The 72,089-nt window shown below is 36.0% G+C and overlaps 1 protein-coding gene and 1 pseudogene across 1 annotated transcript; both read left to right on the top strand.

The window, feature by feature from the left end:
* The first annotated feature begins 3,114 nt into the window (after positions 1-3,114).
* On the top strand, positions 3,115-3,233 carry LOC138376746 (small nucleolar RNA SNORA51; annotated as a pseudogene).
* A 27,982-nt stretch (positions 3,234-31,215) lies between these two features.
* RAB11FIP2 (RAB11 family interacting protein 2) lies at positions 31,216-68,950 on the top strand. The gene is given in 8 exon segments (XM_069460454.1): positions 31,216-31,680; positions 37,190-37,632; positions 38,651-39,119; positions 43,857-43,882; positions 43,885-43,912; positions 47,364-47,366; positions 62,722-62,767; positions 68,621-68,950. Coding segments are annotated over 8 exon segments (1,596 nt in total). The 5' UTR covers positions 31,216-31,327; the 3' UTR covers positions 68,849-68,950.
* The last annotated feature ends 3,139 nt before the right edge of the window (positions 68,951-72,089 follow it).

The raw sequence follows: 72,089 nt of genomic DNA, 5'->3' as shown, positions 1-72,089 counted from the left end.
AATCACTTCCTCCTCTGGACTTTATTTGTTGACACATTGTTCTGCCTTCCTGTCATCTGTTTCTATATGCCATCTCTCTTACTATTAAACTCCCTGAGCTCAAGATCAGGGTCTCTCTCATCTTTATTTCCCATACAACATATTTTGCCATATGTTGCAGAGAGTGGCACTTCACTAGGTAGTTGATGATGGATTGAATGGATAAACAAATGACTAAAAAGGACATAGTCTTGGCAACTTGTAAACTTCCACAAGCTTAATGTTATTGAATCCATTTATGCTTGTCCCAGATCTGCTATAGCTCTCCACCAAATCCACCACTTGAGGTATCAGAGAATCAAAAAACTTCATTTCTTCCCTCTGAGCAGTGAATACAAGAGGCAGCAAGTAGCGAAAACACTCATGATACCCATGGGCCTATTGGACTCTTTTTTGGCCACTAACTCACTTAATTTGGTGTAGTTTAGCACATTACAAGATTGTTCAAGAGTACTATAAATGATGTCAGACACCATCAGAAACCACTTCAGAAAATCATTGCCTGTGGCCGGATCAAAAGGTGAACACCTGGAAACTAGCAATGCTAGGAAAACAGAATAAATCATGTTTTCTTCTCTACCTTTAGAGATTTGCACCTTTTTGCCCTAAAGAATGTTCCAAATTTTTTAAACTTGTAGGCTACTATAATACATTTATAAATCATTTGTACAATAATAAAACATTTTGGTACCTGATTGAAGAGGAATTATCCTGGCTTCTCTCACCTCTCTTTGCCATTATTCCTGGCTACTTTCAGGGCATTTTATTTATTCTGGTCATTTGTTCAGGTTGTTTTAATGTGGTACTATTTTCAACAAGTAAATTCAACAAAGACAGTCATATTTATCCAAATAAATAAATGGTAACACTTGAATTTTCAGTAGATTGTTGAACTTAAATATTTTAAATTGATGTTAAAAAGCAATATTGTAGTGTTTAACTGCTTTAAGCACATTAATTTAGGCAAAATCCAGAATTCGGAACAATAATATTCTTACATCTTTTTTTTTTGTATCTCAGAGCAAGTTGCAGAAACAGGTTGATAGGACAGTTCTTATGTGAATGATAGTTAACGCACCCCAACTTGAATCCAGTCACTTATTTCCTTGAGTGTTGGGTCACTCACTGATGCCTACTCTGTGCCTCCCAAAATGGTAAATGTGGATAAAATGACTTTGCCTGGAAAAGGTAAGTTGCATTAAGCTGTGAATAGACTCAGCCAGTATGCAGTAGTGTATGTGCCCTCGGCCGCCCTTACCAATAGCAAAGATGTCTGGGATAGCAGAGCCGAGCTAGTGTGGGAAAAGGAAATGAGATGTGGGAAAAATTAGGACTTTTTTTTTTTTTTTTTTTTCGGTCCTTTTATAGCTTGAACGTGGTTTATCTGAAATTTTGTGAACTTGATATGCTATTGTGTTTAAGGCTTCAGAGTTCAAAAAGAGATGGTTTGTTTGAAATTATGGCACCAAAATGTGTTTCCACTTAGGACTTTACAAAACAAATGCTTTGGAGATTCCGAGAAGGGGACAGCACGGAAAGAAAGAACTTCCAAATTCTATTTTAACATTCAGTTCTTAGTGCCCCAGAGTAATTTTTTCCCAGTACACTATGACAATCAGATCTGTCAAGCCCCTTTTGGAGATAAGTCCATTTTTGAATGGAACATTCAAAAATGCCCAGGAGGGTTTTGTTCCTCTGAAAAATGAACCTGCTTCGCTCTGAAGACACTTCTTAAAAGACTGTTACTTCCTTGAAATGTTACTAGACTGAAAATACTATGAACCATACCCTGGGCTTCCTTGTTCAAAAAGTATAAAACTACAGAAATAATTAACTGAACAAAAATCAGTCTCCAAGTAGACAGTTCGGTCTCGAGATATTTTTTCCTACTTTATGTTGAAGGACCTGCAATGTAATGGATGAGGACACTCTGTGTGTGTGTGTGTGTGTGTGTGTGTGTGTGTGTGTGTGTTTTGGAGGGGGGGTGCTTTGTTGTGGTTGGTTTTCCCCCTCTCTGCTTTGGCCCTGAATGATGTAGGAATGCCTTACAGGGGGAGGCGAGCCAGGAGCACATGCATTTTGAAAAAGTCAGTCTGGCAAGAATTCACCCCCATACTTTTTGGGGTTACTCTCTTACTCTGGTAAGCTTTAAAAGGCTGAAAGATAAACCCGTAAACAGATGCTCTTTGTAGAGATACATATATAGCCTAAGATATAATATATTTATATATTATAATATATAAATATATTTGTGTAATTATATTTATGTTTATTATATTTATATGATATATTTTTTCTGAAACATGATATATTAAGTATACATGTATTTAGAAAGAGTTTGCCACCTAAAAGCAACTCACTTTGGGAAACACTGTTTTGTTTTGAAGTATCCCAAAGTAGAAGGATTTTTTAAAAAAAAGTCAAGAGGCTCGGGCCTCGAAGTGCACGAATCCACTTGTCGGGAGGCACATCTTGTTGATGTTGCCTTTCTTTGCTTGGTGACTCCTTTCTCTCTTCCTGTTCCCTTCTGCCCTGACTTATTCCAGCATCCCTTCCCACAGGCACATTTTCAAACCCTCCCTCAGTCCCTTACCTTGACACACCCACAGACACCACATTTAACCTTTGTTTCCAACACAGCAGAGATGGCACATTGACATCCCCAGGTGAGAGTGAGCAAGTTCAACAAAAGCCTGTTTCATGGTGAGAAAAGGATTCCTAGGTCCCCATATTCTGTCCGACTCCCCATTCCTCTGTGAAATGGCATGTTAATTGTATGGGGTCACCAAAATATTGGAGATGTGAGATCATATTGTAAAAGCATAGTTAAGACTCTTTCTAATATATTAACTGAAATAATTAATTGAGGCAAACTTTTCATTAAACAGTTACAAGAAATACAGCTGTTAACCAAAAAATTCAAGACTATGAATTATAACTGGGTCAATTTTTCAACCTTCCATCTCAATTAATTTGAGTATATAGAAAACTATGGCTGGATTTAGGAATATGGCTCTTCCCAAGTAATAATTTGTAAAATGTAAAAGTACACTAAAATTGGGCAATCTGATTTTGCCATTTCTTCATTTTTTAAAAATGTATTCAGAAGGCTTAAGAAATGTAAGTGACTTCACCCCATAGACACCTCAGCCCAGGCCCTATGCCTGGTCTGTACTGTGAATAGGGGGACATGGAGGAGAAAAGAAAGAAGAAAAAAAGAAAACAAACAAGAAATGTAAGTGATGTGATTGTGGTTTCACTTTTGGTTTCTGGATAGCTGCGTATCAATGGTCACCAAATTCTAAGCTCCTGGAGAGCTGGGATATTTGTCCATTTTACTCACTGCTGTGTCTCCAGTGCCTAGGACAGTCCCTGGCACACAGTAGATATGCAGGAAAAATTTGGTAAATAAAAAAAATGAATAAAGGAAATTAGTCTATCTGTGAATGTATGTTCTCAAAATATCCACTCTCATAAGAGAGAATGTTGAGGAAACCTGCAGGAATTAACTAATAAACATTGTAATCTTTCAGTATTTCTATGGGACATCCCTCAAATTGGATTCTGATCCATTCTACAAAACCAGCAAGAAGTGAATTAACAAATACTCCAAAACGCTAGGCAGCAGTAATAGATAACCTAAATGAGTGAGGATGCTATTTTTTTTGTCACCTTTACCAGTTAACTCTCAAACTCTCTTTCATGCCAAGATGTCTATACTGGGCAAAAGAGATGGAAAGAAGAAAGGAAGAAAGAAAGGAAGGAAGGAAGGAAGGGAGGGAAAGAGAGAGAGAGAGAGAGAAAGAAAGAAAGGAAGGAAGGAAGGGAGGGAGGGAGGGAAAGAGAGAGAGAGAGAAAGAAAGAAAGAAAGGAAGGAAGGAAGGAAGGAAGGAAGGAAAAGAGTGAGCAAGGAAGAAAGGAATGAGGGACGGAGGAGGGAAGGAAGGAAGGAAGGAGAATGCAAGAAAGCAAGAAACTTGGGAAAGGCTATTTTATCTCCCCTTTGGAAACTTAACAATTATAATAATATTATTATAATAATAGCTAATACAAGCTAATTTTGTGTCAAGTTCTGTTCTAAGGGCTTTGTATATACCAACTCGAATAATCCTCACAACTACCCTAAGAGATATGCCCTATTTTTGGCTCCATTTTGCAGCTAAGGAAACTGAGGTACAGAGATGTTAAGATGTGCCTGAGGTCACACACTCAGTGGTGGAGTTGGGTTCTCCAAGTCCACACCCCTAACCACCTTGATATACCACCCCTGAGATTTGGCAAAGAAACATCTTTAGCTCTCTTAATACCAATGTTCCCAAACTTATCAACCACAATGTACCAATCAATATCTCTAGAACATCATTTGGCAAACACAGAAGCACACTATTTCTTTGGCTTCTTACAAGTCAAATGTACGTCCTTGTAAGTAGGAAAGTGAATTATAATAAAAAATGTTCTCCTAATTTTAGGAGAGAGTTAATGTGAATTGAGTTTGAATTCTTAGCTTCCTTGAGCCATATAACTCACCTATCAAACGAGGGAAGGACATAAGACATTCTTTGCTATTTCTTAAAAATAAAAACAACTTCTTTGATTGATGTATGTGAGTTACAAACCAAATAAGACTATGCAAAAGTACACTGGTGGCAAAACAGCATGGCAAACAATAACAAGAAGTTCATAAGGAAACAATGCTAAGAAATGTTCAGTTCTCCAAAGTACTTGAAACCTAGGTTTCGCCACTCACCCATGAACCATTCTAGCTAATAGACTCCTTCTCACAGCCACCAGTAGGACATACGTGATCCCCAGTGCAGAGTCTAATGTAGAACACTTCTGCCTGCATAGGACCTCAAGTAGGGGAGGTAGGTTTGGCTAGGTGAGGATGTATTTCCTAGGGGAGTGGGGAAGACAAGTTTGCCCCTCTGAGAACCACACAGTCCAGGTCTGCCGCACAGAACAGGGAGCTTTGAGCATCTTTAGCTGCACTGTGAATTTCTGCTCCCATCCACCAAGATCAAGTTTAAGGTGGGGAAGGGTGGCAGGTGGGAATGACAGTAGAGCAAGATCCATAGGTAAAAAAAAAGAAGAAGCTTCCAAGTCACTCTGTTCTCACCTCATCACCCGGGGTGGACATCAGTGCCAGCTTTGTCTTAAACAAAAGTTTTGGTCAAGCGAAGGCCTCTTGCAACCTGCCAACAGCTTTGGTTCAGTTCCACCACTAATCAGAGCTGGATGGGACATGGATTCAATACACTCTCAAAAGGGAAGGCCTTGGTGAGCTCAGGCTGTCTGGGTTTTCCTTGAGACTTTTTTTAATTAAAATTCTAATTATTGCTGGTCTACAAATCAGATAGTAACAGAATCTAGACTATATCGCCATGCTTTGTAATCCACAGCATGTGAACTATACTGCAAACCATGCTCTTTTAAATAATGAGTAGAGGAAAACTGTTTTTTAATTATTCCACTACTAAGCTCCAAAGTTTGTTTTACTAAATATAACTTTTAAGGCTATAAATTGACATAGTGTTTGAACAAAGGAACTATCTCGCCTTGTGACTGTAAGGAATCACACGCATCTCCATTCCCAGTCTTCCAAAGTTAAAGGTACAGTACGAGATATATCCTTCGAATACATAACGGAATCCTCGAGTGGCTCAATGGATGGCTTGAATTAATGAAAACATAGGGAAATTATTCTTTAAAACCATGAATTCACAACTACAAAGCCTATTTTTTTCTTTGCTGTTATTAATACAATAAGAGGTTTGACTTTGACCCTGAAATCATAAACGTGGAAAACATTAACAGTATTATATTGACATGTCTGAGCCTCTCTTTTTCTATATTAAACTGAGGCTTCTGATAAGTTTGAAGGAGTCCCTGTGGCACCAAATAAAACTAAACAATTCATACAGACTAAGATCAAGGAGGTCTAGTGAACCAGAAGATTCCAGCTCCTGGATGAAAGGAAATGTCTTTGAAACCACTAGCAATTATTCATGTTTTAAAACTATAATTTAAGAAATCATTCTTTTTAAAAATAAATATTAACCTTTTGGAAAATCTGACCTTTGTAATAGTCTACATACAGTTGGGTTTTCAAAAGTATCTCAGATTCATGTTGATAAAAGTATCTTCAGATTATTGGCCTTTTTCCTTTAACTGTGCTATGTTTAAACTGTCTAGAACGAATTAGAAGGCTTCAGTTGTCTTTAATGTAATAGCATACCCATTATAATAAATTACAATGTCTTTTAGAATGTTATGATTTTTCCTAGAAGTATTTAATTCTTAAGGTTGGGTTTTGGTAACACAAAATAAAATGTGATTTTTTGTCTTAGGTCCCAGAGTGGCATTTTGTCACAACCTGTGAGGTTTGCAAGACTACTCTGTAACATTGCAGCAGGGAAACTGCATATGGTGTCACAGATTGTCTGGGAAGACTCAGGTTATCTTTCTCTTGCTTTTCAGTCTAAATAGGCCGGTAGCCATGAATCACACTTGAGATGGAACATGCCCCAGGGATAAGTATACAACAAAGAAGAGTAGCTAGGAAGCAATTGTCACTGGTCATCTGGTGGTGATACCTCAAGTAAGTGTTCAGGGATAGCTGTCTCCAAATAAGATTACAGGCTGGAGACTTAGTTTGAAGCTTTTCGCAGCCTAAAAAGAAACTTGCATGAACCTGAATGCCTATAAATATTGCTGACTACAGCTCAGTGGTCCTTTAGGCACCATGTTTTCTTAGACTTCCTACTGAAATGACTATTTTGGTAAAGCTAGCAGGATAAGCCATATTTCCAAAGATAATTTTTTTGTCAGAGAAATAAAGCAAAAAAAAAAAAAAAAAAAAAAAGAAAGAAAAAATCTTTGTGAGTCATGTTATGTCCTTTTAAGCCTAGTTAAGAAAATGCAATTTAGGGTATTAAATTGTATGAAATTTACAAATTATTAAAATGGGTTTCAATCCTGTTTAGTCTTTAGCCTAATTACAGAGGCAGTGATCTATTAAGAGAAGGAAAGTCCTGAGTTCATTTTTCAGCTGAAAATATTGATAAGTGTTGGTTTCTTAATGGCTAAGGTAAGCTGTCTCCTTGAAACAAAAACAACAAAAAGCAAAGATTTATCTTCAAAATCTCAAAAAAGGATGTGTTTTTATTTCAAATATGCGTACAGTTAAAGCAATTAACGTATTCTATTGATTTGCTTGACGACTGTTAATGTGCCCCATGTTACCAGGATAATCTGACTCCTTTAGAAACTCCCTAAATGGCAGAATTTTCAAACATCCTGAGCTGTAGTTGATGTCAATTTTTGATGTCCTTTAGAGTAGCTTTAGTATGCCCAAAGACTGTTTCTCAATTTATTTTTGGGTTGAACAATTGATGTTCAATTTACTTGAGGAAAATCTTAAACTTCAGGTTGGGTTGTGGCAACACAGAATGAAACGGGATTTTTGCCTTCCAGTCTTTAAGTTCAGCTCACAAATCTTTTTAGTTTGTGTACAAGTATAACAAATGTTAATAATTGTTTTTAAGGCGGCTTTGAATAATGTTTGTTCTCTTTAGTTAAATACCTTCAAATATTTAAACTTTGTTTATAAATTTAATATATTCTATTTCTATTTTTAAGCACTTCAATTATCTGAATTACAGAAACCACAGTGGATACTGAAGTAGCTTTTCCATACCTAGCACATTAAGCTTAAAGACAGAGTGACACTGAAGTTGTCTTAGATGCTTCAATATTATCTATGGGTTTACCAAGGGTTGAACTTGGACTTCCAGCCTCTAGAACTATGAGAAAATGAACTTCCATTGCTTTAGCCACCTAGTCTGTGGTGTGCTGTTATGGTACCCCAAGCAAACTAATATACTACCAATTTTTCAAACTTATTTTGATGCCACTTTCTATTTTGAAAGACCTTTTAGAATTTTTTTTTAGGATTATTTAACTAATTTCCCAACTGGCATAGCAACTTCAACTTCTTTTTGTCAGTTCAAGGTGAGAATTTGTGATGGGGTGGCTCCCGTATTTTTCTAGTTATTTTATGTTTGTTTCTTTATTCATTTTTTTTGCATTCTTCAGGGATTTGTAACCATTTTACTCTTTCTTGCACAATTCTTCATTCATGGCTAATGTATTTCAAATTTGAGGTTCTACTCAAAGTGAGTATAGTCATCTCTTCTCAGCATCTTCACTTCAGTGGTGTACACAGAGCATAACCCCTGTCAAGAAGATGTAACCCCCGCTAGAAAGCAAGATTTCAGCAAATTGTGTGGCTGAACCAGTCAGCAGTTCTTCAAAGTGTTGGCTTTAGTTCTGCTTTAATTTTGCTGTATTCCTTTCAGTCTAGCCATTTGCAATGGACTTGTCAGTTCAGTAAGATGTCAAGTTCATGGCATTTAATATTTGAAACATTGAGCACTTCTCAAATGTTTACAATGTATGCAAAATGTTCATATTGTATTGGGTTGGGTAACTCAATGGTAAATTAAGAAAAGTGCAGAAGGCTGGATTAAAAATATGGGGAAAAGAAAACCTCCTCTTATTGTTTATAGATCATGACATTAAATGTAATTATATTCAGAATTCAAAATATATAAGATATTTTTATTCCCCAAAGTCAGAATATGATAAAACCTGTGATATTCTAGTTTGGCTAACCACTGGGGTACAGAAAAATTAAAGCTAAATGAAACCTTTGAGAAAAAAGTCCCTACAAGTGTGGCAATCATCTCACGCATCATGGTTACAAAGTTAATTGAAAACAATTTGATTTTTAGCAAATTGCTCATTCGACAAATTGATTTTCCAGCAAGTTGCTTTTCTCCTCTGTTTTTGAATATATGTGTCACACATATGCAACTGGACAGAAGTTTAAGCAGTAAAGGAAATGCATTCAGTGACTGTGAGTTTTCATAGCACATCATCTTCGTAGTTGAAACAGCAGGAAACAACCTCTTGGTCGACTAAGCTGATGCGTTTGCCATCTGAAGAGACAACTTTCAAGTTTGAAAAGTTTTTAAGCTTCCTTAAGTGACAAATTTAAGCTTCACTAGTGACACATTTAATCTCATTGGAAACATTGTTTTGGCATTGTATACTAACTAGAAAGATGGCTGTATTCAGCTGGACATTTTAAAGCACTTAGGAAAACAGCTACTTGACATTGAACATTTTCTCCTCTTCAAAACAAATTTATCTTTATAAGGGTTTGAAGTGATAAATACACTGAATGGAAATGGATACTTCACAGTGACTTCACGTGGTTATCCACCCTGCTCCATTAATGTGTAATAAATAGATGTTTTAAATATTTGCTCCTAGAGGTCTCTTCTTGAACTTAAGCCTAAGTTATCTAAACAGTTGAAAAAAGATTTATAGTTATGAAGAGGCCTATATGTCAAGGAAAGTTTTATGATATGTTCTATAATAAATTAGCAATAAATGGATACAGGTGACTGTGGAATTTATGATCTTTAATGCTTTAATACTGCTCTAAAGAAAAACTAATTATTAAGGTCCTAAAGGGTAATAAAAGAATACCATCTACAAATTGTCAAATTAAGCCATTAGTCCTAGGTATTTGAGGTGGCTGCTTTTTATTGCAGCTCTGCCAGAGAGGCAGATGCAAATAAATATAAGAAAATTCAATGCCATCAAGTAGTAGAAAAAGCAGCAGGCAGGCTTTCTAGCTGAAATTAAAGAATTACTTCTAAATTTTTTTTTTTCTGCTTAAAAATAATGATTCTTTCAGTACCTTAGTGAAGTGCTATTTCTACTGCAAAAAGAGAACAATTTCATTAGATTCTTGCATCACATTTATGGAGTGTTTTTCCCTAAGTGCTCAGGAAGACATTTGAATACAAGAGGTCCCAGGAAAAGTTATCTGACTCAAACATCAAATTTAAGCTACTTGCAGGTTTTAGAACTGTCTTTCCATAGGAAAATTCAATTAAAGCACTAGTTGTAGTGAGGCATCTCCACTTTCATCTTTAGTTTTTTATAAGGCAAAAAAAGCTCACCCATTTTTTCCTAATTTGAACCTCACCAGGAGGTAGATGAGTTTGTTTCCTAGAGGGAAGAGGCTATTGTGAATGTCAGCCTCTAAAGTGATCTTCTTCCCATTTCCAGTCTTTCACCCTTTTAATCCATTCTCCACACCGACTCCAGAATGGTCTTTACTTTTAGTGAAAAAATGTGATTATATCACATCCCTCCTTAAAATTCTTTAATGGCCTTCAACTGCTTAGACCCAACACCTTAGCAAGGCACTGGATGCCTTTTGTGATCTAGCCCCCACCTCTTCCCAGCCACATTCCCTCCTGGACCCCTCTGCTCAGATGCGGAAGACCACTGGCCATGCTCCTAGGGTGTGCTCATGACTCTCTGCATTTACACCCTTTGTTTTTACTGCTTGAGTGCCCTTTCCCCTAATTCTTCCTTTTCTTTCAAGGACCAGCTCAGATGTCACTTCATGTGTAAAAATTGTCCTGTCAGAGTCAATGGCTCTCTCAATGCTTCTGAGCCATTGTATCCGTTTCCTGGCATTTGGTGAATCTGCCTTGTTACTCAATTGAAAATCGAGGAGGGCAGGGACCTCATCTCCCATGTTTTCATTCCTAGCATCTATATAGATAAGGATATAATAGTGCCCAATAAAGGTTTATTGAATAAAAAAGCTGGTGAAAGGATATTAAAAGGTGGGGGAGGTGACAGGAGATGGATTGTAAGTCTGAGAGATGGGTTGGTAAACCTTTCTTCCTCTCAGGTCAGAGTTAAGGGGAAGTCTTAGATAGAAACCAAGTTAGCCTTTTTTGTATGTTTCATTATTTCCTTAAAAGGCTACTAAATAATGTCATGGAAAAGATTATACATTACTTGAAATGGAGAGATATTTATGCACAGATAAAAAATTAAAAGGAAATTATCATTATAATGTAATGATAAGGAAAATAAGGAATTAAGACCTAGGAATTGGGAGGACTGCTATGTCACAGGGGAAAGGACTTAAAACTAGAGCCAGAAGATGGATGTAGACTCTCATCTCATTCTGTGAATCTAATGGAAAGTGTTTCTTTTGTCTCCCCTTGTTTCCCCCTCTGTAAAAATGGGAATAATAATGGCTACTTCACAATGTTTTCATGTGAACTAAACAAGGCAATAGAAATGAAATGATAATGCTACCATCTATTGAAGACCTACTACACATAGGCTTTGTGCTTTATATATGTTATCTTTGATTTAATTTCTAAAAGTACAACTATTTGTAGCCATCCTATTTTCTTGGTACTCTTCTCCAAGCGGCCACTGAGTAGCTTGACTTCTTCAGGCTTTGTAGTATCAGATTCTTAACCAAGAGACATGCTCACTGGACAAATACCTTAGACAAAAACATGCTGCAAATGTTTCCAGTGTGTGCCAGTGGCTGAGATGCAGCATTTTAACCATGTGCTGCCTTAAAATCAAGTCCAGCTATACTCAAAGCTGTGAAACAGGCAAAACTTCCTGTCACTTTGGTATTTTCGTCCCTCTCTCTCCTGTCCCCATTGAAAAGACTGTAGTGTTTGTACTCCGGGATCCCCTGTGATCTACACAAGGCCTTGATATCTGGTGCTCAAAAATGACCTCTTACCCTTCCTCCAACCTGGTACATGATTCAAAGAAGCTGATAAAACTAATTCACCACATGGCAATTATAGGTATCCACTTTATTTGGTAAGTCTCTCTCATGGGTATTTATAATTTTAAAGAGGAATACAAATTGATGAACCTACTTAGTTAAGAATTTTTAGTTTAAGACTAGTCCAGAGGCAGATTTACTGTGAACTAACAAAACTTAACCTTCAGGATCCTTCATTTGCTTGACTCCTCTTCTAAAGAAATATTAACATTCACCCAAATGCTTTAGGTCCCACAAAACTTGGAATAACTCCTAAACAAGTCCTGTGTAGGAGATTCCAGCGCAATCCTCTGCTCTTGACTTTGCCTTTGGGATTGGCATAATTCCTTTCCAATCACTTCCATGATCACAGATTGGCTGTAAGTGCTTTGGGTGAATCTGAGGGTGGGCCAAGCAGTTAATGTCATCACCGGAAGCTCCAAATGTTATACCAGCTCTCTGTGGCTCAAAGCGTGCCCCTGCTCCCAACTCTCAGAAAATTCCATCCGTTATACCTTCTGAGTTTAAGTGAATATGTTTGTCATCACTGTGTTCTAATAAAATAAATTATTAAACATGTACGATGTAAGCAGGTACCTCAGAGAGTTCCTCTGTGCAGAAGGAACAGTTCTGCGTCTGGTGGTGATGGTGGCTACATCAATCTGTCCACCTGATCCTCTTTCTCACCTATTGCTAACCACAGGCAAGAGTCAGGAAGCTTTCCAAAGGTTGGATGTGCAACAGGCAGATCTTATTCAAGGTGGTTTAAAGAGAATGCTTTCATTGAGTGGAAGGTTAGACTAGCTCAGCGATTTCTAAAACACACAGACTGTGTTAGTACAATATGAAGATTCCAGCTGTCTGCTGCGAAACAAGAAAAGCAAGGATGACAAAGTACGCTGGTCATTTTAAAGTTGATCTATCCATTTTAAGAAAAGACCGATCTTTTATCCTGACATTATGTCCTTTGAGCTTTTGTTTGTGCAAGTTAAACTTTATTTATAAACCTTATTTTGTTTGTATGCTCTGTTTTATGAAATAAGGATGATACTAAATAATTGTTTGTCTAAACATACTTGGCAAAAAAAGAATTCACAATTCTAAGTCACTCTCCTCATTTTTTTCCTTCTAATTTCACCAGTCAGGGAAATCCAAAATACAAGAACTACTGCATTAAATGTCTTTAAAGTACATTTAATGTGTTTTTTAAAATTCTAATAATTGTTCATTCACTTAGCCATTTATCCAGGGCCTATTTGCAAAGCATGGTCCCAGGCATTATGGGATTCTGCCTTCTAAAAATGGAAGATAAGACAGTGCAGAAATAATAACACAAAGTAGAAAGCGTAAAGTGCCGTGTGAAGTTTGGAAAACGAGCTGGAAATTTATTCCGACACCTACAAATACAGGCAAAGCTGGAAAAGGTAAGGACTGAGAGGTCAAGTGGCATGAAAGTCATTGGCTAGAACTTTCTATAGAAAAGGAGCCTCACATACAGGCTGACAAAAGCTAAGGCTGGGGCAAGGGAAGACTGTTGCGCTCCAAATACCCATGACCGTACCCAAGCAAGTGTAAAGGGGTACCGCCAGGAGCCAGAACCTATGTCTCGGTGGAGTCTTCACAGCACAAAGGAAATGAAATCATCTCTCTCTGTGCCTTTGAGCAGTTAGCAATGAAACTTTTTTCCATGCTAATCTGAAAAAGTATTGAACTTGATCAATGTATTACTTGATTTTAGATTTTTAAAAAACCGAATCCTTAAAGCCAATACATTTTTTTTAAAGCAGTATCTCAATACATGGATTGTATAAATGATGAGACAAAAGAAAAAGAGAAGGAAGAAAGGGAAGGAGAATGTGGAAGGAAAGACAATCACAGAAGTTACTCCTGTAAGAACTAAAGAGGGAGAAGCAGAGAAGGGCTGGTGATGGTAGACTCAGAAATTTCTCCACTGAAAGGAAGGGTTCCCCCCCTCATTTCTTATTGTCACTTAGCTCTTTGTTCATGAAACATCCAAGTAGCTGTGAGTTTGAAGGTGCTAGTGTGGTGGTTATATTTGTCTCAGTGTCTATTACATAAAATACCAACAATCAGACTCATCATTAATTATGATAGACATTTTACCCAATATATTTCCAAGATTTTTCAGGCTTGATCTATTAGTTTTTCTCCATCTAATGACTTGCTCTATTACATTAGTAAGATGATAGTATTGTCTTAAAACTACATTATAAGGACTAGAAAAACATAACCATTTTCTATAACATATAGTATTATAGTCTATAGCACATTTTTAATATGATTATTTATAGTGCCAAAGAACGAATGATTCAGTTTTCTAGTCCTTACTACTTTTTTCCTAAAGATGTCTAGGTATATTTCAAATGTGGGTGCTGTGTTAGTTATCTATGGCTGCATAACAAACTACTACAAACTTAGCAGCTACAAACAACATGCATTTACTATCTTAAAAAGTCTGTGATTCAGGCTTCTGGGCATAGCGTATCTGGGTCCTCTGTTATGAGCCTCACAAAGCTACAACCAAGGTATTGGCTGGGCTGCATTCTCATCTGGAGATTTGACTGAGGAAAAATCTGTTCCCACGTTCCTTTAGGTTGTTGCCAAAATTCATCCCCTTGTGGTTGTAGGACTGAGGCCCTCTGTAGTAGAGGCCACCCACAGTCCCCTGCCACAGGGACCTCTCCATAGGCAGCTCACAATATGGCAGCTTATTTCTTCAAGAGCAGCGTGAGAGTGAGAATTAGCAAGACGGAGTTGTATGTAATGAGATGTCATCATGGCAGTGGCACCCTGTCACCTTTGCCACATTTTAATGGTTAGAGGCAAGTCACAGGTCCTGCCCACGCTCCAAGGCAGGGCACTATCCATTGGTGTGGATGCCAGAAAGCAGGGTTCATCGGGGGTCACCTTAGGGTCTGTCTGCAGCAGGTGCTAAAACAAACTTTTCATATTTGGGGTATCTTTTTACATGTCAAAAATAGACGTAATTTTCTCTGAAAGGGTAAAGATAAAAAAATAGGCACAATTCAAAAGGTGAAAGGAATAATGTGGGATAGTGTTTTCACAGGGAGGGAAACAATTAAGGTAGAGAAAAAATATTAAAAGGCACTTTTATAAACTCTTTCGGAATACAATAAATAAAGTTCATGTTTCAACAATTATTTAAATGATGATTAGTATGAAGCTGAATATATTAGCTAGGTGATTTCTTGAAATTTTAAGTGCTAACGATATTTGTACATGCTAAAACAGGATTCAGAAATAAGGCTAAAAAAGGCAATAGCTTGCAATGTATTTAACAGAGAGAGAATTAACATCAAAATACATAAAATGCTTCAACAAATCACTACAGAAAAAACAATCTCACAGAAAAACAGACAAAATATGGACTAGGCAATTCAGAAAGAACATAAATAGTAAATAGAGAGATAAATACATAATTGCCCATATAATTATATAAATAAATATCAAAACAATCATGAAATATGTGTTCACTCACACAATTGAAAAGATAGAACAAAAACATTTGTACTATCAAGAGCTTTCACAGACGTGAGAAAATGGGCATTCTTCAACATTTAATGAAAAGATAAGCTTTTTGGAAGGCAATTTAGCAAAACCTTTTAAACATTTTAAAAAGGCTTACTATTTGACTCAGTAACTCCATTTCTGGGAAACTATCCTAGAGAAATAGTCACACTTTTTAAAAAGTAATACACAAGGATATTCATTGCAGCATTTTTATAACAGTGGAATGCTGGGAATAACTAAAATGTGCTATAATAGAGAACTGAAATGTGATATAACCATGCTATGAAATTCTATGTAGCCAATTGAAAAACAAAAAGAAGTTGACTTATGTATACTTGATTAAAAAGAGCTTCACTGCATGCGTGAAAAAAGCTGCAGAACAACAGATAAACTATGATCTTATTTATGTAAACAAGTTGTATATAGATATTTACACCCATGTGTGTGTGGAACCTGCAGAAAAGCCTGAGATGTACATTCAGTTCTGACCACCTTTGGCAGGACGTAGGAACAGGAGGAAATCAGAGAGACTGCCATGCAGTGTATTGTGTAACTTGATTTGTTTCACTCCCATGCATTGAGAATGCACAATGAAAATAGAAATAAATGAACCAACACTACCTTTTTCTTTGCCATTCTAAATAGGAAAAACACTTCTATAATAAAAAAGGAATAAATATTTTTTAGAACCAACCACCTAAATTTATGTTCTTCCCTGCAAATAAGTAACTGAATCAGCTAATTTTCTGGCTAATGATAAATCTAAACAAATGAGTCAAAATTAGGGGGAAACTTCCATCTAACTATCTATCTATCTATCTGTCTGTCTCTCATCAATCTAATAATTCTGTCTCTGCCATTTATACTCCCTGTCTATCCTTGATAGTTTATACCAGTTTTCATTCCAGTCCTCAAATTTCTACCTTTTCCCTCTCAGGTTTATTTTTCAAAATCCATGACATAACAAGAAATAGAAGACCTGTGTCAAAATATAGCTTAGGGTTTTAGCATCATCTGGGAAACCCTTCTTGCCTAGGTTTACCTTCTCCATATAAAAGTTTCCATTGGCTCTATTTTCTTAGCAAAATGATAACAAGCTGTAAAAGGGTTCACCACAGAATTTTGATTTATTTTGTCAAAGGGAAGAACTTTTGAATGCCACCTTATGTCACTTTTTGCTGATATGAGTGTTTGTCACTGTAGTTGGTGCATTTTATTATAATGCAATCTTTGTAGAAAGAAGCAAGCAACATTTAAGTTAATCATATTTCTTTTACATCAAAAAAGCAAAGTAAAGAGCTTAAAAATTAAACTAAAAATTAAAAACATATGGCTTTGGGTCCTTGCATTTGATTGGGTAAATGCGTATATAAATTATACTTAGACCTCAAGGTACTCCTTGCCCATTTTTACTTTTTGATTACTTCAAGTCGATGTGGTGCCTTGTAAAAGCCTACCTATGTTGCAGTCATTCCATAAACTCTATGAAATAAAACACATCTTTCTGGCTCAATGAAGTTCAGAAAACCTGGGTCTTCACTCCTATAAATGTATCATATTGCATTTACTGGCCAATAAAGTCTCAAAGAACAAGATTGCCCTTCTTTTCACGACTTGATCCTTTACAAATTTACAAATGTAATGCTTTAACCTACTTGAACTCAACTCTGGCTCACGGAGGGAAGATGCTAACCAAGCGCGGGTGTCTGTTCCCAGTTAGCTGGGCCTGGGCTCCAGCAGCCGCTTCAGGAGGGACAGCCCGAGGAGTGCGGCTGGCCTCTGCCAGCGGTTTGTGCAGCCCTAGTTAATGAGGTTAATAAACCAAGGTCAAAACAAGAAGACACAAGGAGAGAGTGGGGACTGAGAAGGCAAAAAACAGGGACCTGGTACCAGAAGGCTAGATCACAAGGCAAGGGCAAGATTTGTTATCGAGCTGGAAGCCAACTCCCTGAAAACCAAACAGAGATACAAGCTGAAGGACAGGTGACATTCTTCAGAATCAAGGTATTCGTTCTTTTGTAGCCATCAAATGGTTAGAGGAAACTTTCTCTGCAGAGCTTCTGTGTTTAGACAATCTCAGCCATCTCACCTGAAAAGGAGTTTATGACATTCACATGGTCTTGTGGGGAGTTTTGCAATAAAAAGCTCTTATTCATATAAAGCCCAACTAGAACAAAATCATTTTATTTTTTAACAAAAGGGTATAGCTTAGAAAGAGAAGCTCCAAACAAGGTCAATATATAAGGAAGAAACTATAATAACATTGTAGGCAGTAACTTGAATGTGACCTTGGATAAAAATGGAAGGTTTTTTTTTAATCAAATAATAAAATGTTTTGTCTACACAGTTCAGGGCATTCTGAACTGGAAACACCAAAACAATAAGTTTGTGTAGGAAGTAGAGGGTAGGTGGAAAAAAGACCAAAGAAGAGAGAAGAAATAAGAGGAAGCAGGAAGGAGGGTTAGAGTCCCCTTCCCAGAAGCAGCGGAGATGCTTCACTCTCCAGACAGAACAACCTCTGTTACAACCCTAAAGCTTTGAAAATTTTCCTCATGTAAGGCTGGATATTTTCTGAATTCCATGGATGTTTGACATTGAGTCCATTAGCTTAGTAAAATGAATAATTAAAGCTAAATAATTCAAAGAATTGCTTTAGTTTCAGTGACAACCACAAAATACATTATCTAGGTAATTTCAAACCAAGGCATGTGTACCTAAAATAATTACTCAGTCTTCCATTCCACTCTACTAGTTGATCTTCACTGAAAGCATAAAACAAATGGTTTCTTAGAGTCTGAAATGCATACACCCCATTTGTATTGATGTTTTTAGCAGGACACATATGCCCATTATTAGTGGTTAAAACCCACCCCCACCTGCCTCTCTTCCTTCTCAAAGGAAACACAGCCCATGATAACCAAAATGGTGACAGTAGAGACTGTCTCTGCTTCACTAATCTTCAAAATAAACAACTGAGAGAGCACTCACAACTCACAACCACTGGCCACCTTGTACTCAATTCCTCCATTTTTAAACAATGCAGAATCTTAGGGAAAGCAGTTGTGTTAATCAAAATGGTGGTAGACAGATGTGGGACCCTCAGGAAATAACATTGAATATGATCTCCAGTTGCTAACATTTTAATCCAGGTGAAAAATCAAGTATGTGAACCTTTGTGATAGTCCTAAGGAATAAAAGAAGGGCAGCCTGAAGGCGGTGATATAAGAGACGAAGCGAGTGTGTTTTCTTTAAACATATATAAGGAACAACCTCCTCTATCTCCTGAGCTGCTGTCTCAGTTCCACAGGGCAGGGAGCCGAAAGAACCATCTTTGATTAACACGCGGTGAACAAAATTCACCCAGTGTTTTGGAACTGAAATGCCAGTTGGTCTCTGTTTTACAAATGTGTCTGCAATCGTATCTTTATTTCTGATGCAGTTGAGATACCATGGATCATTTTTTTTTTTTTTTAAAGATTTTAACATAGAGAAAAGCTTTGCAATGAAAAATCTGTTTGCAGTGGTAATGTGCTTGCTTGAACATTTTGGGAAATATTTGCTTACTCTTCACAACAAATATTTGGCAGAGCAACTGTGCCTTAAATAGTGGCTAAAACTCTGTAGTGGAGATATTGTTACTCAAGGAGGGGTAAACATTTCAGTTCAATACAATGTAACATTGAGCTCCAACTATGTGCTTAGCACCCTCTAAGTGCTGGAAGATACAAAAGCCTAAGAAGCACTTCTGGCTTTTCTCAACGGTTTCCAAGAGAGAGACAAAGAACTGTGCAAGATAGTGTGTAATTAAGTACCAATATATGTCATGCCAAGGACATATTCTGTTTTAAACTCTTAAGGAAAAAGGAAATTGTACCAAAGCACTGCTGAGAAAAATGGCTATGCCTTCTTAGGAGGTGGTATATGGTACAGTGGGAGGAAAAATAGATTTTAAAGTCACACAACACCAATCCAGGTAATCAGCAAATATCTCAGTCAGATCATCCTTACACAAACCTGACTTTGAATTCTGACTTCACCACTCATTAGTTTTGTGATCTTGGACGGTGTTTGTTTGTTTGTTTGTTTGTTTGTTTGTTTGTTTGTTTTGAGACAGGATCTCACTCTATTGCCCTGGCTAGAGTGCAGTGGCGTCATTATGGCTTACTGCTACCTCCAACTCCTGGGCTCAAGCCATTCTCCTGCCTCAGCCTCCCCAGTAGCTGGCACTACAGGCATGTGCCACCACACCCAGCTATTTTTTCTATTTTTTGTAGAGAGGGGGGTCTAACTCTTGCTCAGGCTGGTCTTGAACTCCTGTCCTCAAGCAATCCTCCCATCTCAGCTTCCCAAAGTGCTGGGGTTATAGGTGTGAGCCACCTTGCCCAGCTCCCCTACACAACATTTTAACCTCTTTGAGTTTCCAATTCCAAATGAAAATAATAACATAATATAATTTATGCAGTGCTGCTCCATTATTCCCCCTCTTATAAATGTTGTGCTCCTTTATGTGGATTCGCAGAAACTACTAAGAGAATGAGAATAATAACAGAACATTGTGGTAAGGATTAAATACACTACTAAAATCTGTGGCACAGAGACAGTAACAAGTCATCTTCTTTCTTCCCAATTATATGCAATGCCCCATGTTGGTGATACTACCTTTGTATTAACAGTTAAGAATGGAAATATGAGAATATTGTGTAAATGTAATATTTTTAAGTATATAAGAAAAGGCTTATAGACAATTGCATTTTAAAACCAAAAACGAAACTGCTGTGATTTCATTAAACTATTAACTAACATAAATTTACCATGAAGTCTTTTTATTAATAACTTCTAGGCAAGATCAATAAGGAACAAAATGTTGATGACAGAGTGACACACCCATTCTGACTTATTTTGTTGTTGCCCCTTAATAAATAATCCTTAATTCAGTATCTTAAAAGTGGATGCCTCATTGTTGACATGGTTAGAGTGTATTCAAGGTGTGAAATTAATATGTGCCAACACAAAAGGGGGATATTTCTCTCGACATTTTCCATGACATATCCTAAAGACTATTGCCATTTGGGGAAGAGCCAAAAGAGCAGAGTGAGAAATATTTATAACATATGAGTGTAATAAAAAAATAATCATGAACTAACAATACATTAAACTGGTAGGACGGAGTTTACATTAGATCACAGGAATGAATATCAAAAATACAGGCAATATTTTTGAAAAAACAACCAGCAGTGAGAAATTTATTTATAATACAAACCAGACACTCCAAAATAATTTGTGGTTTACTTAATTCTTACCGTTCATCCTATATTCTTTTGAATAAGCTGAAGGAAGGGACCCAAGTAACTACCTCAGCTGTTTTTAATTTTGATTCTGAATTTTCAGTGAGATGAAAACACTAGCCTATATAACAAGAAGAGATGGCATGTCGTTTTTAGAAATTTAGATTTTTTCCTTCAATGTAGATAAACATTAAAAAGAAATATATTACAATAAATTACTATATTTCCAAATTCTCTCATTCTTTCTGGGCAAATAATAATTGCATATAAATTCTGAATAAAGGAATATCACATTGCATCTTACGTGTTCTACAATATGCACTCATAGAAAATCATTACAGTAACAAAAACAGCTGCATGTAATAGAAAGCAAATGATTTACAGTGTTACTATGAGAAACTACTTTATTTCATATTATCATAAAAAGAACAGAACCGACTATTTGCATGACAAACAGAAGAATCCAGAAATTCCAAATGCAACTCAGTTTTTCTTATTTAAATAGATACTAATGCTGGAAAGTGATTTGAAAAGACTTCTACTCTAGAGAATATCAGCAATTATAATTTTCTAAGTCATTATTAGTCCAACAATTGAAAGAAAAAAAACTACAAACATTAATAGAATATAGAAAGAAATACTTAGAGTGGTATGTGTTCCTATCATACAACATCTGTGTTATAAGAGCTTACATTTAGTGATTTTGAACACTATATTTCATATAAACTGAGAAGTAGAATGCATTTTTGTTCCTAAGTGAAGCTTGACCCTGAAATTTGAGCCACACCAAAAGCCTTCAATGACTGTGTTTTAATATGTTTTTTCTGTCAGTCATCGTATCTGCCCACCAATGGCCCAGTCCAAGTGAACTGGTTCTTCTGCCCACATCCCTAATAAAGGCGAGATCCTAAGCAGACCTCAGAGCCCCCCTAGCTCTGTCCCTCCACAGAGCCACAGCTACAGTCATGGAGCTACTATGACATGACCTGCCTCAAGAGTGAGAGTCCCTCTCAGCCACAGAAGTTAAAGCTGAAAGTTGGTGCCATAAGGAGTTCTGGCAAGGAGCGGGAGCATTAAGATGAGAAAGCAAAACAGGAGTAGGCAAGAGCTGTGAGGTAGACACAAGATACAGAGTCCAGGTGACCAGGAGCAAACAGAGACCCAGGGAGAAGCAGGAAGAGCCCAAGCAGCTGGGCAGGTCTGTGGTGGGTCATCTGTGCAAGTCATGGACTTCTGTGGCCAGGATTCCCCAAACTCCAGCTCTGGTGTCCACGACGCCTAGCCCAGGATTGGCTCCTAGGCTTAAATATCCATGAAATTCCATACCTCTAATTTTGTCCACATATATAAATACAAATAAAACCATTCTAAACAAATTAACTGGTATGAGTCTCAGGTTCTTGCAGCCAAAGAATCTATAAATTATATACATATGTATAAAATTAAGCATATTGGTTATATAGTCTATAATATTATAATTAGTATATATTTATGTAATTACATATTATATATTTATGAATTATATTTATAATATAGTAGCATTGTGTGCTGATGAGATTGAGCCAGTAGAGAAGAAAACATTTGAGGATACAGGAAGAAGAAGGGATAATGACAGACGCAAAATCCTTATGAAGACAAGAAGGGAATGAGGTCCATTATCTGTGTCCTCAGATGGGAGCATGGACAGGTAATCTTCAGAAACAGGAGAGGGGCGAAGTAAGGCAAGTATGGGGCACTTCCGTGAATGACATTTCTATTATTGCATCCCAAATTTGCATTAATTTTGCAAGCTGCCATACCACAATATCAATTTCCACTGCAGTTAGAATTAACCAAGACCCTCCTTTTTTTCCTGTATGCTGCCGCTAAATCACCCAATTGACGTGCACTTAATTCTTTAGGACCAAGTTCACTAAAGATATCACCCCAGGTTTATGTTAATACATTTGTAACGTTCAGTCCTAATGCATGACCACACGCTAGTAGAATGGGAGACCCAACACCATCTCATAAGATGGAAGAATGGAAGGCCCCTCAAATATCAGGGCTCTGCTCATCACCCCTCTTTGCTTATAATGTACTATTCCATGTAGCAGGTACAGTATCCCAGGCCATACCATAGGCCAGGTGATAGGCAAGAAACATAATTCTATTTCTTTATTGCTCAACATAATCTCTATTTTGATTCCTCTCTTTCTATTCTCTGATGATAGGAGGCCCAGGGGCTTGCCCCAGACCCTGTCTGCCTAGAGTCCCCCTGCCCTGCTATTCTACTGCTATCATTGCTGCTCCAAGTGAACACGGTGCATGGGATTAGGCATCTCTCAGACTTTGTCCACTTTCAAGGTCCCTCTTGGGGAAAAAAAAATACAAGTGACATCTACTTTTGGATGCCAGAATTTATCTGGATGCTCCATCATTGATTTGCCCAATTCCCATGCTCAGCAAGGGGGAAGGAGAGTGGAAAGGTCTTGGCGGCATTACACCTGCCCAATCATCTTGATCTTTTACACAAGTCTCCTTATTCTTCACTCTGTCCAGTGAAATCTTTGTCTAATCTAGCTCTTTCATCAATTGCACTTTTCCCAAACTCTTTCTTTACTGCATAAACTTTGCCTTTTGTCGTCTCTTCCCCTATTATCTACTTTGAAATGGGAAAGCTGAGAATTGACTCTTTTGTATGCCTTGGCCTCCCTGCTCTGGAGCAGTAAGTCTGGCTCTCCTAGCTGCTGTCTGAAACCAGGAGGAAGGTCACAAAGGGACCGGCAATTACTAGGAATGAGAAACACGTAAGTTATTATCAAGATATTATCAACCTTACAACCACATGAGCTTGTTAAGGCATGTTTTTCCAAGAACGCACTGGGTTTGCCATGCCACAATACATTTAAATTTACTCTGTTTTAATACAGTGTATTATGGCTTTTTTCTGTAATAATCAATTTGGCCAATCACATATATTTATCTACTTAGCTATCAAGTTCTTATTTATCCTTCATATGCTCCTTACCTTATAATGTTGAGTTGGATTTAATATAAATTTGAATGATGGTAAACTAGAATTTTATTTCTTTTAAATTCATTCTATTCTTTGCATTTTAAGCAACCATTGAGGAAAAAGTGCATACAGCTAATAAATATTAATACAAACATAAAACCATAATAAAATTTCTTATTTCTGAAATTCTTCACAGTTTACCAAATGCTTTTACATATATTATTGTGTTTTATCCTCCAGAAAATGTCTAACATAAGCTGTTAGTGTGTGAGCTTTGGTCTCAAGGAACAGACTATTAGTATTTTGACCTGTGGCTGTGAAAGCAGAAGAGTTCACTGATGTTCCATGTGATTCTTTTGTCAGGTATAGAGTTAATTAATACATTTTAATTTCTCTGTATTTTATGGATGCCAAACACCACAGGATATAGGCTGCTGCTTACCTGAATATGTCAGGAGTTGCCAAATAGATCAATTATCTTTTGCTTGTCTCTGTGCTTTCACTAAAGCAGTATTAGGCCCCGGCATCATGTCAAGGATGCTCTGATAATGCTTCAAGCCAATTGAAGTACAAGAGTTGTTCAAAGGATATGAAGGATCTGCTCTTCAAGTGTCCTGCCGCATCTCGATGTGAGCAATGCCTAAAGAGCCCACACGACCTCACACATTCTGTGTAATGGGATAGAAAAAAAATTGGTCATGTTTGTGTTGGCTGTAGCTTTATCTCTTTCACATTAAATGAGATTGCGATGTTAATGCATGTAGCATAAAGTGAGGAATCAGCAAATGTTAGCTATTATTATTATTAAAATAGAGATAACAGACTTAGAGTAGTAAATGGGAGTTGGAAAACACTGCTTAGAGGATGTTTGTTACAAGGTTTACCAAAGGATGCCACACTTTTATTTTTAAATTCATCATAATTCTCCCAAAGTGAAAATCCAGGATATTAAAAATATTATCAGGTATATGGTCTATTACTTAAATTTCTAATTCTGCTACTTACAGAGATAGAAGGTATATAATTCAGGGAGTTATTTTTCTTCAGTTCAAGCATCTGATTAATTCTTATAAAATTGTTAAAATGATACTTAGAAAGTTATTAAATTTTAAAAGAAAGTTTAAAATATTATTGAGGGCTTATTTCATTTTTATTTTTGTTTAGAGAAAGAGTGTCCAATAATGTTGGGTTTGGCTTGAAATAACTCTGGGTCTCCATTTGCTGCCTCTCGCTTACTAGGCTGGAGGGGCACCTGCTGCAGCCCAGGATCCTTAATTATTTGGTGAGGAACAGCCCAGAACAACTGCGGTGTAGCCTTTGCCTTCAGATAGGAGGAAAGGGGTTGGAAAGAGAAGGGACGTCACATCATCAAGCCAACAGCAACAAGCATCTTTTGAGCACTTCCTATGGGGTCAGGTCCTCTCTGTGATTTTTAGCTGACTCCCTTATCTAATCTTCCCAAAAACCCATTTTGCAGATGAGGAAACCTGAATTTAGAGGGTTTACTTAATTTTGCCAAGGTCGCACTAGTCGGTAGTGACCAAGGGACAAAACCGGTAATAAGATGAATACTCAACAGCAGTTCAGTAAGTGGCTCTATCTAAGGAACTTTGGAGCAAATCTTGTTTTAGAAGATGTTACAAGTACTTATTTCTGAGATGCTTAATGCACAAGACTTCATTTTTACAAAGATATCTTGTTCCATTCCTTTCCAATGTTCAAGTGTAGATGGGAAAGGGAAACAAACATCCTCAAAATTAATTAATAGAAAGGTGATTTAGGCAACACTTTACCTTAGAACTTCATGCAATGCACTTCATACTTGGAATAGGTTTTTTTTTTTTTTTTTTTTTGTCCTTAATTTTTCTTTGAACCTCAGGTTACAAGAACACAGTTACAGGCAAAAATTACAATTTGGTGAATAACCACAGTAAGACACAGTTGGTCATTGATTTGAGTCTGTGGGGAAGCTACTCTGGATAATATAAGATCAAGTTTGGAGATTGAAGAAATTTAAACTTTGCTATTTTCTGGAAGAGAATTTCAAGTTGCTCAAGGCCATATACAACATTAGTTAACTGAGGCAGATAACTTCTCTAGGCCCATTATACTACCTAACTTCCTGAAAGAAGGTGTTTCTTTTAGGTCTAGATTGCCAAACTAAGTCCTGTGCTTAATTTTGGCTATGCAGGTCATCTATGATTATTCCAATAACTAGAAAATGATTATAATACATACTCACAACAGTCCTTCCTATATTATGATCTACAGGTGCTCTGAAGGTGACCTAACCCAGAATGTGTAAAAGATAAGCACATAGTTCTAAGCCAAAAATACATTTGCTATCAGATATTCAGATAGACTAAAACAATGTTCACGTCAGTTGAAAATTATTTTAGGAGAAATGGTTTAAAATCTAATCCTGGAACAAGAAGAGTTGGATCTATCCCTCAAAAATGCTATTTCCCCCCTGGGCTTTATATCAAACACATAAAATAAAACAAGATATAACAAATGTAACACTTTAACAGTCTTTTACTTTGTTTAATGTAAACCAAATAAGTGGAAAGAGAGAGAACACAAAATCTCATGTAGGATGGAAAAATACCACCACCAAATGTTCTTGCCAGCTACCCACCAGTTTAATGCTCTTGAAATAAGCATATTTCTAGAAATATTATATATCCCAGAATATTCCAGAAATATAACTCAGATCTGTTATTGTTTTTAAAAATTCCCTGTCCTAGATTTTAAAGGAAGATTAAAAAAATTAACAGATGTTTATATAGTATAAGGATGATAAGTTTATGTAACTCTAATAATCATTTCTTTCAGGAGTAATCAAAATTCTCCAGTCCTTGTTAACTTCCACCTAAATCCATACAAGTAGCAATATTCAGGAAGATTTCAGAAAGACTCATGACAATGAGACAATTGAATTTTGAAGACACACATCTAACCGGTCACAAAATCTTCCAATATAAATAATCTCTGCTTCTTAGCAAATGTAATAAAAGACTGAGAATTCTGGAGTTGGAAGGTGTCTCTGAGACACAGATAAACTAATGTCTATCCCTCCTTAGCTTGTAGGACCAGGATTAGACATCAAGTGTTCTAATTTTCAGGCCTGTGGATTTTCCATACTATCATTCAGAAACTCCCAATAAATTCATTGTCAATTGTCAAAAGCAGGTATGATTATTTTTAAAAATATCCCTGCATAGGTGCATAGGAGACCTATACGGATGTTTATGTAGCATTGTTTATAAAAGCTGAAAAACTGGAAACAATTTAAATGTCCTTCGGAAGGAGGAAAGATTAAATGGGGTTTATTCATTTCACCCAATACCATATAACAGTTAAAGTAAATCAATTCACATTCTGCTCATTAATATGCATTGATTCTGTTATGGGAACAAAAATTGTACAACAGAATAGTATGATGGTATGAAGAGAAAATTAAAAGATGTCGCACAAAACATTCTTATGTGCAAATATGTATTCTGCTCTATAAAATATTACCATCCTCAGCATGATTTCATAGTTTAAAAAAGCTACAAATAATACTAAGAGATGTTATGTTTATTACCATTATACAAGTGACAAGTTTAAGGCTTTTCAAAACCACTTACACTTACATGTAATTTCTTACAAATCTTGAACTGTTGGTGTCAATTTTCTCATGCAGGGCCTATTAATAAAACTCATATTTACTTCCTTTCTGTGATCATTAATTACTTTCAGTTGGGAGAAAGAGAGCTCTCAGGACATACTGAAGAATTTTTTTTCTTCTGAGTTAGAGGATCCTTTATTAATAAGTTACATAAAAAGGAAATCTGCTTTAGTATAATGTCCAAATTCAATTAGATAATTATGATGCAATTTGCTTCTTTGTGCTGTGGGTATACTACTTAGAATTATTAAATGTTAGAGGATGCTTTGGTGGCTGCCATAATAGACTCTTATTTTACAGATGGCCCAAAGAAGAAAAATTACTTCCTTACAGAGATGTAGCTAGTCATAAAAAAGCAGATTTGGGATTAGGGCCCAGGCTGCCGACTAGAGCTCTTTATACTACATACCATGTTGCTTCTCTTGCATCACAAACTGTGTCTACACACTGCCCAATCTCAGAAGACAAATTAATCAGCCCAGTGATGAAAACAAAACAATCACCAAAAAACCCCAAATACTAGTTCATTGCTATTATAATTTCAAATCAATTTGCCAAATACTCTTTTACTTTTTGACTGGTTATGTGCAGATTGATCTGTCTTTCTATCTCCAACATACCCTTGGAGCTTTGTCATATGTATATTAGTTTTATATATATTTCAGTTGTATATATATTTGAAGTGCACGTGTACTTGAAGTCTGAAGATAATAATGATATTTGGGGAAAACTTCTCAGTGCCCTTATGTTTCTGAATCTCCAGCTGGAAAATAATTGATATTCATTACATAATGTATATGGGAGCATTAACACTCTTGACCCAGTGGGCTATTTAAACACTGACAGCATTATAATTGTTCTACAACTGATTTACAAGCCGTGATTTTGTAGATGCTGTTGTCTAAAGGGAAAATCTTCTACAATGCCTGCAATAAGTCCCCTTATGGGACTTTACTGAAAGGTGCAGCACTTAGCAAGTATTTTTATCCATGAAATCCTTCACTCCTGGGGAATAAATATTGACTATTTTAACTTTCTGGTCAAATAATTCTTACTTATTGCCACAGGGATTGTAACAATTTAAAATTAGAATTTTTAATATTTTCCTTCTATCAAACACGTTATTTTGCCAATCCCTTGATTTTGAAATTGTACTAAACATTTCCAGACATATCATTAGTGACAGGATAATTTTAAAAAGTGACTCTCTTCAATTCTGGTATGTTGTCCTTATGCACAACATACCTTAAATCCCTTTTTAAATTACCTTAAAATTAGTAAAAAGAAATTTTAAAACTGCAAGACAATAAACATTTTGGCAGAACCACTTTGATCCACCTAAATCTTACATAATTGCCATGATTTTTCACTGTGAGCCAACCATACATAAATTTGACTCAGCTGTCAGGTTTTTATTCTCTTAAAAATAATCAAAAAAGAGAAATACTCTATAGGAAATCACTTCCTTTTTATAATGCAATTCCAGATTCTGTTTTGCTCATTTGGTTGGTTGGTTTGTTTATTTGCTTTTCCTAGGGGCAAAAATATGTTATTTTCTAATTCTGGCTTAAAAATGTAGTCATAACTTCTGATCTTACCAGGTAGTAAAACTAAACAATTTTGGCTGTAGCCAGGTTTTGGGAAAACTCAAAAAAATTTAGGTGCTACAGGAAGAGATTAGTAATTCCAGTTGTTCAGCTCTTGCCTTTAGAGTATTCCCTGAATTGTGTTGGAGTATGTTATTGCGTTGCTGTGAACTACTGCTGCCAACTTCCACCCTAGAGATGGCTATATTTCAGAGATGAGTGAAATGATACTTGTAAACAAGTTTATAATCATTAATAAAGCTTACCAAACAATTTAAGCTCTTTAGAAACACACATCCACTAATGTAATTAATTGCCTCTTACTTATTTAATTACAACCTTTAATAGAGACATGAAGACTTCTAAAATGCAATTTATAAAAATTCTAAACTTAATTAAATTTGATTTCATGATGCTTATTTTTTGTTTTTGTAAGTTTCAGGTGTCAAATTATTTCTCCCTGGAGATCCTGGTGAAATTCCATCATTGACTGTTCCAATGTACTCTTTAAAAACCCTTAAGAATATTTTTCTTTAAAGTTGACAACTACATACTCTGGGATCCAGATGCTATATTTGCAGTATGATGATTTTGTTCTGCTTTCCACACATGGCCTTTTCATACTCTTGTCCCCCAGAGATGGAAAATTCTGCCTTGAATGGAGAAATTTTAAACCTTGCTTGAAAATAATAAACATAATACCTTACACTTTTATGGTCATTTTAAGTTTAAAAAGTGCATTTACATCTATCATATTGCTTTACTCTCAAAAATTAGTCTTGTAAAGGGAAAAAAGGCATTAAGTCATTCAGTAAATTGTCTGCTGCATGCTAGGCACGATGAAGGGATTGCATGAGACACAAGGCAGTCCAAAGACTTAGAAATTCTTTGGCGAGATAAGGCATACACAGAAGTAAAGGCAAGAGAGGTATATACGTGTCTCTTGTAATTGTAATAGAGAGGAGCAAAGGGATCTTTTGACATAGAGCCCGTAGAGTCAGGATGGAGTCTTGGACACGACGGAGATCCCAATTTTACCCATAATAAAACTAAGGCTCAGGGAGGTAAAATGACTTGACCAAGGTCCCACAGGCTGGTAGTGGCAGGGGTGGGGCAGGAATCACATCTTCTGATGCTAGTCCAGTGCCTCCTGAGCTCTTTATTAATCCCTGTATGTTAGTTTTAGAATCTTTTATCTGCTTCCCTCTCTCTCTTCGTCTGGATAAGGGGTGCCATTTTCTGTCAAATGATGTTCGCTCTTTTCAAAAAGAGAAGAGTGGAAAAGGGGTTGAAGAAAAGTGTGCTTTCCGTCAATGGACCGGATTGGTTCACTCCACCACCATTTATCAGATAAAATTATTTTACCCAAAGTCACCTCCATGCAAGGTACAGGACATCCAGGGTACAGCAAAGACAGATTCCCCGCTCTCACAGATCTAAATTGGGCCTCTCCCTAGTTCGGGCAGCCTCCGGGGCCTTTATGACCTCCTCTCAAGAGCAGTCCCCAGCTCTCACCGGAGCCCCTCCGTCGGCCTTGGCAGGCCCCCACGTCCCCAGAGCCCGGGACTGGGCCAGACCCAAGCAGCACCAGGGACCCAGCGTGGAGCCCCAGGCCGCAGCGCAGGCGCCGCGCCCCCCGGTCGCCACGGCAACCAGGGCGGCACTGACCCCTGACCCCGAGGCCCCGCCCCGTCGCGTTCCCGAGTTCAACATGGAGAAGGCCAACCCGGAAGTGCCGTCGCCACCCGCCCGGTGCTAGGAGCAGCTGGCCGGGCTAGGCCGAGCTCTGCGCCCGCCGCCTGCAGCTCGCGGCCCGCTCCGCGTCCCGCCGGCGCCGGGGCGGCCACGTCTCCCGCCCCTGTCCCACTCCGCCCCCGTCCCACTCCACCCCCGGGCGACCCGCCCTCGCCTAGGAGGAGCCGAGGCGAGGGGGAGGAGGAGGGGAAAGAGGAGGGAGAGGTTTGCTAGAGGGAGCGAGGCCGAGCGAGCCGCAGGCGGTTCGTATTACCGGGGTCCGGAGGAGGAGCCGGGCCGGGCCCGCGGACGGGTGAGGGGCGGGCGGGAGGCACGGAGACGGAGGCGGCCTGGCCGCAAGGAGGCAGGCGGGAGGCCGGGGGTGCAGAATTGGGGCGGGGGGCTCCATCCAACCTCCGCAGCCCTCCGCCCGGGCCCCGGTGGCCAGGCCTCACCTGCCCGCAGGCCCGGGAGCCGCCCTCCGCGAGAGCCGTGCCGGGGGCCGGCGCAGCGGGAAGGTGGAGAGGCGAGGCGCGGGAGGCCTGGACGGCGCGGCCAGGTGATGGTGGGCCCCTGTGTTTCTCCAGAGGAAAGGGGACCCCCGGAGCAGCCGTACCCCCGGGCTGCCCCCGTGAGGCGTTTTGACATCAGCCCTAGGGAAGCTGGGCAGCCCTGAGCCTGCCTGTCTCCGTTAAGTGCCCTTAGGATGCAGTGATTAAGGAATTAGGCTCTCCCTCCGGGAGGGGCACTGCCTGCGCCTGTGAACTTTGTGCAGAGAAAAAGGACAGAATGATGCTGTCTGAGCAAGCCCAAAAGTGGTTTCCAACCCACGTGCAGGTCACAGTGCTTCAAGCCAAAGATCTGAAGCCAAAAGGCAAAAGTGGCACCAATGACACATACACTATAATTCAGCTGGGCAAGGAAAAGTACTCCACCTCTGTAGCTGAGAAAACCCTTGAGCCAGTCTGGAAGGAAGAGGCCTCTTTTGAGCTACCTGGATTGCTAATGCAGGGGAATCCAGAGAAATACATTCTTTTCCTCATAGTTATGCACAGGTCCCTGGTGGGGCTGGATAAATTTTTAGGGCAGGTGGCAATCAATCTCAATGACATCTTTGAGGACAAACAAAGAAGGAAAACAGAGTAAGTTATGTAATTCACTTTGAATTTTGGGGAATTTAACTATATCTTATTTATCAGTTTTCTGTTCTTGGAAATTATTGCGTACTTGGGGCATTGGTTTTTTGGATTGAGATATGACCCAGTTTGAATCACCATATTTGCATGAATCTCAAGTAAAAATAGCCCTTGTGATGAGATATTTTTTAAATGGAGTAATTAACGATCTGTTATTCTCATTTTTGTTCGGGGTAAACATCTGTTAAATACTTGAATATTTTGCACCAGATTTTAAGTAAATTAACATTGTTTCACTATAAGAGGACAGGATCACAGTGTTATCCAACTAGAACTTAATATACATGTAAATTATGATCCTTAAACATTATAATTTTCCATGAGATGGAAGATCAGAAAATTAAATCCGCCAATGTAATGTTTATATTTTGAACTCTGTGGCTGTCGTAAAATAAATTACCAGCTTTAGAACTCAATATTTCATTTCAGCGTTATACACAGCCTTTATTTAATCCAGCCATTTTTCAGGGTCAATACAACTTGATGGAGTCTAAAACTGTTAAAAGGGAAAAAAAGTTTGAAAAGTATGTACAAGCATCCTCAGCCTTGAACTCACTAACATTTTCCTTTGAATTTGCCACATATCAGAGCTCTTGTATTACTTCAGAATTAGTTCTGCGAAGCTAGTGTGTTTGGGGAAGCTGCGGCCTTCTGATTTCAAGATTGTTCTTTTTTAAGTACCAAAGGAGGCAAGAAAAGCTTCATCTTTCTATGCTGCATCCATTTTAATAAAAGGATTTGTTGTGTAAAATTTGGATTTAGTCAAAAGGCCGAATTTAAGGACCTAGAAGGCCACATGTGGCCTTAAGACCGCAGGTTCCCCGCCCCTGGATGCTGTAAGATTTGGAGACAATGATAAATTCTTGTGATGAAATGATTTAATGTCATCTTCAATGAAAACATGGTCTTTTTAGTGAGACTTTTGAGCTTGAGTTAGATATATTTTAATTGAAAAATCAAAATATAAATTAACACTAGGATATTGTGTCTTAAAATTGAAAAAATAGTGTTTTCAGAAAGGTATACTCACCCCTTCCTTAAACTTAAAATTTTTCTAGTCTGAGAGAACATTAAGATTAATGGAATTAATGGGAGAAAAGTATAGATTGAACTTATGAGAGGACTTCAAATTTCCAAAATAGTTTTGGTGTTTCTTTCAGTCATAATTGAATTTATTTACTCTTTTTAAAAACTTTTTTATAATGATTATTTTCTTGAAGTTCATGTTAATTTCTTATATTTTAACACAACTATCTTTTGTTCTTTTCTCTACATATCTGCCTGCAAGCTTCTCTTGAGTGGCATTTGTTTTGTTTTAAATCAGGCCTTTACCTAGGATTTAATGTATGTTGAATAAAAGGGTAGAGAGATAAGAAATACTAGGAATGCAAGAGGAAAATGATAAATATTTAAACTAATCGAGGATATGAAAATATTTTAAAAGGAGAGAAAAAGTTTTTTAAAAAGTGTAAAGTTGAATATATACCAAGATTTTAACAACAAAATTATTTGATACCTAAAAAGTGGCATTCAGTTTCCCCCGAGGGGTTCTTCATCAAATTTAAAATGAAAAATGGATAATTACCAAGTAATTTGTTTCAAATTGACAATTTTGGATGACATTTAAGGTATAATACTTAAAGTGTTTTGTGAATGTAAACTTTTAAGTATATTGTAATGTCAGATTTCTTACTGCATTTACAGTACTCTTAATACTAATGAATAATGTATTTCAGACTTTTCTCTGAAACATAAATTTTCCAAGTGAAAATAGGCCCAAGTGTGAACTCAAAGTTTCTGAGAATGGAATAACCTTTTAAAGTTTCTTGTTGTTTTATTCCTTGTGTTTGACAGTATCGTAGTTAGAATAAATTTGGTGTGAGCAATACTCTAATATCGTAGTCTCTCCCTACAGAAATTCTCTACTGGCTACTATAGAAAATTGATTGGAGCTTTTGAGGGGAAAGTGCTTTTAAATGTTATCAGAAGGGCTTGTGATGTTATTGCATTCAAAGTGATTTTCATATGTTATTAAACTCTTAACATTTTACTTTATGGATAAATGGGGACCACATATTTGATGAGGTATCTTTATTGGTAATATTTCCAGTTTTTTAATATATTTAATAGCTTCCTTTTCTAGCACAGCTGTACATGTGGCACAGTAAGGGACGGACTTGAGCCACCAGTGTAATGCAGGAAAGATATTTAATATTCTGCACATTGCTAAACCTTGTCAGCATACTCCCAAGTGCTTTTTAGAAAACTAGTTTGAGTGATGAAGGCTACCAGCTGATTGAGAAGTCCCATGAAACTGCTGGGTGTGACACTTTTTACTTTTTGATCCTGAAAACATGTATTTACATCTTGTCTTCTAGTTGTATCATGATAGGCAAAGAAATGTGAAGGCTAAAACTTGTTTACTTATTTTTATACTTTGAAAATAAATACTTTTTTGAGGAAAGAGGAAGAAGGGCCTGAGCCAGAACCCTTTGTGTGGGCATGGAAAGAGAACTTCTATAGCTCTCTCTTTAATGGATGTCTGGGTTGGTTCTGGCATGAGATTTAAGGAAATAATGCAATGTTTAATAATAGAATGGTAAAATCATTGATGCTGTTATATAATAGTCATTGATTTTTTTTACAATAGAAGTAGGTGATGTTGATTTTTTTTTTTAATGCTCATGAAAAGTCATAACAATCAGAGTCTCTAGAGTTAGATATGACTCAAACATATGCAGATTTTAGGGCTTATGTGTGTCTTGCAGTGCACCTGCATCCTGGCCTCTGGCACCCTTACTGCCAATCTTGTCCCATTTCTGACCACACAGCACCAATTGCTTGGGAATAGTTCCCACATGTGTGGTGGTTTTTGAACATGGACCTGTGCCCACTAAAAATTGAACAGAGGCCATATACAATTTAAATGCAGCACTCCAGAGGTGAAAAAAAAATCAGCATTAATCCAGTAACCCCCAAATGCTATGTCTTCATTTAATCTTCTTGAAGCCTGAGAAAACAAATGCTATCTCTGGAATGATTCTTGATCTTAAGACTTCCCTATTATATCAGTTTCAAAACAAAGCAGCTCAAGTTATTTGTCATTCCTACTTTTTCAATTAGTATATTTATTAAAGTTCTTTGCAGTTTTTTGGGGGGGGTTGGAAACTAATATTGTATTTATAGTTTGTATTCAAACACTGACTTTGTTCTTTAAAACTTACGTAGGTCTTTAGAGTTTCCTACTAAAAAACAAAAAATACAAAACACACACACACAATGTTGTGGCTTGGTTGTTTTAAGAATACAGTTCTAGAAATAAAAATTGAATAAACATTTATTTAGTGCAAGGCAAACTGCCTTCAAGGAACTTACACTCTAGCAAAAAAAAAAAAAAAATTTCATTGCCTTCCTTTTCAGTTATCATGTCTCCTGATTAAATATAGTGTCCTTGAAATATCTGCTAGCCATGTGGTTAACCTTATTAACATAGGTAGTTCATCAAATAAGAAAGAACTTCTATTTTCTGGCAGATGTTATTCATCAACTATAGATTTTTTTTCCTTATTGACTTTAATCTGACATTGGGAAGTTACATATCATTCTTTGTGCCTCAGTTTCCTCATCAGTGAAATAAGGATATTAAAGTAGATGATTTGTTTGGTCTTATTTCTAAAATTCTGTGAATTTTGACTGTGCTCACCTCCTTCTAATCTTGGGGTTATTGGTTTATTTTCTTCCCAAATACTTTGGTTTGTTATATGCATTGGAAGTCCTGCATGGTTGTTTTTGTTTGCTGGTGTTTTTGTGCATTTCTTGCAAAGTGTATTCACCTATTTTCTATGTAGCCTGAGATGTTACAGAGTATTTTTGAGATACCATCTATCACAAGTATTTCTCCTCCTGTTGAAAATGGCTCTGTTTTCCAAAACTGTGAGTTAATACTGGGCATATAACCTTGTTTCATTTCTAGGCTTTTTGAGTGCCCAATTTTATATCATTCAGAATTCTCTCTTCCACAGAGTTTATTGCTGTCATTTCCTATTTCCAGCCTCTGTTTCTTCAGATTTTACCATTTGCCTCACAGAAAGGATTTTCTCAGTTTGGTGTCTCAGGTTAATGCTTTTTATTATAAAATATTCTAAAAAATTGCTAGTTTTGATGAAACTATATCTTCACTGATTAAATTGCTCCAAATTAGTTAATCAAGAAAATATTTCTCTTGCATGTTACTTGCTAAGATGTAGCTGGTATTTACATTATGTGCCAGTTCTCTGTCCTTCCTGGAAAGACTTGCAAACCAGTCTTCTATTTGATGTACAGTAAATGTAATCTTCTCCTAGCATATCCTGTTGGTAACAATGAGAGAAAGAACTAATGTAAAATTAGATCAGAGTTTCCTTTGTCGCTAAGAAAATTTGTTACACTCGATTAGTGGTATATTTAAATAATAACCTGTCTGCAGGAATGGATATTATGCTTCATTGCTAAGTAATGTGAAAACATTGTAGAAACTCTCTTCGAGGCTTGATTTTGCAGTTATTTGGCTGTTTGCCCTGTAGAATGACCACTTGTGACACCAACAACTGGAGAATTTCTCATGGATAAAAATACTATAAGCAATACCAAAATAAACTTTTCTTCTTATAAATCATTTTAATATGGGCAGTGTAATACATTGAGATAATTAAAAGTATAAGATTTAGCTCTATTTATAAAATAATTTTTATTCGGTATTGTCACAATAGTAGTAAGTGAAGCAAACGTTCGAACAGGAAGTATTTAGACTTTTTTTTCCTTCAGAAACTTTTCACAAGATTTATTATTTCTCACTTTTTGCATTTTACTTTGTGTATTTTATTCAGGAAAAGGCTTTCATCCATTTTGTATGCATCTAAATTATATACAGTTTTAATGATTAGCAAGCTATATGTAGTAGTTGCCAATATTATTAAAATTCTTTTAATACTTTTATATAAGTAATATTTTGAGATACGGGCTAAGTATTTATTATTTTATTAAAATGTCATCAGCATTTGTCTTTTTATAGTGCTCAAAAATAATTTGTACTGATAAATTTTTTCAAAGTCTCTGGCTTGGTGTCTTTAAATGTTAACAAATGTCCTTAGGCCATTAGTAACACTTATCCCATATGGAAACATATTAGATATCATTGATAAGAATTTTTAATGATGAGTGATTTTTAGATCATGAAAGGAAAGGTCATCTAAAAACCTTTTCAAACATGCTAAAGATCTATTCTTTCAGTATATGTTACATCACAGAAATAATGATCACTTTTTTAAATCAAACCGTGAGTAAAACCAGAAATACTCTGGCTGACATATTCTCACTGAGTGCTTGGATTGCTCTACCTAAAAAGCTAATTATATTACAGAGCTTAATATCTTCTATTCGTTACGTGTTACAACCCATTTTTTCCTTTCTCTTTAAGGTGGTTTAGATTAGAATCCAAACAAGGAAAAAGAGCCAAAAACAGGGGTGAGATAAAGGTCAATATTCAATTTATGAGGAACAACATGACAGCAAGTATGTTTGACTTATCAATGAAGGACAAAACAAGATCTCCTTTTGCAAAATTAAAAGATAAAATGAAAGGTAGAAAAAATGATGGGACATTTTCTGATACATCTTCTGCAATCATTCCAAGTACTCACATGCCTGATGCCAATAGTGAATTTTCAAGTGGTGAAATGCAGATGAAATCCAAACCAAAAAAGCCTTTTCTTTTGGGTCCTCAGCGACTCTCGTCAGCGCATTCAATGTCCGATTTATCTGGGTCCCACATGTCTTCTGAGAAACTGAAGTCTAGCGCCATAGGTCAAACACATCTTCTTGGACGCCAGATAGATTCCTTTGGAATGGTTTCAGAAAGTGGTAAGTCACACATTCTTTCTAATTGTATCCTCAGTGGTCTGAACTATACTTTTCATTTTTAAAAAGTTTAACTTCTGATGTTAGAAAATACAAATTGCAGTTTCTTAGAAGTATTTTCTAAATGTAGTCATTCATCACATACTGGTTGAGTACCTACTATACCCCAAATTGGTAAGTTCGTTGAAGGCAGTGCTAGTCTACGTTTGTATTTATGTTATTAGATGATGATAAAATGAGTCTCAGTCTCCTTTTCTTTTTTTTTTTTTTTTTTTTTTTTGAGACAGAATCTCACTCTGCTGCCCGGGTAGAGTGTGGTGGCATTGTCATCGCTCACTGCAACCTCAAACTCCTGTGCTCAAGCCATCCTCCTCCTCCCGCCTCCTGAGTAACCTGGGGTGCCAGGACACCTGGCTAATTTTTCTGTTTTTAGTAGAGATGGGGTCTTGTTCTTGCTCAGGCTGGTCTTGAACTCCTGAGCTCAAGCAATCCTCCTAACTCAGCCTCCCAAAGTGCTGGGATTATAAGTGTGAGCCACTGTACCCAGCCTCAGTCTTCTTTTATGGCCGGCCTGCCTGCCTTTTTTGTTTCCTGCTGTTTTTCCTGTCTCAAAAGCCTGAAGCATAAGTGAATATTCCATTTCATCATAAAGTCCCTCGAAAAAAACTTTTATGTTCAGAAGAAGCAAATTTAGTGCTAATGATGGGGGGTGAAAAGTCTTTGAGAATTTCTAGCATTATCATGCAAGCAGAACCTCTAGTTTTGACATTATAGTTTATATGATTGTGAGTCGAAAAAATTGCTAAAATTGTCTAGCAATGCACTAATTGTTATTAGCCTAGATACTTTAGACTGCTACACCTTAGCACTTTAAGATTGTTTTCCTTGATTATTTTGAAGGTTAATACCTTTAAATAGCTAATTGCTCTCATTCTAAAAGCAGCAGAATATACATAGGATGTGTCAAGTAGTGTGATGTAATGTGTCGCTGATTATGTACTAACTACAAAATTGTTTGTAGGAAGTCTCAAATCTCCACACAGAAGAACATTAAGCTTTGATACTTCTAAAATGAACCAACCTGACAGCATTGTGGATGAAGGTGAATTGTCTTTCGGAAGACAAAATGACCCATTTACAAATGTGACTGCTTCATTACCCCAAAAATTTGCAACACTGCCAAGGAAGAAAAATCCATTTGAAGAAAGCAGTGAGTCATGGGACAGCAGCATGAATTTATTTTCAAAACCAATTGAAGTAAAAAAAGAAAATAAAAGAGAAAAAAGGGAGAAAGTTAGCTTGTTTGAAAGAGTGACTGGAAAAAAAGATAGCAGAAGATCTGATAAACTTAACAATGGGGGATCTGATAGCCCTTGTGACTTGAAATCACCTAATGCGTTTAGTGAAAATCGTCAGGACTATTTTGATTATGAGTCAACTAATCCGTTTACAGCAAAATTCAGGGCTTCAAATATAATGCCATCTTCAAGGTAAGCTCAGTATGGGGGAGTTGTACTATTGGGAAAATCTTGTACTTGAAAGTGTCAAACACTTCTTTTAAATACTTGATTATTTTAAATTCCTTTTATTTTACTTGAAAAAAATTATTATTTTTATAAATAATTATAGAGCCAGGCAGTGTTGCATACATCTTTGAAATTGAGCTTTTTATCTTAGAAGGCTGAAAGATTCTTATTCCCTTCGCTAGTTTACTTCCACTTACGAGAGCCAGAAACTCACCAAAACTTACGGAGAAAACAACATGGCTTTTGATGAGACATCAAAATCACCGGTGGGTGTTAATTCAAGCCGGGAATTTAGGTGGTATGTTTCTAGATCTTTTCTAGGGATTAGTTCATGGACTGGAGAGGATTAGTGGACCAATAGCAACCCATGGGCTATTCTTTAAGAAATACCGGCCTAAGTTAAGTATTAATGATTTTCATAGTAGATGCTAACTATCCTTATTAAATGGCTGTTCAGGAGCAGTTTTCACTTGTGTTTGTTTGTTTATTAGAATTCAGTGACCCTAATGGCTACTATAAATACACAGAAGGAATTTGTATGATGATTTATAGTCATCGAAATAATTCCTATCATGATAAAGACTAGACTTTCAAACTCAAGTTCTTAGTTACGACATAATGGTAATTTTATTATTACTTAGGAGAAGTTGGAACTAGATACTTATATGTAATTATGGATTTTGCAGAAGTTACTGATAAAATAGCTGATTAAGGAAACCTCAAGGAAAGAAAAAGATGAATTTATTGAAATCTAAAGTACAGTCAACCTTCTGTATCTCGGGTTCCACATTTAAGGGTTCAACCAGCGCTGGATCAAAAAATATTAAACAATACAGTGTAATAACTATTTATGTAGCATTTACATTGTATTAGATATTTTATATAATCCAGAGATGATTTAAAATATATGGGAGGATATGCGTAGGTTATATGCAAATACTACACCATTTTATTTAAGGGACTTGAGCATCCATGGATTTTAGTATTCCATCGTTGCTGGAACCAGTATCCCAAGGGATGACTGTAATTATCATGGAAGAGCATAGCAGAATGTTGACCACGTAACGGAATTTTTTCCTCAAGGCAATAATGTATAGTATACAGACCTAAATGGGAATCCTGGCTTAGGAGTACCATGATCTCTATAAACCTCAGCATTTCCACCTTTGAAATAAGGAAAATAATACCCACTTGAGAGGATTCAGTGAGGATAAATGATACATAAAGTACATAGTTACAAAGCCAGGCCCCAAATAGAGAATCCATAAATGGTGCCTGCTATGTTGTTTTACGTATTGTCATGTTTTATTCAGAAGCAGTGCTTTGTTTTGTCCAACTATAAACAGAAAATATAGTGTTAAATATCACCCTTTTAGGCTATGCTCTTCATCACTCTCTTGTATATCTTCTATGACATGTAAAAAAAACATGCATTTAAAATTTTCAAAGAGAAATGTGCATTTCTTTTGTTTTCTTTTATCAATAAATAGGTATTTGCTGTTGTTTTAGAAAATATCATTCAGTTTTATTTATAGACTGTACTCTGGAGAAATACATTTTTATCATATGATATCAATATTTTATTGAAGAGTTCATAGTTTTGATATGCTATTCTAAAATGTTTTATTTTGGTATTTTGCATAGTGTACTTTATGTATTGCATTAAATCTTAAATTATAGGGGTAAGTAGAAATATCTTTGCTTTTTTTCCCCCTTTACTGAACTTTTTTTGCAGAAGATTGTTGGAAACAGCTGTGTGAGATAAGTTGGAGATTGGGTAATTTAGATAATTTTAGAGTCACAGAAAAGCAAGAACATGAGAAGTAGTAGGAAAATAATGTTTTTAAATTATGGCAGCATATGGAAAAATAAATATCCTCAAATCTTTAATTGCCTTATACTTGGGCTGTTTACGTGGACTGCCATGGGTTTTAAAAGTGAGCATGACATTTTGACAGATTTAGCGTTTGTTTTGGATTACTTTAATATTAATGCTGTTTTTATCAATTTAGAGTTGTTTTATGACATATGTATAAAATGATTGTCAGTATGTAAAACAAATCATTTTTTTTTAGTTTTAAGACTTTCTCTTATTCATATATATGAGTTGCCAGATATGAAGATATTTATAGATTCCTGGGAAGTTATTCTTTTTGTGTTACAAACCAATTGCAATAAAGGGGTAGCTCTAATTGATAGTATAAAAAAGGATTGAATGTAAATACAGACCTAGGAAGAGAGTGCAGTTCACATTTTTGGCAAGCAGCTTTATCTTGTGTGGAATTTGGTAGGATATTGTCAAGGTAGCAGTGTATTCCCATTGATCTTTCCAGTATCATCCTCAGTTATCTGGGACATATAAAATTTCCCATATCAACACCCAAACCAAATGCACTTTTGAAGGTATAGGCTCATATCACTAAGACACATGCAGTATTTTTCCAGGAGTGCTAAATAGATCTATTTACAGAATTTCCTGATATCTTGTGGCCAGCCTTTGTGAGAATGCTGAACAAAGGTAAGAGTGAAATATGTAGCTGTGGAACTGGATTTTGTTCCTGGTGAGTGAGCTGAGTTACCTGTGTTTGCAGGTACATAGGAGCCATATTATTACCCTCTGAGTGAATAATATGTATGATTAAAACTGGAGAATTTTCTTGTATGCCCCACGTTTCTAAGTGTACTAAGAAACACTTGTTTAGAAGTTACGAGTTCTTAATTTTTAATGTAAGTAAAGTCCACCTGAAGAAAACACCTTGGAAATCACAAAAATACCACATTTTTGCTTTTGATCTTGGAATAGATCTTTTAGCTTTGCATAAAAGTGATAGAGGAAATTAGTTAGGCTTTATGTTGGGTTACTTCAACAAAGAACAGGGCTCTTCGCAACACTTTCCCTTCCCAAGTTACTAATTCGCAATCTTTTACATGCCACTTCTTTGAAGCCCTTCCTACTCTTCAAGGAAGGGGTAGTTGTTCCCTGTACTGCAGTGTTTTCTTATGTAAGTTTTATATGGGCGTGACCTTGTTTACTAATAGCTAAGTCACTTTTCTCTCCCACTACCATGAACAGTTTGAGGGCAGGGCTTGCATTTCATTCATCTTTTTGTCTTTAATCTCCAGCATGATGCTTTGTTGCGGTTAGAAATGTTGAATAAATGAACACAGTGTAGTAGACCAATTTTCTAAAACGTTCTTTTCATTCCGTTAGTCTCCTACTTCCAGCCTAATGTGGGCTCTGAAGATCTTTCTGATAGACTGAAAACAGATGCATAGAGGCAAATATATACATTTTTATGTATGACTCAACATTATTAAAAAATATGAGTGAATTTTAAAGGATTACTAAATTTTAATATTTATAATCTAAGGAGCACATTTCTGGCATCTGTTAAGAACTCTGTATTAGGGTAGGTTATCAGCTGTAATAAACAACCTCGGATCTCAGTGGCTTATCACAGTGCAGGTTTATTGTGCACTCTTGTTGCAAAGCAGTTCACTGAGATGGGTATGGAAAAGGTGGGTGCTTTGTTCCATGCTTTCCTCCAGCTCTACACAGTCTCTCAGGAACCTGGCTTCCCCCTTCCTTTGATGCTGCCGTTTAACACATGGCCTCCAAGACCAGTGCAGCAGGGGAAGAGTGGGGAAGGTCATAGCGGGGACCATTTCTGTGTGCCAGGCCAGGCGTGTTGTGCGTTACTTCTACAGATGTCCCGTTGGCCAGAGCTCAGCCACATCCCAACCTCACTGCAGCTGGTGAAGAACTGTGGTTTAGCTGTGTACCCAGAAGGAAGCTGAGTTGGGTTTAGTGAGTATACAGCATTGTACACACCATCAATGCCAGATCACCTTTCTGCTAAGAAGTCAGGATGCTATCTAACATTTGACATGCTGCGAAACTCCTGCTACACACATACGTGTAAGTATAGTTGGAGTTCTGGTAATTTTCAGGAAAATGTATTATCAGTTTATTGCTGGCACTGAGTTTGTGTTTTAAAATAGCTGCTGCTCTTGCTTTTTAATTATAAATCACAGGTGGTTTAGAATCATCAGTATCAACTAATTTTTCATCAATATTTATCAAATAAATTGTCAACTTAATTTGTTGTGTGGTTTATCCCACAATTTGTAGGGAAATGCTTTTTTTTTTTTTTTTTTAATCAGCAGTATATCATTTCTGAAAACAAATATACCTGGATGTTTGTTATACTATTTTTAATAATTTGCTCATAACTTATTTTTAAACAAATTATAAGTGATTTAACAAATAATGAATTATAAATAATGTAAAAATAATTTTATAAATTAATTTTAAACAAATTATTTGACACTGGCTGTCTTTTTACTGAAAAGTAGAAATAATGGGTGTTTTCAAGCCAGAATTATGATTGGTTTCTTTTTAAACTGGGACATAGCTTAGACCCTTCAGTTAGATGAAGACATGTGAGCAAGCACTGGCTTGTTAAAGAGCACAATCCTCCATATTGTCTCTCTTCCTCCACACCCTGGACCAGGATTGGCAAAGTAGGCTTGGGGGCTAAATCGGGCTTGCTGCCTGTTTTTGTAAATAAAGTTTTGTTGTAACACAGCCATGCTTATTTGTTTATGGCTATTTTTGTGCTACAACGATAGAGTTGAGTAGTTGTGACAGAGACTATATGGCCTACAAAGCTAAAATATTTATTATTTGGCCGTTTACAGAAATAGTTTGCTGACCCCTGCACTAGCTGATGGAGAGGATCTTTGAGATGGACAGAGCCTTGAGTAGGAGCAGCCTGGTGTAAGGGGAAGGCTATCTGAACAGGAGTAACCATTGGACCTTTTCTGAATGATAAATCCTCAGAATATAAATTACTGAGATTTCTGCATTCATTTATTACAGTGGTTAGCATTATGTATCCTGCAAAGCAGGGCACATGGGCCATAGTACCTTTTGTTCTGGTGAGGCAAGCCTAGGTCAAAAAAGCTGCAGAACCACTGGTTTGCAACACTGAATCCAAACTCTTCTTTCTAACTTTCAAGACTCATTATATTTTAAGCTTTTCTTACCTTCTAACTTTTATTTTGCTATTCCTCATCTACCTGTTCTAGGTAAGTTAATTTCCTTACTGCACCTCTCTACTGTAAGGTCTTTGTAAGCCATGCCATCTCCATTCCTGGGCTCAATCGTGGGTGCACTCTTGTCTCTCAGTGTCAAAAGCCTGTCTATCCTTGCTGCTCTTTAATTTTTTCTTGAGTAATAACCTGATGCTTCCCTTTTGTGGATTTCTGCTAATATAGAAGACATAATTGCTATACAGTTGTTTTTAGGTCTTCCCAACTAAGCTGTATACGCTTCTTAACAGTTGTGCGGAAGCTTCTATCTTGGGTGCCCCACAGCACCTAGATCAGTGGGGGGTTCCTGGGGATTTTTTTTTTCCATCTACGTTTTGTTGGGTCTCACCTTAGACTGAATCAGAATCGTTAGTGAGCGGGCCCTGAAATGAAAGTCAACATTTTAAAAATTTCCCCCTTGATTATCAGCCAGGTTTAAATATCGCTGACCTAAATTGTGTCACCTACAATAAGTAGTACCCCATGGGGGATACATTCGGTACAGCTAGCACTCAACCCCATATAGCCTATGTTTTTTCCTATGCATACGTACTTACGACAAAGTTTAAATTATAAATTAGGCACGGTAAGAGATTAACAACAATAATAATAAAATAGAACAATTGCAGTATGCCAGCATCACTACTCTTGTGCTTTCGGGGCCTTTATTAAATAAAATAAGAGTTACTTGAACACAAGCACTAGGATTCTGCAGCAGTCAGCCAGATAACCAGGAGGCTGCTAAACAACGAATGGGCAGGCAGCAAAGACAGTATGGATACACTAGACGAGGGGCCGATCCACATCCATGGCAGGACAAAGCAGGATAGCCTAAGATTTTATCATGTTACTCAGAATGGCATGCAGTTTAAAACTTATGAATTGTTTATTTCTGGAATTTACCATTTCATATTTTTGGACCGTGGTTGACCACATGTAATTGAAACCGTGGAAAGCAAAACCGCAGATAAGGGGGGACTACTGTGCTTCATAAGGGTTCATTCAGTAAGTACTCATTGTTGAACAGGAATTAGGAGTTGTGCTGGTAAACACATATTTGAATGGACAGCTTAGTCATACTAGCTTTGCTTACAGGACCCTAAGTAAGGTAGAGGGCACAGTAAGAAAGTCAGCTTGACTAAAACAGATGTGGAAGGAAGAGATCAAGCTGAATAGGTTAAAAACAAAAACAAAAACCTAAATTGTAGTAGGCATTGAATACCAGAAATGTCTGTTAAATATTAATGGCATTTGTAGATGAATTGTTTCTCGGGATTCAGGTAAAACTTGAGCATCAATAGAGATAACATATCAATAGTGACATGTAAAAAATATGCTTATATTTGCTACTCATGGTAAATTGAAGAGAAACTGTGTGATTCATATTCTTCTAAGGAATTATAGGTTCTATGAAAAGTTCAGGACTGAAGAACTCTGTTTTCAGTTCTAAACTTTTTCAGTTAAGGGAATTCTTTAACATAAGGAGAAAATTGCTTATGTATGTCTTCTTCTGAAATTATATGTCTTATTCTGAGATTAAAAAAAAAAGTCAAGAAGATAAGCCCACTACTCTGTGTGATGAGCTAAGGTCGTTTGTTGTTAGAGGGGCAGCTGATGAGAGAGCAAGAACTTAGGGGAAATATTTTTACCAGAAAAATTTGTATGGGGAACATCCTTCTCTTTGTAACTTGCACAGAGAACATGCTTTCCCTTCAGTGTTTTCTGCTTTACTATAGTTGTGAATACGCTGTGGCAAATTCTTAGTTGCTGTTGGATAACTTAGTGGTATGTTTTGTAATGTTATTCCTGATATTATTGATTTCATTACAGTATATATTTCCATTTGCAGTATTTGCTGTGGAAGAGCCTGCTTCCTTCTTAGAAGATGAACATAGGCCAAATAGTTATTTTTTAGGGCAGTACAGAAATAGTGTCTAAGATCAAAACCTTGTATTTATCACTAATATTTTGTGATTTTGCATGGCAGTATGCCTTTTACTTTTGAGATCAGGTTGACCTACTTCCCTCCCTCCTTTCCTTCTTACCTTCCTTAACTAGGCAATTTTTGTCCATGGGTGTGCCATACCCTTTTTAAGAGCTACAAAAAATTGGTTACCTAGAATGTATATTTAAGTGTATTTCTAATTTTCAGAAATCAAAAATCACTGTAGACCTACAAGCATGTAGCCATTTTTATGAAGTTGTATTAATATGACATGCTCATTAAGAAATGATGGATTGATTACTACAGGCTTACCTTTTTATTTTTAGAAAGTATAATAAACAAATGATCCTAAAGAAAAGATCTAATTCATAGTTTTTAAACCTTTATTTTTATAATGACTATTATAGACATTATTTTCTTCCTGAATGGATTTAAAGCTCAGTCTTTGGCATCATAAACCTTAACATGCAAAGGGTTTATTTTAATAGCAATATTTACTTTTTCTTCATATTTGTCTAGTATTAAAGATAGTTTGCTTGATATTCATAGTAGGCTATAAATCTTTCACACTCCTGAAAATTTGTAGCCTCATTTATGAGACAGAAAACAAAAACTTTTGAGATGATTTTTAGAGCCATTAATCCATTAGTGCCCAGGGATTTACAGAATGTATCCAATGGAACAATGACATGGAACATGAAATATGCAATGTGATTAGTTCCCTTAACACTAACTAGAACTTCTATGTTTAACTCCCCAGATACTACTTGAAACTTTTTTACCCTTTGTCATCCTAATACTCGTTATAATAGCTCTCATTAATTGGTGTATCTCCCAGTGGGTTAATTTGCAGATACCAACCATGCCATCCTTTTGCTAACTCACTAATGAAATTGATATTTATAGTCTTCAAAATTGAAAACAAAAAAAAGCTCTGTAACAAAAAAGACAAACTTTGCTAAGGTGTTTTTTTTTTTTTTTTTTTTTGAGCTACAAGATTGAGATGTAGAGAGATTCTGTGAGAAAAAAGAAAACAAGCCCCCAAAAATCCACAAAAACTACTGTAGGCTAATAAACTGATGTGAAAATTTCTCAATTTACAGCACTTGACAGGTGCTAAAAGAAAAGCATCTTTAATTTTAATGTGTTGTTAGGACCTCTTTAGAGAGACTGTACAAGTTATTAACAAGGTCCTCTGAGACAGGAGACGGGTAATTAACAAGACCTATGGAGATATAGTTTAGGTAATTAACGAGCTCTTAGGCACTGGACACAGAATAACACATAGCGAGTCCAGTAGTTAAAGAGAACAGGTTGTTATGATATGATCAAATACAAGATAGAGTGTATAAGCCCTCTTGAGGTTTCTGATAGGAAAGTATTAAGATTATATTCCAGTGACCCCAGTGCACTCATTTTTGTAAATCAAATGTAAGTTGTTTGCTTTAACTTTTCAGGTAGAATTTGAGAGAATTATTTCTAATAGTTTTTACATGTAGATTAATAATCTTTGTTAATTACCATTAATGAACATATATTTTGAGAAAAAAATACTGGAAGCACATCAGTTGTATGATTCTAAATTGTCTTAAATATTTATTGTTCAGTTTATTTTTCACCTGCGCCTGTCTGCTAAAATTCCCTATTCCACATCAACCTTGCCCTCCTTGTCTGCTTTAAAACTGTCAGGAGGCCAGCAAAGAGACTGCCCTGGCACCAGTGTGGCTTTTATGTATTTTGCACAGGTTCCTCCAGTCATGGTCCTGCACTACCTCCAAGTCTTAGATTTATGTTCCCAATTTCAAATATTTGATCCAGTTATTTCCTGTGTAAATTTGAAATTCCTGGGGTATGTATCTTGAGTTGTAGCTCAGAAAACTCCCACATTCAGCAAACATTTATTAGGGACATGTTATACTCTAGGTTAAGAATATAAAGGTCTAGAAATAACCCAAGTGCCCATCAATACATGAGTGGATTAATAAAATGCAGTGTATGTATACCATGGAGTACTACCCAGCCATAAAAAATGGTGAACTAATTCCTCTTGTATTATCCTGCATGAAGCTGGAGCCCATTCTTCTAAGTGAAGTATCACAAGAATGGAAAAACAAACACTACATGTACTCACCATTAAATTGGGACTAGTCAGTCAGCACTGATGTGCATGTATAGAAGTAACTTTTATTGGGGATCAGGCCAGTGGGAGGGGGAGGAGGGGATAGATACATTCATACCTAATGGGTACGGTGCATGCTGTCTGGGGGATGGGCATGCTTGTAGCTTTGACTGAGGTGGTGTAAAGGCAATTTATGTTACCAAAGCACTTGTACCCCCATAATTTTCTGAAATTAAAAAAAATATGTACATAAGGAGGTTTCTTAGTATGTTTTATTACTGCATCAACTATTGACTTTAAAAAGGGCTAACAACTGCACTGCAAAGCTTTCTGTGAGAACCCCAAAGAATGCATGTGAACAGCTATAGCTTAAAAAAACTTCACTTTGTAAAGGACCTCATCAACGTCCTGAAGTACACTAATTATATATTGTCACTTGGATTTTTGAAGTAGTTTGGATGAAATAAACTTGTGTTCAGTCACCGAAAAAAAAAAAAAGAATGTAAAGAAGACCCTTGCGAGTCTCTAATTCATCCCATTGCCTCCTGATACTACTCTAGTCCATCAGGATGACTTTTTCTGAATTTCAGCTCTGATCATCAAATGATATTTTCATTGTTAATATTTTTTGAATATTTTTATATACAAGGAAATCAGATTAAGACATACATCCTGCTTTGAGCTCATAGAAAAAGGTGTATAAATATTAGGTCTGAATTTCGTGCTAAGGATGGGCATTGGGAAACCATGACAGTTTTTAAGTTCGGTTGTGATATGATCAAATTAATGTCTTCCGTAGCCCTGGGCTAGCATGGGGTATTTGTTGGGGGAAGGGAGTGGTAAGGGGCAGGAGAAGGACGCTTAGGAAGTTGTTGTTATTGTTGAGGTGAGAGCTGATGGATCATTGGGCAGTGAGGATGGAAAAGAAGGGAACATCTTTGAGAAATATTTCCTGGCTAAAATAGACAGGTTTTACCTGTTCTGTTCTTGGGTGGGGGGTGATGGTGGTGGATTGGTAAGGGAGAAGAAACAACAAAGATTATTCCAATGATGTGTCCTCAGTCAGTGTCTTAAATTTGATGAAACATGGCATTTTAAAAACTGTTTTTTTTAGTACAAAATGTCAGGTCTCTAGTCCTTGAATCAAACTTGGGATTTTAGTCTTGATAGAGAGGTTTGAGTTTTTTGTTTTTGTTTTTCTAAAAAGGTGCTATCTTGTTTATTTTAAATTTTGTTTCAGAGAATAGGAATTGTGTGTTTTAATTGAGACTAGCAAGTTCGTATGAAAACAGTAATAGTTCTTGAAAGTTTGTTCTTCAACACTGAAACACTTTGGATTCTTTGAATACAAGAATGCAAATCTCAGTAACTGCTTATGAATTTATGCATGTAAAGTGTTTTCTTCACCTTAGCAGTGTAATTACTAAATATATTTCTCTTTAGTGATTTTGGCTTTACCAAATCTTGTCCCTTTTGTACCCTTTTGGTTAGTTTCTCACTAAGAGAATAACTTCTGTTTTTTATGTATTAATACTTAGCCCTTACTTCTGTGTACACTACTTTTCCAGACCTTCTGCTTCAATTCCTAGAACATTCCCAGTTGGGCCACTGTGATCACATCATCTGTGATTACTTTTCTTTATGACAATAAAGCTTTAACTTTTGAAACACAGGTAGTGTTTTTGCATATTTAATTTATGGTGTTAGTGTTACCTGTGGCCAAGATGTTTTAAATGGCTGCTGGTCGATATAAATAAAGCAGTTAATTTGATTATGAAATGATTTTTCTTATATGCATTTAACTGGTTTCTAAGAACATTAGGATCCAGACATTTGACATTTGTGTCCATGAACTTACATTTTAAGGATGAATTCTTGCTCTTTTATTTGATGTATTAAGTATATTTTGCTATATAATATGTAATCATAAATATTAAAATATTTATGTATTAAATATACATCAAATAAAATTGTTCTTATTTATTTTAGGCTTAGAAATCTTTCTGATAAATGTACTAATACCACTTAAATAGCAATTACTTGAATCAGGTTTGCCTTCTTAGTGTAAAACTTCATTCAAATGATCATTTTTTCTGTATTGTTTAACAAAGATTTGTAAAGCTCTACTAGGGCTTGAATGAGAAGAGAACTAAATTTCTAGCCACACCAGCTGTGGAGAGGGATATATAAGAAATGACCTGTAATCAAAGCAGAATAAACCGTGTTGAACAGAAGTGCATGGAATTTGCTGTCGAAAGGTAGAGGAAAGACCAATTCATTCTGCTGGAAGCTAGGAAATGCTTTTTTAAGGAGAAGACCTTTGAGCTTGATCTTGACCATTGAACATGATTTCATGAGTTGAGGAATGAGTAGATAGACAGCTCTGTTTTAGTACATAGCAAGAAAGCTCATTAAAAAATTGTTAGATATGTTTTGAAGGAATACTTTATAAATAGTGACTACATACTATTATATCATTAGCTCTTTACTAACAACTTGGTAATTTTACCGTTTCTTTTCTAGTTGGAGTCATGGAGCTACATTCCATGTCATTCCTTGACTGGTAGGTTCCTGAGGAAGTATATTTGCTACTTCAGGCTACCAAGGAGCCAATTAGTGAATGCCCTGCAGCAGCTCTGCATTAAGTATAATGAACTCTTTGTTATGGAGCCTGGTATGGGAATGAGGGTGTTAAGTTAATCACATATTTTGTTTACTGGGGGTATACAACCGTATTTGTTTCATATAGATTTTTCATCTTCAAAGAAATTAAATGCACAAAATAATTAAAAAATGAAAATCATACTGAACATAATTTAATATTTGAGTCACTTCTTTCAAGGAAGGATTTTACAGTGCAACATGGAAATATTAAATAAACTCTAATAATGGAATATTCTGAAGGGAGTATAGGATAGGTATTAAAAGTTGAGATTTAGGAGTCAGGTCTGGGTTTGAGTCTCTGTTGAATAGCTATGTGACTTTACTTAACCTTTCTGAGCCTCATTTTTTCAACTGTAAATGGGGATAATAATCTTGGCAAAGAGATTAAATAATGTCATGCACAAAAAGTGCTGAGGGCAATGTTTGACACATAATGCACCTGGAAACGATAGCCCTCGCTATGATCTTATTACACAGCAGCTACAGAATACTTAACAATTGCTTTAAATAAGTTAGATGGAAGTTTTTCCAAGTAATAATATATTCTCAACTTTAAACATCTTCAGTAAAAGTAGAATTTAGGAGCTCATGTTTTTTACTGACTGATAAAAGACATAACATTTGGTAGGAAACAATAAACTTGCTAGTTTTTCTAGTGTCTTTCAAGATGTATATTTAATAATAATCTTTGATGAAGTAAACTAAGCCACATTGAAATTAAGTAAATGTATTCCTTGTATTAAGTAGAAAATTTATTGCTTTATAAGGCAAAGGTATTATTGTAAATATTGATATACAGTCTTGTGTTTAGAAATTCTTACATAGCACTAATAATGACCCTGCAGCATGGATCTCCAAGCTTTGGCTTTCCGTTAAAGCATGATGACTATTTCCTAAACTCACATGGTTTAGAGTATGATGGTAAAAAGGGTAAATACTGCTTATTGAAAACTCCTCAGAACATTTCTCAGTCCCCCTTGGGAAAAGGGTACCTGCCTTAGGAAATTCACACAGGCACCAGCGTATCTCTTCTAACCAAGATTTGAAAGTTGGCTCTTTTCTTTCTTTTTCGTTAAACATGCCCATGCCCTCTTTTGTCTTTGTTTTTCCCAGTGAGTATAGGATTCTACTCAAGTAGTTTCTGGACACAGTGTTCTTTAATATGCCTGAAATAATTGTATTTTTAATGTTCTGTCATTCTGGTTTTAAATAAATATTCTTCACTTAACAGAAAAAAAATAGATAACCAAAATTTGAATGTTAAATATTCTTGGATTGTCATCAAGTTATTTTATGGAATAATGTCTCTTGCAATTACAGAGATAGGTAAGATCTTATAATGTCATCTCCTTATGCCTGCCATCTTTAAACTATCAGACAGTATATATTAGGGTGACCTTCTAAAATAAAGTTGTTTAGTTTTGAATTTGATAATAAGGGATGGAAAATTTTGCCCTTCTTTGGTGATGCATTCTTGTTCTCCTTTCTCATGGAAGAATTATATTGATATCCTGATGCAAAGGATGCACGAGGCAAAGTCTGTCTTTAAGATTATAAGCAGGTAGACACAAAATATGTAACTAATTATCTTAATGGGCCGTACAGTTGGTAAGTGCTAATGGAGATAAAAATTATAGGAGATTAGGTAGGCAGTCCAGGCATTATGGAAAAAGTAGAATTAAGAGTCGCAAAGGATGGATCTGTGAAAAGGGAGAGGAAAGGGCTTTTATAAAAGGAGGTTAAAATGAGAAAAGGTGAAAAGGTAAAAATGAATGTTTTAAGTGGTTCTCAAGGATCCAGCCTGCCTAAAACTGTTAAAAGTTGGAGGTAGTAGTCGAGATGGGACCTGACTACTAGGAATTTAGCAAACCAGAATCAAGAATTTGTACCTAGTTCTATATAAAATAGGAAGAGTTTTTGACATATGAGTGATGAAAATACTATTTAGGAAAACCCCAAGAACAGTGACATTGCTACATGCTCATGATGTGGACCCAAATAGGAAGAGATACGCATGAACTCAAAGCAAGATGCTAGTGAGACTGCATCCCTGAGTGTGGTTTTAGATTCAGAGCAAAAACTTTGTGTAGTGAAAAGTAATTTTAATTCTATAACTTACAGAAACAGGACAACAGGAAAGTTATTATGGCATAGGAAATTTGCAGGTATTAAAGTGTATTAGAGGTATACTGTTTAAATCAGTGGGTACCTGTGTTTTAACTGTACTTTGAATAGTTCCTTCATGAAGAAACATTCAGGAAAAGCTGACTGAGAGATATATAGTACAATTTCTAATAAAATCATTATATTCATCTATTGAGGGGGCCTGGAGAGTATATTTTTATACAAAGCAATATATTCTTTTCCAGCAAAAATGCCATAATTTTATAGCCCTGCTTAAACAAACTCTTGATCGCTGAGAATGATTAAGAGCTCAGCTTGAGGTGTAGAGTGTTGGAAATCCCCCAGTCACCCAGCAGCTGTTTCCACAAAGAAGGACGCATAGGAGCCTGTGGCTTCTGTCGCCCAATGGAGGGGCCCTGGGAAGTCTGGCTGCCTTGGATGCCCCTCCCTGAAGGCTTTGCAGAGATGGCTGGGGCTGGGGGAGGGGTGCTTGCTGGCCAAGGAGGGGCCTCATTGCAGGTTGTTCTTGAAGGTCTTCCTAGTGACCACAGGGCACCATGGCTTCCCCTTCAGAACATGGCCTTGTTTCAGTCACAGACAGAGCCGGCTTGAGGTGCTCTTGGCTAGGGGTGTGGTGGGTCCTCTGCCCTTTTCACCTGGTCCAGAGGGAGCCAGAGGTGCCTCTCCCCCACCCTCATGGTAGAGCCACCTCTGCCCAGGTTGTCCTCTCCCTCTCCTCACAGGCAAAGGCTGATGAAGGCTTCTCGGTTGGTCTTGATCACACAACCTGTGCCGAGTCTGGCCCTGCCAAGGGGGCTGGTGCCTTGCTCGCATCACTCCTTCCCAGTTTCACTGTTTTGCTTCTAAATAAGCAGGACTTGATCACAAAAAAAGAGAAAGAAGATGACGAGTAGTGGATACATGGCAGACAGTGGGCCAGGGTCTGCTCAGAACAACAGGCTAAACAGCACAACTTCATCAAGTGACAGTTTTCCCAAAGATTTAGGGGGAAAAGATTCTTTTTATATCAGAAGATACATGATTATATCATAAAGTGCAAAAATTTACCCAGATGTCTAAATTAAACTTGAGATGTCAAAGAAATTTTATGCCTGTTGCTGGATTTCTACTTCTCATGTATTAGGAGTACTGAAGAGAAAAATGTTTACTAAGCTTAGTTTTAATGGAATGGAGAACTTTTGGAATCAGTAGGATTTATATTTGAAAATTTGTGAATTGTTTGACTATCTTTGAAATAATTATTTCTGTTCTTCACCAAGAGAAAATAGTAAGTTAAACCTGATTGAATATTATATTCTTGGTGAACCATGCCTTAATTTCATAGATATCTTTAAATCTTCAAGTTTAGGACTTTTGCCAACAACATTATTATTCATCCGTGATCTTTGGTGTCACTGACCACAATTTTTAATTGTCTTGCCTCTGAGATCTCATAAAAGATACCCTGTGAGAATATTAATAAGTAAATTACTGTTAATCCCCATAGGCATTTATGTATTAGGTTCTGTTTTGTCATCCAGGTGTTTACTGTACATACCCAGTCCCAGGAGACAACATGTAGTATTTTAATCTGTCATATCATTAATTCGATTTGGTACAGAGTTCTTTGCTTTTTTCTAAAAAGAAAGAAAAAAATTACTGAGTTTCACCTTGCCTCTTAAGCTTTATTCGCATATGTAATAAGCATAATTGAAATGTGCTAAAGATTGTGTTTACTAGTGGAATCCCTCTTCAGGCACTTCATCTATTTAGAGCTTTGAAAAGAGGATTATTAAAGAACATTTTTAAAACTCCTTTAACATGTAACCTCTGTGGAATAAATAACTGTTTTCAAGATTTACCAGAAAAATCTCCAATTAATTTGTATTGTGGTCAAATACCCATCTTTGTAGACCTGGTTGGAATACTGGGTAAACTAGCTAATTGAATTGATTTTATTGGAAGTCCACCAATTTGAAAACTTACGTCAATTCTTACTGACTATTGTACATATTGGAATAATTCTTCCTATCTTAAAAAGAACCGAAAATTACTAACATACTATCAGATTTAGATATAAGTAATCTTTGTTATTCAGGAAAACGATTTCATTTTCTCTGCTCTTTGGGGACTTGATATCTTGTTGGTAGAACTTGTTTTGCCCTACCATTGATGGACTCAGTCAACTATTAGCCCAATTTTTACAAATTTTTATTAAGCATTGGTTATTTATTCAGCATACATTGTGAAGCATCTGCTATGCTGGCACTGTGTCACATGATAGGACTAAAAAGATGAACGAGATGTGATTCCTTCCTTCCAGTGGCTTACAGTAAAACGAGATGGGGAACCTGGGGGGTTAAGATGGATACACAGAAGGCAAACTTTTATCCCTTATATTTGAATAGCACTTTTGTCAAACAAAACATTTTCATAATCATTTCTTTTAACCCTCTTTTGATCCTAATTCTGTGAAATAGGTGGTATCATTTCTGTTTCTTAAATTATGAAATTTAGAGCAGTTAAGTAGATTGTACCTGGGTACTAGGTGGTGGGCATAAGTCTAGAAAGATAAATTGGGTAAAATCCAATGGGCTTTGAAAGCCAGGCTAAGAAATTTTGTCATTATTCAGGAGGAAGTTGGAAGCCAAAAGTTTTTTGACAGATTAATAATGAGGTTAGACTTGAGCTTGAGAAAGCCACATTCAGCATGCGTGGAGGCTGTTGCCGTGGTCTATGCAGAAGGCAACTTGGTCTGATGATAGAAAGGTAGCAGTGAAAATGAGCATTGAGGAAACAAGGAGAGATCCGTGGCTGGAGGCTGAATGGGGAGAATCCGGCAGCTTATTTAGGAGGCATGTACGCTGAAGACTAGAGTGAAGGGTATCTCTGAGGCTTCACCTTGGGTGCCCAGCAGACTGATTTTACCAGAGGGAGGAAAACCAACAGAACTGATCTAAGGGACAAGATGATGATTGGTTTGGGACATGTTAAGTTTCAGGTACAGGTGGGATATTCAATCTGAGACTCTTACCAGGCATTTGTAAACATGGTATTATAAAGGATAAAGAGATTGTGGTTGAAGAGAAAAGATTCTGTAGTCATCCATCCATGTTGTGATGGTAGCTGCTAGTCGGAGAGTATGACATCACCCAGGTAGAGCAGAGAAAGGACTGAAAACAATCTTAAGAAATATCCAGTGTTTCCCACCTAAGGGTGAAAAGAGGAAGATGACAAGGAAAAGGAGTAATTGGAAATGTAGGAGAAAATTTAGGCTACTAGATGTCACAGAAGAGTGAGTCCCAAAAAGAAGGAACAGTCATTTGGCATCAAATGGAGCTGAGGGTTAAGGAGAGTGAGGTGATTGGCTTAGTAAAAATAGTTTGCTGATGACTTTCATCAGAGAGGCAATGAGTATTGGTGGTGGGAATGTGTTTCAGATTATAGAAGGTGAGTGAGTAAAAGTGACAAAGTCAGCAAGGCTTACTTGGGAGGGTTTAAAGATTGGCAAGATAAAAAATGATAGAATTTGCAGGAGTTAATGGGCTGTCAGTGTGCTCTGGTGAGAAAGGTGAGTAAATACAAGTGGATTGGGAGACAATTGGGATGAAAGTGGGAATCCATAAGCAGGTCCCATGGGAGCGAGGAGTGGAAGAATCAGTGGTGCAGTTTCTCAGATGGGAGTTTGGTTTTATGAGATTTTACAGTGAGTAACTGTATCCCACTTTATTGATTATTATTCATTTGGAAACATGAAATTCTGTTTGTGAAAATGTGTTATAAATTATAAGGCATTGTGTAAATAAATATGAGGTGGTACTATTCGAATCCAAGTCACTTTAAGTAATTATACCATTTCAAATACTGTAGGAGCAATGAATTTTTAAAAATACAATCCTAACTTGAAAATAATTTTGAACACAAAGTGCTCTAGCTCTGTGAATATTTGTTGTTAAATGAAGGCCGTGAGTTTTTGTGGCCAGCAGTGAATTATTATTTACAAAGTAGGAGACTATATATTTTGAGAAGAAAAAAAGTAATGTTAAATAGTTATGGAGCATAAGCCAGAGATTAAAGGGAAAAGGAAGCTGTAGATAATTCATGTAAATGATTATGATATATTGGTTTTCTTTGTTTATTCTTTATTTCTAATAGAGAAATAGAACAAACCTTTGTCCTTAGCTATTTTATATTATTAAGTGAATAATTTATGGCATTTATTGTATATTGTATCAGTTAAGTGTCCTAGCAGGAAACGGATGACAAGTTCAAAATGGATCATTAAAGAAAGTTTAGTGAAGAGATGTAGTCAGAATTAAGGACATTAAGAAAGGATAGTGAAGCACCAGGGACCAGTAATGTCTAGAAGGTACTGCTGTGCTTAAGAGTGAGGGAACAGCTATAGCTGTGGCTGTGGCTGCGTGTAGAGATGTTGCTTGTAAAACAGTAGCCCAGCAGGAAGGGACTGAGGTGGTGGTGGGATGGGGCCAGACTGCCTAAGACTTTTCTTAATCATTTCTGGTTGGAAGAATCCTCAGGAAATTGTAGGCTCTTTGAAACCAGCCAACCCTAAGTTCGCAGTAGAACTGAGCAGTTCAGAGCACCTTGGTGGAAGAATTCAAAGCTATGCCTAAGAGCTCAAACTCTGGAGTTTAGCTGCTTCCTTTTGTATCCTGCCTCTGCCCCTTAATAATTGTGTTTCTCTGGTAAGCTTTTTAACATCGCTGTGCCTGTTCACTCGCCTATAAAGGAAAATAAAAATAGCACTCACTTCATGGGATTATTACAGGATTAAGTGAGTTAACATGTCAGGTGCTCAGAAAGGTGCCTGGTACCATGGTTAAAGTGTGGTAAATACCAGCTGCTGTTAGGACTAATGTCATCGTCATTCTGTACTTCATTATTGATGAAGTATAGACGAACTATAAATGGGGAATTTCTCTTTTCCTCTTTTCAGACTCATTAAAGGTTTTATGTTACATTATGTGTTCAGGTCTCAGTATATACCCCTTCCAACTGCCTTTGTCACAGAAGCGAAGCCCCAGGTCTCTAGAGCCCACTTTCTCAGTTAAACAAGATCAATAGGATACTCTCCTTAGAAAATAATTAATGTCAGAAGTTCTTCTATGATACTTTGGAGTCATACATATTTCTCATACACAATAAGTCACCAGCTGGGGTTCAAGAAAGTTACGCGTCTCCTGCCCCCACCCTCCCCTTTCCCTCCCCCACACCCCTCCCAGCCAGGGGCACACCTCCTGGATTTTGTACCTAACTTGAATTCACTTATTAAATGCAAAATGGGTCAAGCTATAGGCCAGAATGAACTTTGCTTTATAATTTTAGCAGTAATGGAGTTTGGAAGGAGATATTCTGCAAGATGTAATAATACTTTAGTAATACTTGCTTTTAAATGCCTTCCAAGGAGCCTTTAAGTGTTGTTGTATGTGACTTCTTCCTTAAAAATTTAAAATCCTAAAGCTAGGAATTTACACAGTTTGCATTGTCTTATAGTAACACTTTTAGCCAGTTTTAATAGATCTTTGTTCTTTTGTGGGTTATTTTGTCTATATAAGTACTGTACACGTTTCCACTCTGGATAGTTTCTTTCCCTTCTTAGGTATTCTTGTTCCAAACGAATGTATGTATGTTTAAAAAAGAGAAACACAAGGAAAAAGAAAAACACTTTGATCACTGCCAAATGCCATAGTGATTACTTCAATAATCAGTTTTATTACTTATAAAGATTAGTTTGTTTTTCTGGCCTGTATATGGAAGACTAGACCATAGCACAAATTGAAGAACAATTTCAGTTTCTCACCAATTTACTCCTTATTTCTTTACTCATTATTTATTTTAACTTCAAGGTAAATTAATAAGTGATGTTATATAAGATACTGAGTCCTTGAAATATAATATTTGAAAACTATTAATTTCAAATTTAAGAATCAGTATACTTGGAAAAATTCTTTGAAATTTGAAAATATCATAGAATAAAAATATTCAAGCTTTTGCCTAAAAACTTCAGAATGTTAAGGTGTAAAACATTTTTTCAGTTTAAAATATTTTTTTAAATACTAACGTGAAATACTGTTATCAGTTTAAAAGTTACTTTAAAATCCTCTGTCACCTCCAAACTCCTTCAGTTCTGATTTTTAAAGTTAAATTTTTTAAATTCTGGAGTTCCATTTTATGTAGACTTCTTTTTCAGTGTGAGCTTATCTTAAGTTTATTGTATACCTAATTAAAAACACCATTTTCCTTAACCTGTCAACAGCTCAGTTGAGCAGTCAGGCTGTATTATTCGATATCTTGTCTGACATGAGGACAGCAGTCCAAAGAGAAAGATATCGCAGATTGGTGCCACACTTTGATAAATAGAGACATTTTATTTTTCACCAGGCTAATTCAATCCAGTTCACTTAACTCTTTTTTCCCTGTAAGGACAGATCAAAAAAGGCAGCCATGAATGACTGAGTTCGTAGTGAGTTTGACACTTAGTGTGTGAATATAAAGCAGACCACATGGGAGGGGTTCTGCCTTTAGATTTCAGACAGTCCCCAAGACAAGAGCCCTCTCACTCTGATCTGCACCATGGGGAGCTGGAGAGAGTGGCTCAGATGGCTCAGTGACACTCAGGTGGAATGGGAAGTAGCTGGGGTTCACTACCCTACACACCCTTCCCCTTACAGTTGCAGCCATTTAAACTGAGGCATTCGTAAGAACTGTCAGACATTTTTTGGGTGGTCGGGAGTTTCATTTTAGTTTTATAAGATAAAGTGATTGGATATACTACGTACTGTTTTGTGATTTTGATAAAATCTTTGTCCTAAATGCCTGTTCCTTAGAAGCCCTTATTACAATAAATATAACAACAGTATTTCTGTTTCTTAGTACAATGATTTCTTCCTGAGACATACTGAAATTTATACAGTCACAATATTGTTCATTCTCAAGAATGTAATGGGATGGATTATGCTACCAAACGTGAAATATTTAAATAATATTTACGAGAGAAGATTAGCATTGTCAAAAGATTGCCTCCTGCTGCATAGATTGGGCCTAAGGTTTTCATCTTTTGCATCAGAACCCTTTAAGGACTCTTCCCACCCAGCTGCCTGGTACACCAGTCTCTTCCCTGTCCTGCTGTCTAGCAGCCCCAGGCCATGCCGTATGTCTGCAGGGCCCTCCTTGTCTACCTGCCAAAGCTATCCTTCATGTAATTTTAAAGCCTGCGTTTTCTATGAATTAGGCATTCCTTGACTAATTGCCGTGATAGAACATTTCTTTTCTCTCTGTGGTCTAAAAATTTCATTATCGAGTGCTCTCCCCCTACCTCCCACAACTATAGCTCTGTCGTGTGCCTTCTCCAAATGAGGTGATGTTTACTCTCTGATGAATCTATGTGGCCTATATGTTCAGGCTTCTGCAGTACAGCTGGTGCTCACTAAATAGATCTGTATACAGAGAATGGAGCTAGAGCCACGCGGCACAGTTAGGAGGACAGATTCTAGAGCCAGACAGTACTACCAGTTACCAGCTAAATGACCACATGAAAGTTACCTGACCTCTCTGTGATTTGTTCTCTTATTTTTAAAATGCAAATGTAGATGATATGAAGATATGGGACCATATGACTCCCTTAAGGATCATGAAGATTAAATGAGTTAATTTTGGTAAAATGCTTAGGACAGTGTCTGGCACACATTAAGTGCTGTGTAAATGTTTATGAAATAAAATGATTTATTAAACATGTTCTATATGCTAGTCACGATGCTAAGCATTTTGCATGTTGTTAACTCATCGAATCTTCACAGTAGTCTCGTGGTAGATACTGTTGCCATCCCATTTTACAGATGAGGGAACTGAGACACAATCAAGTAACTTGTTCAAGGTCACACAGCAAGTACAGGGCAGAACCAAGATTTGAATTCACACCAGCTGGCTCCAGGGCCCTCAACTACTTCTCTGGTCTAAGCATCTTGGTATACTGTCAGACCTGAGTGTAAATCATTTTGTTTTTGAGAATGTCATAGTCACATGGAAAGAGATGTAGCAGAATGTGTTGCTTGGCCTGTTAGAAACATGCTGTGAGATAATGGGGCAAAATAGATAAGTCCCACTGGACCCTGTGTCGGCTACCTTGGATTGAAAATCAGAGAGGATGCAAACCACATGTTAACAGCTGCTACCATGGCACTTCAGACCGAGATGAACATATGAGAATGGCTTTTTTGATTTTGTTTTTGTCGTTTTCTTTTGAGCCACTCTTTTGTTGGGCTCTTGAGGCTTTGCTGATATGGCGATTCTAGTCCAGCACCATGCAGAACACCATAAAGATGGTGAGATACAGGGAGTGAGAAAATGTGCTGGACACATAGGCCTGTAAATGGTGTATGTAGGTATTTAAAACATGTTTGTCTTGTCTGCTGTGTCAACCAGCTCTACTAGAATACTAAATTTACCCAGAGGAATTCTAGCTTAAAAAGTCAGCAACCAGTTCGGAAAGCTAGTAACTTCAAATTTTAGTCATAACTAAAGAAATCTTGGCTACGTGGAAAATTCTCTTGAGGAAATGCTCTTGTACATGTGTGTATGCCTTGTATATTTTACAGCTTAGGATGTGTACATGTCATTATAGATATTTTACAAACATCATACCCAGCATCCAGACTTTTTGTCACACAATCAAAAGTTTTAAAAGTGAATTTCTTAAATCTTCAGAGGATCCCAATTACTTTGCTGATCGTGTAGAAATAATGAAAAAATATATATTTTACAGTTGTTGTTTTGTGTGTGAAATAAAAAGGTTCCTGGGACAGTAATGCTTTGCAAAAGGTTCTAAAGGCTAATAGTCTTAAGTGCTGGGTAAAAATTAAACTTGAATACTGCCGATGAAATATTTACTCATCAGATGGCTTTGAAGTTTAGCTTCTTTTTGGTTGCTGTCCCCTTTCTAATGGACATGTTTCAAAGAAGAAAATGGTTATAGCATTCAGCTGTGATGTTTTCTTCTTCCCTGCATGGAAGAAATCTGTTTTGTTTTGGTCCATTTTGGCATTTAAATTTTGAAGACTAGCTACTTAGAAATCACATTAATGACAGAAATGGTTCCTACAATTCTGAATTCATTCTCGTTGACAGGGTAATATTTGAAAGTTAATTTTTCTAATACCTGTAGCATCTTAAAGATTGCTTTAATTCCTTTATTCTACAATCTCTCTAATCTAAATTTACTTAATTCTCCCTAGTGTTATGTCAGGGGCCTAAGATGACTGTGTGTGTATAAAATGAGCAATATGTTATAAAAATTAGTTTTATAAAATATCTTGCTAAAATCGCTATGTTTAAAGATGTTTAGGAACTACATATTTATCTCTTCAGTTTTGATAACCGAAAGATTTCCTTCAGAGTTTAAAATTGTAGATGATTTCTGAATGCTGAGTAAATATTGTGTTTTTTATTTTTCCTACAGCTTGGATTAAATTTCATTCATCTCAGTAATTTAGGACTTTAGATATTTTTATTGCAATCTTGGTTAAAAAGGTTTTATTTTTGTGTTTCCTCCCACATAGACTATGACACACTTTTAACATTTATGTTTGTGTTTTATTACTTAGTTTTCATATGAATCCGACATGCAATGAAGACCTCAGGAAAATCCCGGTAAGTTACTCAGGGGGTTACAGAATTACCAAAGAACAAGCCAGTTTGTAAAAATGCCTTCATCTTCTTGAATATCTCAGTCACCTAAGTATTGTAGGTTAGCATGGTAATTTTGAGAGAAAGAAAGAAAGTGAAATTCAGACTTTGTCTTTAATATACAATAGGGTGTGACTTCTGTGTATGATCTGCAAGTAAACATTACAGTTATAATTGAAGCCAATTTAGATTATATGTATTCTACAGGCTGTTTTGAAATTAATATGAAAGCTGTATGTGTCAAGTTCAGCATAATAGTTATGAAATAAGAGCATGTGGAAAGACTTTTGTTGTTGGGACAAGGATTGAAAAAAGAAGAAAGCTGCTTGTTAATATTCAACAATAGGAAAAGTGTCCTGGCAAGAGTTCTAGATAACCAGGAAAGTATTTGAAAGAACAAATACTTTAGGACACTTATCTTCTTCGGCAGGACAAAACCCAATACGTTAACAGGGTTGGTAGCGACCTGCTAAATCAACTCATGCATTTTGCAAGGATTATTCAGATAATCTTAACTTCATTGTATTGTTATTTGAAGTCCAGTGTTGAATCTCTATTCAGAGCTCCATTGAATCTGTAATCAATTTTAAATATATTAAACATAGAGAATAAGTTACTTTACAAAAATATGGGCAAATGTTCTTGGTAGAAAACTAAATTCTCACTGGATAACAGATATAGAGCCTTTATTCCAAAAGGCTGGTTGTTGCTATTTCAACCATCTGTCCTTATGTGTGTGATCCAGATGTATAATAAGAAATTTTTTAAGTGATCGCATATTACGATTTTCTAGGATGTGATATGCCTAGAAGAAGGCAACATGGGTTTAGGATTTATTTAATAAACCATTCTAAATGCAGTTGTTTGTCTTTAAAATTATAGAAAATGTTAGAGAAGCACAGGACTCTGTACCGTTTTTGCTGTTTTATGTAAATGGTTTGTAAGTTTTGATGTTTCGTAAATTCTCAAGTCTTTATAATAATGGCAGTCTGGCAAGAAATGTCAGAAAATATGAAGTCAGCCTTTGATCAGATAGTAAAATGAATTCTGTCAGGCAGTTTCTTAATCTCAAACAAAATGCAACATCAAAAAATCGATTTAATGTGTAGCTATTGTTTATTAAGTAACCTTAATTACAATTTCGATGTGCTTGTAAATGTACTTTTCCAAATCTTGTAATTTATTGCTGTAAAAGCATCCTTAGAATTCTTTAAAGAAATAAAATGTGAAAATTGTTTTAGTTAAAGGATTTAAAGGTGATAAAAGAATCCTTGATGTGTGATTATTTTTCTCTGGAATACTAACTATTCTAAATGACAGTTAAAGGATTACTAGGTGTTGTTAATTTACTGCAAGATACAATTAAGAGGAGAAAGCTCATCCTTGTACTGATCATTGTGGAAGAAAAGTATTTGAACAATTTTTATGTTGAAGATTATAAGATGTTTGAAGTAATTTACATTAAGTTCTCCAATAATAGCCATCCACCAAGTTATTTTTTCCCCTTCTAGACATAGTATTTTGTAATTAAGTTTGTATATCTTCTATGCTAGTGCCAACACCTGTCTGTGAAAGCACAGTGTTTAAACAGGAGCAGTAGCCAGTTGAAAGGGCAGTGTGAGCTCTTTAAGGCCTAATTAAGAACTGAAAGGGAGATGAAGGGAGTAGGACAAAAGATGTGAAAGTAGCTGAGATGATATTCCCAGAGCAAAGTTCCTCATTAGAACAATAATGAGATGATCAGAGAATGCCAAGCCTTCATCTCTCTCTCTCTCTCCCCTCTAGTTGCCTTGGATGTCAGTTAGTACCCCACCAATATTTGGTTACCAGGACAACCTTTCTTTAAATTTCCAGTTGAGTCCTGAACATTTGCTTTTGTTTAAATTTAAATATTGTAAAAAATGTACATTTCCTAGTTTAAAAGGCTAGACTGTGTGTAAAGTAAAAATGGATCACTAGTAATTCTCAAAGTCCTATGCACAACTGTATTATTTAAAATTCTGGATTAAAAAAACTTCATGTAACAATTCTATTATTCTCTCACCCAGCCTACATTTTCTTATATCTGCATATGGACATTTTTAAACAGAGTTAGGGTAGGAATGAGAAAAGATTGGCTGTGAAAGGGGAAGAAAGAAGAAAAATTTACATTAAATTTCAAAATAAGAAGACATCTTAAAAACATATGTGCTGTCTATAAGGAGTACTGTAGGAAAAAATATTGAGTACTTAGGAGTCTCATTGTAGGTTGTATTTGGTCCTGACCAGTTTGGAGACTTCTTAAATTTTAGGGTTTTTTTCCAAGAATAATAATAAAAGTATCTTTTAAAAAATAATTTTTATATTTGCCTGAGAGTTTTCCTCTTTAAGCAAAATTTTTGTAACCAGAAAATATTTTAATTTTCAATTGTTTATATTAATCTTTATTATTTTATTTGGAGTTATATCAACAAACAGAAGGATAGGTATATATTTATTGAGTATATCAGTTGATTTAATAATCTTATGCCTAAAATTAGAAAGTTTAATGGTTTTCAAATATGGGATAAAATCTGGAACTAAGCATGAAACTGTTTTTAATTATTTTGTATTCTTTTCCAGAATATAGTTTATAGTACATGTGTTTCTAAGATGTTTTCTTGCTCAGAACTTGATGCAGAAATTTGGGGTAAAATTTTCCCTTAAAAGGACAAATGGGAAATTTATTGAAAAGACTAGTAATGTATTTCCAAGAGATCTATGTACACATTAGTGTGAGATCATTGTGAGGGAAAAAATAAGCCAATAATAATGTATCTGTATATTCTAGATTATGGCTATAAAGAATTGAACAATAGTCTCACATAATGATTGATTATTTTGAGAGATTAAATTGGTAGATTAATTTATATTATGGCCTTAATTTATATTTTTTTGACATGTCTTATCAGAATCTTTAGAGATATGTTAAAAAAATGTTTTTAACTACATTAACTGGTAGTTAACTAGTATAGTGTTAAAATATAAGAGTGCAAATAATTTTTTAACTGTATATCATCACTTAATTAGTTTGGAGAAATCAGCTCATATATGTATAATTTCATTAAGATTAGAGAGATTCAAACAGATGCTATTATGTTAAATTAAAAAAGCATAAAGCAGTCAACTAATCAGTAATGAATCCCATTTAGTTTAATTTCATTAATCCCTGCAATTCTCACAAGAACTCCCATTTTTCAGTAAATGTTTTATTAGAACAATGAAATCACATTAGTTGGACTTTATTACTTATAAAAAATGCAGTTCAGAAAAATCAATTTGTAGACCAGACAGTTTTAAGGCTGAAAGAGACCATGGGGAACTTCTCATTTATCAGATAAGGAAAGTGAGACCTTTGGTTTCTGTCTCAAATTTATGCAGAACTCTTTGGGTCAAAGTAAGAACTTTAGCTTATTTTTTAACAAATTTCAAAAATATACTTTATGCTATGCCTTATCTTTACTATGGAAAACTGCTTAATATACTAAATGTTTTATAGGAATGTAGTTAAGAAATTAATATGTTGTATATCTCTAAACTCCTCATTACCAATTAAATAAACTAGTCACTGTGTGAGTACCTATGTGTGTGTAGATTTACTCTTGTAAAAGATTAAGTGATCTGAGAGAGAAGAGAATAAAAAGTAAACTAAACACTTATTTCTAGAATTGTCCTTTAATGGTTTTAGAACAATATTAGAAATGGTTTTAGGGACAAAGGTGATATAAAGTTATATCTGTTGCCAGCTTCTAATGCTAAAATAAAATAAGTTGTTTTAGATATATCTTATAAAATTTAAACTCACTTCACTTTAGTATCCTCTCTGTTCATTCTTATTAACTCTTGTTTTTAATATTTCAATAGCCCTGTGACTAATCTCAGCCCCTCCAAAGATCTTACCCACTGTTACCATTTTAATTTTTATGGACTGTAGCTTTAATCATGTCATTCCTCTGTTTAGACTTTAAATGGCTTCCTATTTGCCATAGCAAAAGTCTAAAAATTCTTAATAATAACATTTAGCATCCTTGGTGGTCTGTTTTCAAACTTACCATTTCAGCCCCTCTCTGCTCCCTATCCTGTACCGTATTTTCCGTGCTCCACCTATTACCTGTTATCCACCACTGTGCCTTGAACCTCGTTTCCTCTTTTGAACAGGCAGAGCCCAGTGCTGGAAATGCCCATTATGCATTTCTGCCTCTGCGTACTCTTTGAAGTCCTAGTGCAAGCTGTATCTTCTCCACAAAGCCTGAGAGTCTACGGAAATGGAGTTTTTCAATCTTGATTTTTTTTTGTTTATCCTGGAGAAGGAGTCATGCTTCAGTGACCCAAACATCAAATGGCTATCTGTACTGAACCTTCTGTTTCTCCAGTGCTGGCAAAGTCATGGCTGGGGCTGGGGCATGAGTTAAACTTTGGCTTTACTGATGAAAACTCTTAGATACGTAACACAGTTAAAGTAGATCCTAAAAATGGGGAAAGACAAATTTAATTCCTAGGGAGAAAGAAGAAATAAAGGTCATTCTGCATTCACCAGTCCACATTTCCCATCCTTCACTGAATAGATTAGGTATTACTTGTCCTTAAGAGCAAGAAAACCAACTTCCTCAATGTTTTAATTGATTTTCCTAAAGCCAAATGGAAATGTTTTGAAAGAAAGTGATGAAAATCATTTTAAGTTGTTGGACATAGTGATAGAACTATGTTTTAAAAAGCAGAAAAATTGCTAAGCTGTATTTGGAAACTATTTTACAGAATGAAAAATCTAAATGCTACATACTATAAATAAAAGACAATGTTAACAGTGCCTTCTTGATTAAATTCCTGAGAAATATTTTTTCTTTAGCTTTTGATGTCACATTAATATTAGAATGCTGTGTAATAAAAATGAATTAAATCAAATGTCTTTTTCTTTCTTTTTTGGTTATATGTTCGCTTATGCCTAAAATTAGAATTTTAAAGTCATCAATTAGAATAAAGTTAACAACATAAGTAAGTGAAATGGTAGAGAATGCAAATATACTAGCCATAAGTATTAACATGGTTATAGTTGAACTCTTGAGTTTCCTGATAACCAGGACAAAAAGGAAAATAAAATAAGTTAGTTGTTATTACTAGGAGGAGGAAATAGACCCGTTACTCGGGAAAGAAAAAGCTCTGCTTGCTTCTAAATTAAAACAGAAGTTACAAGAGAGTGGGTGAGTGAGTGGGGATAAAAACAAAAACAGAAGTTACTCCCATGGGGCCTGTAAGGCGGCTCATTGATTTAATTCCAAGTGCTTTCAACATTTCATAGCAAATCAGAGAAGCAGATTTGATATTAATTTTATTGCTGCTTGTAGTCATCTTCAATAAAAAGCCACAGGTATAACATTAAGCCACCGTTCAGTGGAAGCAGTTCCATGAGGACGCATGTCCAAATGTGTAGTTTTCAATAGCTTCCTATAGTTGCTTCAAGTTAATTCTTAGAGATCTTTAGTTTTAATCTATTTTAGTTATATTAAAGAACATTTCATCTCTTAATTTAGTCTTAAATTATATGGTCAGTCCTTGATATTAGGAAACTGTCCACAAAGTAAAAAAGGGTTATAGAATTTAGAGTTATAATCAAGGCTTTGGTGCATCTGCCCTAGTCCTTGCCTCAGAGTTGGCTGCCCAGTCCGTGAACCCTCACATTAGCTAAGGGTAGAGAAAAACTTCATCAGGCTTTGAAAAACCAAAAGTTGAAGTTCTAAATAATAACTATTGTTTGGCCCTGATACTGTATCTACTAAAACGACAGTCTTTATCCTGTTCTAGGACAGCAACCCTTTTGATGCCACTGCGGGATATCGTAGTCTGACCTACGAGGAGGTACTACAGGAGCTAGTGAAACACAAAGAACTCCTCAGGAGGAAAGACACCCACATCCGGGAACTCGAGGACTACATCGACAACCTCCTTGTAAGGGTGATGGAAGAAACGCCCAGTATTCTCAGAGTGCCATACGAGCCATCCAGGAAAGCTGGCAAGTTCTCCAATAGTTAATAAAGCCAGTTGTACTGCATTATAATTGGAAAAAGAAAGAGAGAGAAAGAAGGAAAAACTTGTTACTGAAAGAGACTACACTATGAGGTTTCATTTCATACTCTCCTTCATTGTGAAAAATAATTTTACCCGTAAATATTATTAAATAGCAGGGACTATCAAGAGTGACCTTTGAAGCAAGCTAAATTAAAAATGGGCCAGATTCTCGATGAATAAACAGTTCCTTAGGATTCACTTAGGTGCTGGTGCTGGCCCACTAATCTGCCATAGGCCTAGAAATATCTTCAGAAGTACATGAGTTATTCCTCAGGAATAGATTTTTCATAAAGCAGAACTGATACTGTGGTTGGTTTCTCAGAAGTCAATTTGTAGACATATTTAGTGTCAGAAATACTGCTCATTATAAACACTACTGAAAATACAGTTCATATTTTATATACATATATATGTACATGAATATATGTTCATGTATCTTGTATATAAAATACAGGCATATACCTCATATATACATGTGTTTTTAGAACATTTAAAAATAACTGGTTGCCTCTAAGGTTAGGACCAGTTTCTTAATTTGAAAATGTGTGTGTGCTCTATCGACACAAGACAGGTCATCATCGTTATTACTATTATGGTTTGTTACAGAGAAGCTTCTTCAAATCACTCTTGACTATGTGAACCTTGGTTTCAAAGTGAGCTGCTATGTATTACTCCAGCATCAAATTTTTTCTCTTTTCCCAAAACTAATGCTCTAAAGTCCTTTTTTAAAAAGAATAACAAATTTTAGGAACCTTCATTAACTTCACAACAGCATGAATTTCTTTGAATGAATTATCTTAACATTTGAGTTTTGTTTAAGGTACAAGCAGAAGATAAGCTAATGTAATTTGTTTTGATGAAATTCTGCATGCCTTTAAGTCACTAGGAAAGAAAATATTGTGAAGTTATATTTGAAAATAATTTTGGGGAAAGAAGAGTAAGTGATTATCTGGTGCCTGATACCCCAAAGCAGTAGGCAAATTCTAGACGTGAAGAATTAGGCTTTGTTTCAAGTTACATCAATAATAGAGCAGATGGTTGCTTTTGGGTCTTGAACTTAAATAAGACTTAACTAAAGGCAGAGTGAGTTTTTAGAGCAGATCTTTGCTAGGATGACATTATACATTACTCTACCATCCGGCCTTTAAGAGTTGACTTACTATAAAATTATTGTCTTTTTTTAAGTCCACTCCTCAAAAATGTTGATCCTTTCCATAGATTATGTATTTGTACAAAATTATTCTGAAATTTAAATTGAAAAGCAATGGTATAAAAATGTTGTTAATCTTCTGCTTATTTTTCACTGAAAATCTAAAATATTTACTATGAAACACAGAGTATCTGTATCTGTGTCTTTCTGAATTTAAAATGAAAAATTCATCTCCACATGGAGACTCATATTCCTCCCAATCCTTTATTAAATTGCATTTTTTTCTTATGTTTATCTCTATTAAGACTTCATTAAAAGTTAAATAAAATCCAGATACAATGGTTTTGCTTATTTTAATATTTTGAATCAAAGAGTACTTGGCCAAGCTTATATTCATAAACTAAAATCCCATGTTATTTGTATTTTCTGAGTTTATTTAGCTTCCCCATAAGAGCATGCATTTTTAAATTATGAACATTTTTTCCAACTAAAAAAATTAAATGCTTTAATAAAATTAAGAAATGGAGAAGGAAAGATAGCTTTTATCAATTTTTTTCCTCCACTTACAATTAAAGTTCTGTAATAAACCTCAAAATCTGGTCTAGAATTTTATTTCCCCATTTGAGGTCTTGGTAATTACAATTTTTTAACGTGGTGCCACTTTTATTAACATTTATTAAATGTTACAAATTGTTTAGTATTAGTTTTTTCTGGTAGTATTATTGAGGCTCTTGTTACACTTTTTAAAATGCCAAAATCCATATGTTTTCAGTATTATGACATATCAGCAGATATTGTAATATGCTTTGGCCAAATTTGCTTTTTAACAGAATGAACCGAGATGTCAGTTTTGTAATGGGGATATGTTTTACATAAATTGGGCTCTTTAAAAAGTAGGGTTCAAGTACTGCTATTCCTTTTATGAAGAAATTCATTTTAAAGGATCAGTTCTTTGCCTGTATAAAAACTATTAAGCATTAGACTTATCCATACATGAGTGATTTGATTAGAACAGAATCAATATTTTTATCTTTAAATTTGAGCTAAGTATTGTATTTAAAACAATCTACATTTAAAACTGCCTAAAAATGTTCTGTTTCAATGTTTATGAATTTTCACTCACGACCAAGAGTAAACATATTACATGTTTTCATAATCAGTCAATATAATAAGCTAAAAACAAAAAGTAATAATGGGTTCCCAAGTAAACATATCAGGGTTTCCTGTATTTAGGCAGAAGTGCAAACAGAGTAGTTTTAATTTCTAGCATTGTAGAGAAAAAGGCCAAAAAGGATCACCTTAGTTTATTTTTCCAAAATGTAACTTTAAGTATTCTAATGATATACTTTGTTAGTAGTTTAGAAATGAAAATAAAATATATGTGCTCATTATATAATGCACGGTCCAATAGATTATAAACAGATTTTACATTTGCTTTTATGCTTAAAAGAATGCATGCTTAAAAACATTTCCACCAAGAGAATTTTTTTAAATCACAGAATTGATATTTATCTCAAGTAAGCTAACATACTTCTATTACATAATTAAACTATTTCTATTATTTTAAAAACAGTATTGTTTTACAACCAGTTCTCCCAGTTCTAAAATTTAACTTTAAAAATACTAAACATACCTTCCTACCACTTATGCTTCCAGTTTCATTTATTGAATACCAGGGTCATATCTTAGAACTGTATATAAAGTAACATGTAACCCACTCATGAGAAGTGTCTAAGTATTGCCTTTTGCTGCTATATTCTGCATTGACCCTAGTTTTGCCATTGTCCCATGAATGTAGTATTACCCATAGTTTATACATAACTACATCTATTGCTTTTGGCAGTAAAGCAAGATTTAGTTGTAATTTTCCAGCTGTGAAAATGTTGCCTTGTATTTAAAAGGGTTTCATGAATGGAAACCTAAGTAAAACTAAGCTCATTAGTGACAGACTTGCTTTCTTCACGTCCTTCCTTCACCAACTTCCCCATCCCCCACCCCCTGCCCACCACCCCCAAAAGGGTGCTTACTCTTTAACAAGGAGAATCTTAAAAAAAA

Source organism: Eulemur rufifrons, chromosome 28, assembly GCF_041146395.1.
Source record: "Eulemur rufifrons isolate Redbay chromosome 28, OSU_ERuf_1, whole genome shotgun sequence".
Classification (NCBI taxonomy): Eukaryota; Metazoa; Chordata; class Mammalia; order Primates; family Lemuridae; genus Eulemur; species Eulemur rufifrons.
The sequence above is the reverse complement of the archived record's forward strand: the minus strand, read 5'-3'. Positions and strand labels throughout refer to the sequence as shown.